The sequence below is a fragment of the Dendropsophus ebraccatus genome, chromosome 8 (assembly GCF_027789765.1).
Source record: "Dendropsophus ebraccatus isolate aDenEbr1 chromosome 8, aDenEbr1.pat, whole genome shotgun sequence".
Lineage (NCBI taxonomy): Eukaryota > Metazoa > Chordata > Amphibia > Anura > Hylidae > Dendropsophus > Dendropsophus ebraccatus.
In genome coordinates, this window is record NC_091461.1 from 84,092,003 (window position 1) to 84,164,091 (window position 72,089).

The window sequence follows — 72,089 nt, forward strand, 5'->3', positions numbered from 1 at the left end:
CTCCTCCCTCAGACCACACTTCTAGCAAATGCAGTCTGAGAATTGGTTAGGTGACCAGACTTCCATATATCCTTTACCACTAGTAGTGGAAATACTGAGCAGTATTTACCATATCAATAATACCACAGTGTATGCAGTATTAATAGTGTGACAAGAAAAACAACACAGTATACAGTGTAGCTAGTTTTAGAAAGTTGGAGGAGAAGAAAGAAGATACAACTGATAGACACTCTGGAATCCTGGATAGCAGAGAAGTGGCATCTGGATCAGAGAGGTAGATTTTAGTGTTAGCATAGAGGTGGAACTTAAGTAGATTGTGGATTCTGTGATCTGCTCCAGGTCAAATATACAGATGAATAAGAGTAGAGGTCTTAGAATGCAGCCTTGGTGATGCCAACAGTGAGGGAGTGAGGCGGTGCTTTGTGAGTGGGGGGCGCTGAACGTGTGGTTGGAAAACTGTGAGGAGATGCAGGGGAAGGCCAAGGCTATAACGCCAAAGGTTAAAAGGGTTTGTAAGAGGAAGGAATGGTTGACTGTATCAAGGACAGAACATAGGTCCAGGAGAAGAAGGATAGAGTATTATTGTGAGGCTTTGGCAGTTATTTGATCATTGGTCACTTTGCTTAAGGCCCTATTCCACCAACAGATCTGACGACCGATTATCTGCCAAAGATTTGAGGCCAAACCCAGGAGTGGATTTGAAAAGAGGAGAAATCCAGTCTTTCCTTTATGACCTGTTCTCTGTTTATAGTCTGTTCCTGGGTTTGGCTTCAAATCTTTAGCAGATAATCTGTCGTCAGATCTGTTAGTGGAATAGGGCCTTTAGGGTAGTCTTCATGGAAAGGTTGGAAATGGAAGACAGGTTGCAGGTGGTTAAAAAGTTAGTTGGATGAAAAGTAGGAGGACAGTTTAGGGTGCGTTCACACCTACAGGATCCGCAGCAGATCTGCAGCAGATCCGCAGCAGATTTGATGGTGCAGATTTGATGCTGTGTTCAGTTATTTAAATGAAATCTGCTGCAGATCTGCTGCAGATCCGCAGCAGAAAATCAGCTGCAGATCTGGTAAGTGTGAACGTACCCTTAGGGTACGTTCACACTTACCGGATCCGCAGCGTATTTTCTGCTGCGGATCTGCAGCAGATTTAATTTAAATAACTGAACACAGCATCAAATCTGCACCATCAAATCTGCTGCGGATCTGCTGCAGATCTGCTGCGGATCCTGTAGGTGTGAACGCACCCTTAGGCTAGGTTCACACTACGTAAGTGTGAACATAGCCTTAAGGTAGAAATTCATGAAGTTTTTAAAGTGATTCTGTCACATTCAGACACTTGTCTGTCTTCTTTCTGCTGTAAAATCGCTTCATGTTATTAGTGGACAGTGTCACCTAGGCAGTTGGGACTGAAACCCTGTCTAGGTGACACTGTCCACGGATTAGATAAAGCGATTGAAACTGGGATGACAGTATCGCTTTAAGTAAAAGGGAGAAAATTGGAAGATTGCACGAAAAGATTATTGTGCAAAAAATAGTTTGTATGGTTTGGTGGTCTTTTGGTGTATGTGCACATAATTCGTTCGTAATTATGATCATTCGTATACTGGCGTAAAATATAGCGTACTAGAGTGAACACTACCTGATACACGTAACAACCCAATTTTCCTCATATTAGTATGCATGCTTGGTATATTAAAGTGCACCTGTACTTTTAGAACAATTTTATAAGCCTGGTGATTTTAGTGCTCTCACTGCTATTATTGAGCGAGTACCCTAGAACTATTTCTCAGTAAAAAGGACCAGACCTGGGCTGTTTGTCATTTATTAAAACCAGTGTACTCATACGCCAGTAAATAAAACGCTGCTGTCAGGGCCCCAGGAAAAAAAGAGACACATGACAAGTGGGCCCTATGGCTAACTTGCTGTCCCTACCTACTTGCAGTGCAGGTCCTAAATGACCGTCCGCAGCTGGACGTTAGTCCCTGCACTCAAATAAGTGCAAAACACAGACAAGACATAGTACAGGCAAACAAGGTACAATGACAGTAGACAATTCAAAGTCACACAGAAGGACAGGACCAAGAAGGAAGCAAGGAAAAGGGGACTAAACCAATGGAGGAAGAAAACCAGAAGTGCAACAAGGTAAACAGAGAAACACAAGCCAGAGATAGTAGCAAGATGACAAAGCGAGGCACACTGAGGACTAAGGGTCTTATTACATAGAGCAATTTTTTATGATTAACGACTAACGATAAACAATCGCAAATGAGATTATTTATCGTTAACTTGAAATCGTTCACCATATTACACAGAACGATGGTTGTTAGTTAGGATCGTTACTACGATCGTTATTGCGATCGTTACTATAATCGTTTGTTCCCTCTGATCCCAGCAAAACAATGAACAATGTGCAATTACACTGAACGATTAGTGAAAAAATGCGGAACTTGAGCGAACGAATGTGTTATTACAGCGAACGATTAGTGAACGATTAACGATAATTTTAGGTTCAGTTGTAAATCAACGATCAACGACATACGAACGATTTTTCGATCGTTGCCTGCAATTACACTGAACAATTATCGTTTAAATTCGAACAATATAACGATTTTTCACACGATAATCGTCCCATGTAATAGGGCCCTAATCGAGACACAGAACCAAAAGACAAAGACTGGTAAAAAAAAGGCCAGGGTCAGGAAACCTGATCTAAAGTATGCTATGGTGTGGGCTAGACACGTTATATCTAATGATGACAATCTACCTAAAGGACAGCTGCCAAGAACTTTATTAGTAGTGAGTGATAACAGGGAAGCCTTGGTTTCACCATTTAGGTACAGCAGGACCCTCTGGAGGAGGCAGAGGAGCTTGTCTTGGAATTACAAACTCTTTTCTGCACATAGCACTAGCTAAGCTCCACCTTCATTTCCACCTTGCCTATGTGTTTCTGATACTACCGATGGATTGAGCCTAAAAATAGACAGCAATCTGCAAATTCAGTGGAAGCCAGATCCTTACTGAATGAAACTTTAATCACATTTTAGGGGGCAGGAAAGCAACATTTTTAGAAAGAGTAATTTTAAGATTCTTTCATGATTATTCCTGCTATCAGATGCAGAAAAGTAGTGTAGGCTGTAAAAAGTTAGGCTGGATTCACATGCTCTCTATATATGGTTTGTAATGGCCCTATTCCACAGGCCGTCTAGAGCAGTGCTTCTCAAACTGTGAGGCGGGCCTCACCACTGAGGAGCCCCCTAGTTGTTGGTGAGGCCCAGCTGGGGAGCCAGTTTTCACAAAAGTAACTATGATCTGCACTGTCCTTTTGCTGTTTGCAAAAATCTCCATTTTAGCAACAATATTATTAATTTATTTTGTACTTGCGTTATTAGTATATATAGCTTGGGAGATGGGTAAAAGCTAGCCCTAGCATTATTCTCAGCTTTTAAATGGACTTCCACCACAGATAGGGAGACCCAGGCATCCTCTTGGTCAGTCTGGTGAGGCCCAGGCATTGCCTTGGTCTGTTATTATTATCATCCGAATACGGCCGATAATCGTTCCTTGGAATAGGGCCTTAGGGCCCTATTTCACCGGACGATTATCGTTTGCATAATCGTTAAAGATTAACGATCTCAAACGACCGCTATTGCGAAAGACCTGAAAACGTTCACTCATTTCCATGGAATGATAATCATTACTTATGATCGTAATTGCAATCGTTTTTCTTTGCTATTTGTTCGCTATTGCGTTCGTATCTATTGTGAACGACCGAACATTGTCTTATTCAATGCGAACGATTTGCGAACGTTTTGAGAACGAGCAACAATAAAAATAGGTCCAGGTCTTATAAAGCAATCAATGATTTCTCGTTCGGTCGTTAATCGTTAACTGCATTTCAACCGAACGATTATCGTTTAGATTCGAACGATTTAACGATAATCTGAACGATAATCGTCCGGTGGAAAAGGGCCCTTAAGCAGAGGGTATTACAAGGCCCGATCAATAATGTAAACAAGCGTCGGTCTGCTATATTGGAGCTCATTTACTGAGCGAGCCTATTACACGGTTTGACCATTGTGCAGCAAGGGCTGCATGGATGTTGAAAGCGAGTACTGCAGAGTCGGCCTTTGAAATGACTGTTGTCTTTATTACACGTGGTGATTATCTGTCGAATTGGCCTGATTCAACAGATTATAGCTCTGTGTAACAAGGCCCAGACTGTTAAGTCATGGACTGATCAGTTCCACTCTTACAGAAGTCCCTGCATTATAATTCATTATATTGCAGTGAGTTCTGAAACACTAAGGGTGCCTTTACACACACTGGATCTGCAGCGGATTTCACGTTTGTTTGTGTGATTTTGTTGTCAGCACATTCAACTTTGTACCAAACAAAGTATTCAATGAGAATATTTTAGTCATTCAGATCTAGGATGTGTTATTTGAATGTTCTTTTTATTTTTTTGAGCAGTGTAGTTTACACCACCTATAACATGGCTTGAAGTCTGCCAGATTTAGATGCACGTTTGGTGCAAATTAGGCCACACTCCCTTTTTTGCATTAGACACACTCTTTTTTGTATGAGGTGGAAAAGTGTCTAAAATAATATAACAAATATGGAGAAAAGTCCAGTGCGCCACTTTTTCCAACCAGAATTGTGATGGAGACACAATTTGGCTGAAAATTTAATTTCCTTTAAAGTCAATGGATTGTGGGAGTCTCAGGGGGGTCTGGAAGCTCCCATTTACATTAGGTCATGGGTGGATACTAACCAATATAGCTTTCACTTTTAGGCCTTGTTCTCACTATGTATTTTTTTTTTTATTAAACAACGGCCATTGTTGCAGGTTTGTAACAACAGCCATTGTTTAATGACAGCGGCCGATTGCAATAACTCCTGTGTGGCTGCACAGAAAACTGCTATTTCTATTTTGTGTGGCTGCTATTCAGCAAAAAGTGACTGCATGAAATAGACTGTGCACACAATGTAAAGTACGGCTCTGGTCGTACTTTACATTGTGTGCTATGGCTAATTGAAGTGTGGCACACCCAAATGTGCCCGCATTCCAATTTTGTTGAAGTGGTGTTTACCCGGCCAATACTGCACTAGCGGCCGTTTTGTGCACTAGCGGCTGTTTTGTGACACGGCTGTGTCACAGAACGGACGCTTTTTTGCCATTCTGAACTCGGCTTTATATTGTTTCTGTGAGTGTCTTACACCTTGAGATGATGTAATTTCAAGATATACATAAATAAAGAATTGTCTTTATGTAGATGACCAGCTTTTACAATATTATTACAGTTTAGTGGAAATATACTTCCCACTTTCTTCTGAGAAGTTATTACATTTATATTTTTAGTTTTGCAATGTATTTATTCGTTACTTCTGCAATATTTGCTAAAAAAAAAACCATACCATGAGAACATTTTAATAAATCCTCCCATATCCATCACCACAATGGACCGGACTGATAGGACTGATCAATCCCCTCTCTCTATTTATTAAACCTTGCATGATCAATTGTAGTTTGAGAAGAAAGACATCCTAGTGGATCTGTGCTTCTTTCCCAAGGTTTTTGTAATGAGGGATGTATTTGTCAGGGCAGACAGACTGAGAATAATCACAATAACAGAATGAGGGAGGCAGGAGACACAAGGGGGCTACTGGGGCTATTGTACTACTAGCCTGGGATCCCAGCTCGAAATAGCAGGTCAGACAGCCCACTAGCTCATTAAGGATTTGCAGCTTTCTTTTGAATGCTTCTAAAAACTGAATGGAGAGGGGGGAGGGAGAGAACAGAAATAAAGAAAGAGAGCCAGAGCATGGGGAACAGGAGACAAAGTACAAGAGAGGCAGAAGAAAGGCTTGGGAGTGTGTGAAAGGCTGAGTGTGTATGGGTGTGTATACAGTGCTGATGTAAGGAACCGTGAACATGCAACAAGCAAACTTAGACTGAAGAATCAGAAAATAAAGAAGGAAAACTGGAAGCTTGGTTGTGGAGACAGATATGAGTTAGGTGAATGGGGCAAAACTGGGAGGGTTGATTGATCATTAATTGCAAACAAAGAAACCCATAGGCTTGAAAGATTTGTCCTCGGGGGAGGAGGAGGGGTACTGAGAGAAGTGTTTTGCAAGAAGACTGAACAACCCCCTCTACTCTCATCCCCCCTCCTCCCTCTTTCTTTGGAGATTCCGCCCAACACCCAGTTGCAAGGGATACACAGCTCAGGGGACTATTACTAGGAATTGGCCCAGGACTGTGAGAGGGAGGGTGCTACATAGAGAAAGGGTGAACTGAAGGTGAGCGAAAGTTTTTCGAAACAGAAACAGGCTGGATGAGAGTGTTAAAAGGAGAGAAAAGAGAGAAGGCTAAGAAAGTGTAATTAGAAAGAAGGATATTTGGAAATATAGTAGAGCGAGTATATAGTAGGATAATCAAGATCACCAAGATTACCTATGTTGACGGTGGACAACTGACAGGTGTCTAAAAGATGGAAGATCAACATTACTGGCGATGGAAGATGTGTCCCTCTCATATGTTCTTAAAGGCCAGAATATGAGTAAGAAGAAGGAACTGTAAATTGCAACAAAAGATCCCTAAATTGGAACTCTATTTCTATAGCACAGTTCCCCATTCACTGAAAAGGCACCACTGCAACAAGGATGATGCTTGATAGAGGAGCAGTGCTGGTCTGGGAATGGCAGGACAAACCTTCCCTGTGGAAACCCTACAGCCCACAGGTGGCCCATTACATTGAGCAGGTAATAAGGAACAACCCAAAGGCCTCTTCCGTGAGTCTAGGGGAAGCAGATGCAAACCTGACCCCATACATCCTGGATCTAATCTCAATGAACCAGTTCCGCCTAGATACTGGTAAGTGATCAATAATTGTAATGTAGTTGCATGCTCTATTGAGACATCAGCAGGTGCTGACCTGACAGGTGCATTGAGGAAAGTGTTTTCCTATAGACAGTGAGGGTGCATTCACAGGTACCTTGTTTGCTCTGGATTTGACGCTGCGGATCTGGTGTTGCAGATTTAATGTTAAGTAATTAAATGATTGATGACAGCATCAGATTTGTAGCACAAATCTACAGAAAACATGGTTTTTGTGAATGCACCCTCAGGCTGAGTTTTCACATAGCAGCTGATAGAATTTTTTTATGCATTTCTTGGCTGTATTAGTTACTGTATGAGAAAACACCTGCTGTTTGCCCAAAATATAAACAGGTTTGCAGCATGGAAAAAAGGGTGTTCTCACACACAGCACTGGCAGACACAGCTAGCACTTGCAATTTTGATACTTGCAGACAGGACGTGACCTTGATCTTTTAAATACTTGCAAGTCCAGTTGCATCTTGCAGTTATTGGTGATTTGCAAGTATAGCCATGGCCATTAGTGCTTACAATTTGGTAACATTAGGTACCATTCAGCTGTTTTAAACAGACCATATGTTGATTTGCCTATAGCACAGGATGAATTTGTGGCACAAATGTGACCTCAAGTATTTACTATGCTATCAACAGACAAAAAGTACACATAACATGTACAGTATGTACAATACGAGGGTGCATGTTTCTGACCAATGAGGTAAAATGTATAAGATTTCTGAGATGTTGGGTTTTTTTTGTGTTTTTTATTCATGATCAGAGATTAGGTTGAAATGTAAATGCCTAAAGTGTCTGGACACCATTGTTGAGGCCTTGTGTGTGGATCTTAGGGTGACTTTACACAGAGATTTATCTGACAGATTTTTGAAGCAAAAGCCAGGAACAGACTATAAACTGAGAACAGGCCATAAAGGAAAAATTGAGATTCCTCCTCTTTTCAAATCCATTCCTGGCTTTGGCTTCAAAAATCACTCAGCTAAATCTCTCTGTATAAACGCACTCTTGGTTTCCTCCCTGTATAGTCCACATAAATCAGCCAAACCCACTGATTTTGTTGGGGCTGGAGACAAATCAAATTTTTAATCTATAATTTGCCAAGTCCTTTGTTTATGCAGGTGATAAGAGGCTGCCTGGGATGTCTATTAGCATTTTATTGTCCTCTCCCTAATGAAAACACATATGCATTGAGAATGCATATATGGATGACAGTTGGAAGAAATAGCCATTGACATATATCTGATGTATGGGCTGTATATTAGTCTATATGGACAAGCCAGCACTGCATCCAGCGCTAAGACTCTTTTGTTTAGGACATTATTTTCTGTTTATCTATGTGAAGCTAAAAAAATCTTTACAACCTTCTGATCTGAGCAGCAGAAGTATAGCTCTACCCTTTATGGCATTGGTGATTGATTGATTCATAATGTTTTTACAAAGACCAAACATAAGTGTGAAAAACAAATCAAATAAAGTAAACCCCTGTTGTGCTACTCATTTGGTGCTAGAGATTGTTAATGCAGATGACCTATTAACAAGAAAATATTTTTGTTTACTGGTAAATGTTGTGAGTAACAACAACCCAAAGTCTTAAGTAAACAAATCACCCCCTGAAATGTGGGACATTTCTCAGCCGCTTGTTAAAGGTTTGCTTTGTGCCTCCTCTAAGCAGCAGATGGGCCAACTATTGAGAAATATGGGAGAAATTGCTGTACTTCCTGCTATATTCACTTTGTCTACTGATGAATTTTGTACTGTTCTCAATTAGACATGCTGACATGAATCACAAGCTATCATAGTGAGGAAATTGTTCTGGAGAACTTATTTTTGGATGGATGGAAAATGAAGTGATGTTGGTGGAAACAATGTGACAGTGTCCTGCTGATGTGTGTAGAGAGGCATTACAGGGGAACTAAACAACGGACTATTAACTGAGTTTTCTTCAACAAAATCACATTTCTTTTAAGGCATTAGGGTAATTCTTACACAGGACAATTATGGCCTGATCATTGACACCAATGGCTGCCTCAAGCCATGCAGGGGGAACATAATGTGCCTTGTGTCTTGTGAAAGTTCCTGTGATGTCTCAACATTGATTACCGTAGGGCTACCTTAGGGCTAGGTCTACACAGAGACTTTTCCTCGCATTTCATGTTGTTGTTGACCTGTATGCAATCTTGGTAGTGCTAATCTTGGTAGTATACCTAGCCTACACTGATTAGTATTATTATTATTAGTAGTATTATTATTAGTACTACTACTACTAATATTACTACCACTTCAATGATGATGATAATAATATTAATAATAATCATATTTCTAAGTGCCATAGGTTACAGAGTACTGTTGATGTGCTGGGGGTTAAAACACATAACATAGCACAGTGTATTAAATTACACAGAGCAGCAGGGATGTAGGTGTTATTTTCTCCTTCCTTGGAACAAGTAAGGCTAAGTTCACACTGCGTTTTTGCATCCATCTTTGAACGTTTCATTTTAACATACAGAAAAACGAGGGCAACCACATTTTTGTGCACGTAAAACATAAAAAGGATCGGTTTCAATCCTTTTTTATTATATAGTAAGTCAATGAAAAACGGATCCTGTGTCCGTTTTTATCATCGGTTTTTGCATCCAATTTTTCCATAAAAAAGATCTGTTAAATGGACAGTAGAAACGCAGTGTCAACCTTGTCTTATGAACCCTTGTTTATTGTCTTACTGACACTTGTATCATGACACAACATTGCAAGTTAATCATAAGAATTACTAATGGTCTATACTTTCATAAACGGTCTATACTTTCATACTAATAGCAGCGCATGCATGGTCCCAAGACATGTTGTGGACAGGTCTCAGTACATTGCTATATATTATGTACCATTATTAGTAATAAGTTTTATACCTTTTGGGTGTGTTCACATGTACAGGATCCCCAGCCGATTTCATAGCAATGTAACTAAATAACTGAACACAGCATCAAACCTGCCGCTGATCCTGTATAACTGAATGCATGCTTTCAGTGTAAGCAATCGGCAGTGTTTCTCACAAAGGTTGATCAAAACTTGTTGGTGTGGCACAAACAAAATTGTGTTTAAACTGACCATTATTTTTGTTTGTGAACAATTGAGCATACCCATGTATAAAGTAAATAATAATAATTCTATATCTCCAATGTCCTGTAGTGTTTGGTATCTATCTCCGCCAACACCCCCCCCCCCCCCCCATCCACACACCAAGAATCATCTGTTAGAGAGATTAATCTCCTTCCCTGTAGAGAATCTCAGATTTCACCCAGATAGAGAAACTTTCACACAACCTGACACCCAGTCTTAGAATCCAGAGGCCCATTAGTGTGGAGAGATGCTCTGCATGTCTCTCTCTAGTGGGTGACATGTTCAGATGCATTTAAAATGTGTGGACATAGTGTTGTTCATTTTAATGGTGGGAGAATTGGGGGAAATGAGAGGATGAGCAGCCAAAGATCTCAGCAGGAAGTCCTTGTGTTTCTGGCATTATCTGTCTCTTTCTATGTATGGGGTCAGGTCGGGGGTCTCAGACAGAACAGCTGTGCCTTTGTTAAGGACTAGTCCTCAAGCTCTGAGCTCCCAAAGCTACAAGCCAGCTGTGTATTATTGATCACACTACAACACAACCCTAAACATAACCCTAAAACTACCTTTTTCTTTTGTCTCAACATAACACAATTAAGGTTCATATTTCTTGAAGTAACTAGATACATTTGACCACATAACACTTACTGTCGTTAATAACACAAAAGCCTCATGTTACCATTTTTTTTACAGGGAAAGTTTATTTATTTATTGTAAAAAGAAGAAAAGCCAAAGGCAAAATAATCTGAAGTATGACTGGATTTTTAGTTGCTTCCTATAAAAACCAAAAGGAAAAAAATGCCTATTTTATTGACCTCATATATTGAAAATGCACAGTTCCATTGACTGGGAGTACTCCATATCACACAGTGGTCTTGTGACATTTAATAGGAAAGAGCCATGGCTAGACTTCCCCTCAGTTGGGGCAAAAATTCAGTTTGCACCATATCTTACACAGTACTCTGACCAAGGCCTATTGATATCCCCTCCCCAGCTGTGCCACTGAATTTAGAACACAGGACCCAAAGTGTGTATCCATAGATGGATGGACTTTTTCATGTTTTTTTTTTTCAAGATGTCTGAAAGATCACATCAATGTGTGTGGATTTCATCAACAGTATAAAATCTAAAAGATTGATAGACATCTGACAAAGGAGGGAAAGAATAATCAAAGTAACATTCATCCAGTCTACTTATTGTTACAAGCAGGATTACAATGAAAGGTGGCAGCAGAATATAGATCAAATGGAATCAGGCTATCTAGAGTAGAGCGCAGCTCAATAGAGAGCCCCCTTGCTCAATAACAATAGTATAGGTCATAGAGCATGCTTAGAGAACTCTCCCAAGAAAGACAGTAGGGTCTCTTGTGCCCATGTCCACGGGGCTTGCTGTAGAGCAAATATCTAAAAAGCAAGTAAGAACAACTAAGACAACATGGCTATACTGTACTAAAATAACATTTAAATAATAAAACTCCAAACAAAAGATACAAAACAGAAAAAAATATCATGCTTTGTATCTGTCTCTAATGAGTAAAAAAAATCTTGGTGATACATAATAACCTAGTTAATAAGGTTGAAAAAGTATAACTACAGTATAACTAGGGATGAGCGGACCGGCCGAACTATCGGCCTGAACCTGAACTATCGGCTTCGGATTCCCGCTGTCTGCCCGCTCCATGGAGAGGGTGGATACAGCCTGAGGACCGCCTGGAAAACTGGGATACAGCCATAGCCATAGGTTCGCTCTTCTCTAAGTATAACCCTTATATGTTAGGCAGATGCCAACAGCCCAACCACAGGGAGAGAAATTCCTTCCTAACTTCAAAAAAGCAATCAGGATATATGCCTAGATCAACGTTCTATCACATGTAATCTAATGCCCTTAACTTAAAGGGGTAGTGCGGCGCTGAACATGTATTCACAAAATAACACACATTACAAAGTTATACAACTTTGTAATGTGTGTTATGTAAGTGAATGGCCCCCTTCCCTGTGTTCCCCCCCACCCACCCTAGACCCGGAAATGTGGTGCATTATACTTTACCGCATTCGTGTCATCCCCCGGCCGCCATCTGACAATGACGTCATCTTCGGGAGGCCGGCCCTAATGCCTGTATAACTTTGTAATGTGTGTTATTTTGTGAATAAATGTTTAGCGCCGCACTACCGCTTTAAGGAGGTACTCCGGGCTGGGGTTATTTTTAGTTTATGGCCAAAAAAGGGGTTGATATAGAGGCCGACGGTCACTTACCTCCCCGGTTCCAGCACCAGGTCCCGAATTGCGCCGCTCCGTTTTCCCGTCCCGCTGCCGCTTCCTGGTCTGAGCTGCAGCTTGAGATCTGACGTCTCAAGGCAGCTCAGCCATTCAGCCACCAAGACGGGACCCCGCTATGACCGCTGAATGGCTGAGCTGCCTTGAGACTTCAGATCTGAAGCCGCAGCACAGACCAGGAAGCGGCAGCGAGATGAGAGAACGGAGTGGCGCGATCCAGGACCCGGCGCTGGAACCAGGGAGCTAAGTGACCAGCGGCCTCTATATGCACCCCTTCCCCAGCCATACAATAAAAATAACCCCAGCCCAGAGTACCCCTTTAAGTAAATTACCAGCTTTCAATGTTGTATGACAAACTATTGCCAAAGGTGTATTGAACAACTATTACTTAAAGGGGTATACTTAACTGGGAAAGTTATACCATATTCATAGGATATGCCATAAGAGGCCCTTACTGCAAAAACAGTTTGTATACCTCCCATAAATATTAAAGGAGGTTACACAAATTCTTTCCGTTGTTTTGGGCTTCCTATCACCTCCACCAGCCATGAAAAAGACAGAGGAAGACGGGGAGCCTTCGATTGGAAGATAGGCACTGGTCCCACAGGTGGGACCCACATCTAGGGAAAGCTTATAACATGTTCTGTGGATATGCTTTAAAGGGAATGTACCATCAGGCTTGGGCTGAAGCACTGGAGGTAGGCCAAGCCACCTCCAGTGGGCGGAACCCCTCGCCCCTCTATGATACGGTTCCATTGGTTCTAATGGAGCCATATTATAGAGGGGAGGGGGTTTCCTCCCACCGGGAGTGGGCCGGGGGTCGGCCTGATGGTACATTCCCTTTAAGTGTCCCAGATGGGTACACCCCATTAAGTGTATATGCCAGACAAGCTTCACAAGGTCATATTATAATTAAGATTGGAAATTACGAGTACTGATATGAAAATAGAAAAACAAATTTAAGGGTCTTATTAGACAAAGCAATTATTAGCGATTAACTAGAAAGGATCGTAAACGAGAATGTGTATCGTTAACCTGGAATTGTTCACCATATTACACAAAACGATGTGTAATGTTGTTACTACGATCCTTTATTCCATCTGATCCCAGCAAAATATTGAACGATGTGGAATTACACTTAACAATGATTTTACGGTGAGATCAACTTGCCTGCAATTACACGATTATCATTTAAATTCGAACGCTATAACGATTTTTCACACGAAAGTTTCCTTAAACACCTAAAGCATGATGACATACAGAGAGTAAACTGTAAACTGGATGGCAATCAGACTATATTTTTATGAAGTCAAAGTTCATTGTAGGTGGGACAGAAATGCTCCAGCTGTTCCTCTGAGCAATAAAACCATTTGCAGTTGTTAGCTAGACAAATATCTGTCACCCTAGTGTTCATCACTGTATGTCAGCCTGGATCCAGATCTCTCCCTCATTAGACATTAATTAGAAGGTGGGGAAGTTTGACCCTCAGGCTCTGGTCGCTGGGGGGATAAAATGGAATTTTGGTGGGGAGGGGTGGACCAGCTGGGCTATGAAAAGGAGAAAGACAGATGCCCTGAGAGCAAAAAGATAGTCAAGGAGGGGGTTGATGGAGGTTGTGAGTGCACAGGAGAGCGAAAGATTTATTCACAGACAATAAGAAAGAGAATTAATAATGTCCTGGGAAAAAGGACTTTTCTCACAGTCCTGAAGTGCCCCTAACTGTTGCTCCCTGTCATAGTGACACTCCCCTGGTACAAACCAGACGGGAGTCTCCTTTCAGCTAAAACCTTGTTAGATGACCATCATATTACCTCATTGGGAAACACAACCTTTACAATTGTTGCATTATACAAAGCATTTTGACTCAACACCTGTTGTATAAAGGCAGTAACACCAGCATTGTGCACTTTACAGTTTCCATCTTGGTGCTTATCTTTTCAGTTCTCTTTCCTGAATTCTCTTTCCAAATCAAGAACTTAAACAATTCTTAGTGAGCACAATATCCCTTTTATTCCATTTTTATTATAGGGAGACAGCAAAAGTTTTTATTTTCTCTTTGTTACAACCCAATTCACCTGCATGACAATTACTGGTTTTAAAAAGGAATATAGCACAAAAGCTTGCCTTTCTGAAGGGTTACTGAAGCATTTGCTGTTAACGTTCCTCTATCTAGTTGACCAGCAATTCGATTGTTATGTATGTTTGTTCATTTTTCTTTTTGGTTATAAAGCTAAATCAAATAATGGATTTATGGGTAATTTGTAGAGATGAGCGAACCGGGTTTGGGTTCGAGTCAATCCGAACCCGAACGTTCGGTATTTGATTAGCTGGGGCTGCAGAACTTGCATAAAGCTCTAAGGTTGTCTGGAAAACCTGGATACAGCCAATGACTATATCTATGTTTTCCAGATAGCCTTAGGGCTTTATCCAAGTTCAGCAGCCACCGCTAATCAAATGCCGAAAGTTCGGGTTCGGATCGACTCGAGCATGCTCGAGGTTCGCTCATCTCTAGTAATTTGTATAAGTCAAAATACATAGCTAATGAATATATCAGGTCCCATCACAGTCACATAACGTCATTATGGACAGAAAATTATGAAGATTCATCTCAACACCAGGTTGTTAAGCATTTTTTTCAATTTAGAGGAGGAGCTAATAGGTTTCCTGACTGTGTATTGCACACACCACTATAGCAGGGCTCCATATCTTTTTGGTACTCATCTAATAATGATAACCAATAAATTCACCTTTTTTGTGGCCAAGAGCTGTCCACAGTTTTGTTAACCATTCATATAGAAATGACTTGTTACCCTGACCCTGTGGTGTATAATGCCCGTAAGAGGCCAGACTGGTGGCCTGTACTGCATACCGGCCACATAGCATCAGATTTCACTTCAATCTGTGATTTAACTAATTCATAAGTATAACAATGAGGAAGGAGAGTTGGAAGTATTCCAGTGAGTAAAAATTTTAAATGCCTGATTCCAGGGGTCCGAATTTTGGGGTCCCCCATGATCTTGAGATCACAGTACAACACTCCATATAAAATGAATGGCATGCATGCTTACACACAGCTTCATTCAGCTGGGAAAGTTGGATGCCCGTGCTTAATACAGATGAGGTTTCAGGAACTATCGTTAATAGACCAAATTATTACCTGCACTGTGAAAATAAAAACACCAGTCTTGTCAACAGTCTTAGACAAGTCTATCAGTCAGTTGAATGGTGTCTTGCATATAGGTTTCATTCTTACCAGCGCTATGAAATTCCATCTGATTTTTAGTTACTATGGATATCAGCATACAGTAATATTTTTCAAACATTAATAAACCCCTTGGGATTCATCAGTTACCATTCTGATGGAATATCTGACTGATCTGTCACAATTTCTTGTAAAAAAAGCCAGTTGTGAAATATATATGTTAAAGGTTATGTTTGTTGGCGCCTAATTCACACCCTCTGACTATTAACTAAATTGTAAAACAAAATATAAACCCACATATCAGAGGAACAGAAGGGCATATCAAAAAATTGTAACAAGATGTGTAAGACGGACATCCTAAGATATTTAGTGATAGTATCATTATTTTAGGTTAACAGGTCATTTTGTTCCCAAAAAAGGATGGCTTGGGGCAAAGCTTTGTCACACAACATGGAAGCTATATAAATGATCTAAGCTTGATCTTAGTTACCATAATGGGGTCGAGGGATGGGCATGGGATGAGTCTAAACATGAAGTCATGTTCCAGAGGTCCCGCTGATGAAAAGCACCACGGAATTGGGTAGGAGCTGGACTGTGTAATATAGCTCATAGGCCTCATCCACACATCAGTTTTTTCTGTCCATAAATAAGGATACTGATTTCTAAACAGAGAAAGGAACCATTGATTCAATGTGGTAATCCACATATCTGTTTTAAGAACAGATCCATTTTTGGCCATCTAGCAAAAAAGTGGGACCTGCACTTATATGGTCTGTTTTTGCATAACAGAGGCTTTGATAGAAGTTAATGGGGCAGTTTTAAACAGAAGAGAAAGGGATGCACCATCTGCATGCTGTCCTTTTTTAATGGAAGCATTGCCAGCAAGCCCTGGGCATTCCCCTCTCTGTTAGCTTCCTATCTGTTTTTGCATATCTGCAAAACTGATGCCATGGGGATGGTTTCTCTAGTACATGACTGATCCTGATTTCTGAGGCCCCAGAAAGTGTAGATAAGGCCTTGGGTAAAAGAAGTTAGTAGGGTGCAAAACATGACACTCAGCTATAAGATATGCCATTACATATGCAAATAGTTACTACTCCTGTGGCTCTCTTTTCATGTAACCATTAGTTCCAGCATTAGTAGAATATGTTGGCCCTATTGTGGCTTGCCATGTGACACTTTACAATTATCAACACTATATAAAATATATCCATTGTAACATGCAGTAAATGAATGAAAATGAATTAAAAAAAAGTAAAATCTACCAGTAAGTGATGGAATAGTGCAGCAGCATATAGCTTATTTACAATGGTTTTGGGGGGAAGCTTGTATTTAACATTTTGGTAGTGGGGAAAAAAAGAAGATAGAAAGCTAAGTAAACACTAAAAAATAAGCCTTCTATAGAATTGCATGTGTGTTTCACTGAACAAAAAAGTAATTGATAAACTCTGCACATAAATATGCTTTAAATGTCACCACAAGTCAGGTAATTGTAACCCAGGCCCTTGAATAACAATTGAGGTTTAACTCTGCTAAAGAAGAATGTGTTTTCTTTCTCTCTGATGTTCCTCATGAAAGGAAACCCCACAACTTGCAGAGCAAATGATGTGAGCCTTTCTTGTAGTGCTGCAAGCTTCTTAGACAAAGAGGGGATAGATCTTTTCAAATAGGGAGGGTCGTCAGCTACAGTTCTCAAGCCCTTTCAGAATATTACTATGTGGAAGCAGACAGTAGTGAATAAAGCTAGGGTAACTCATGCTGAACAATAGGTCATGATATTATAAAAAAAATCTACTTATGGTTATTAAATACTATGTACTATAAGGCTATGTTCACACTACGTATATGAGCCCGGCCGTAGTTGGTACGCAGCCGTACATGTGTGGCTGAAAGTACGGCTATGGGAAAAATAGACATGCGGCCGGATGCGTACGAACCGCGAACATACGCCGTAGTACAGTTATGCTTCCCTAGCTTGTTTCGAAGCGATCTGAGGCAGTCATTTACTTGGAAATCTTCGCCCAGCCCAGTAAACCACACAGAACCTTTTGGATCGAAAAATCAAGTTCAATTTGGCTGAAATAAGTACTTCGTACGGGACCGCATGGAAATCCACGGCCGTGAGTTGGAACATTTCCGTCCTCAAACAATGGTTGTGTTAGATTTTCACGGTATTTTACAATCCGCCCGTTAGTTCATACGTAGTGTGCATTGTGCGGCCGTATATCGAACTCATCAACCTCAAAACTACGTGCGTATATTCGCGGTTCGCATTACGGCCGGAAAGATACGTAGTGTGAACATAGCTTTAAGAAAGAAAAGAGACTGAACAAATAAGTGTAGAATGAAGGTTATGGTGTGATGGGATCAAAAACTATAAAGTACAGCATAGTTTTCTTAAAGGGGTTATCCAGCGCTACAAAAACATGGCCACTTTTCCCCTTACTGTTGTCTCCAGTTCAGGTGCAGTTTGCAATTAAGATCCATTTACTTCAATGGAACTGAGTTTCAAAACCCCACCCAATCTGGAGACAACAGTAGGGGGAAAGTGGCCATGTTTTTGTAGCGCTGGATAACCCCTTAAACCATTACATCTATCACGAATGTCAAAAACGTGATTTATTTCAGATCATATAGGGTTAGAAAAATATATTTTTTTTCTCCTGTGCTCAATTTAGGTAGGATATGTCAAGTCCCTGCGACAGTTTTCTGGCATCAACAAACTACACATTTTTGCATCCTTTCATGTTTGCTACTTTTGTCATGGTGGCCTTTTTCACACCAGTATGATACAGTGCGCAATTACATATCTGCATTGTACCCATTGATTTCTATGGCCCCACCATGCACAAATCTGTATTTGTGAGGGTCCTAATAGATGGCACAATCAATAATATAAATGCTGATCTGCTAGATCAGCCCTCATTTACTGAGCCTATTACAAGGCTCGATATTTAGCACGGGCTGCACGGACATTGTTACTAATGTCCATGCAGCCCTTTCCCTAAATGTATACATTACCTCTCCACGCCCCTGGTGTTCTTCTGCCCTCTGCTTGCTTCCCAGAGCTGCCGCTGTAGCTTCAGAGCAGGTCTCTGAGTTGACAGGCCAATCAGCTAATCACTGTCTAGGACCACCGTGGCCAGTGATAGGCTGAGCGGCCTGTCAGTTTAGAGACCCGCTCTAAAGCTACAGCGGCGGCTTCAGGAAGAAAGAAGAGGGCAGAAGAACACCGGAAATGTGGAGAGGTCATTTATACAGGTTTTTTTTTACAGTAATCAGCCATCGGCCGTGCATCGCTATTACATTTAGTGATGCACAGTTGGGGTTTTTAGGTCAGGATGAAAAGACGTTGACAGTATATAGATATGAACAAAATTACGAATATTCATAATGTATTACATTTGTAACTATGATCGCAGTAACGACTTTTCATAGCTGGGAAACTCTTTGAACTGCCATGGCACTGTAGTGGCAGAGTCACGCGTCATTACAGTGCCGCAGCGATGCAAAGAGTTTCGCCGCTGCTGGCATGATATTGATAAATCATGCCGGGAAGGGAAGCAATCCATTGCGTGCATTCACTGTCCATAGGTCCACAAAATCTATGGATGCGTCAATGCAACACTAGAGAGCTGGTGCCTCTAGATCCTGCAGATTTTGGTCTGTGGCACACAGACTGCTGTACATTTATCACCAGGCTTTGTAGTCCCCATGCGTTCCTTCTTCCTCAAAAAACAGACAATGTATAATAACATACACATATACAAACTGTGTGTGACACACACATTTATAACATACAGTGCACATCAGTGCCTGCTGTCCCGAATGTTTTGTCCCCCAGCACCTACTACAGGTCGGCACTGAGTGATCTCACTGACTCTTGAGTACACTCTGCTACTGGGGCCCAGGACAGTCAGAGTCAGTGTGTGCTGGTACAAGGCAGGGAGGGGGTAAGCTTCCGGGCCCACACACAGTACCTGTAGGACTTGCTCACTTGAGGATCCTCAGGGCCCGACATTTGTCTCTTTCACTCTGCTACATCATGCTCCTCCCTGCCTGCATAGGGCAGCATTTTGAAGGTATCTGCCTCTGCATTACTATGCATACCTCCCAACTTTTGCAAAGAGCAAAGAGGGACATGTGCGCCGCGGTCCCCATAGCCACGCTCGCATAGCGACCCTCCATAGCCACGCCCCCATAGCGACCCTCCATAGCCACACCCCCATAGCAACCCTCCATAGCCACTCCCCTACAGTCACCACATGCTGCTGACTGAATAGTGCCCGATATAGTATCCAATCCCCCCTAAAATGCCCTATATAGTATCCAATCCCCCATTATAGTGCCCCACATAGTATCCAATCCCCCCAATAGTGCCACACATAGTATCCAATCCCCCTATATAGTGCCACACATAGTAGCCAATCCCCCATATAGTGCCCCACATAGTAGCCAATGCCCCCATATAGTGCCCCACATAGTAGCCAATGCCCCCATATAGTGCCCCACATAGTAGCCAATCCCCCCATATAGTGCCCCACATAGTAGCCAATCCCCCCATATAGTGCCCCACATAGTAGCCAATCCCATATAGTGCCCCACATAGTAGCCAATCCCCCATAGAGTGCCCCACATAGTAGCCAATGCCCCATATAGTGCCCCACATAGTAGCCAATCCCCCCATATAGTGCCCCACATAGTAGCCAATCCCCATATAGTGCCCCACATAGTAGCCAATCCCCCATAGAGTGCCCCACATAGTAGCCAATGCCCCATATAGTGCCCCACATAGTAGCCAATGCCCCATATATGCCCCACATAGTAGCCAATCCCCATATAGTGCCCCACATAGTAGCCAATCCCCCATAGAGTGCCCCACATAGAAGCCGATGCCCCATATAGTGCCCCACATAGTAGCCAATCCCCCATAGAGTGCCCCACATAGTAGCCAATCCCCCATATAGCGCCCCACATAGTAGCCAATGCCCCATATAGTGCCCCACATAGTAGCCAATCCCCCCATATAGTGCCCCACATAGTATCCAATCCCCCCATACAGTAGCCAATCCCCCCATATAGTGCCCAACATAGTAGCCAATCCCCCATATAGCACCCCACATAGTAGCCAATCCCCCATATAGCGCCCCACATAGTAGCCCATCCCCCCATTTGTGTGGCCCGACCAGAAAAACAATAAACCGGTAACTCACCAGTCTGCCGGTCCCAGCTGCTCCTCTCCCGGCAGAGCGCGCACCCCCCTCATCCTCCGGGCGGGCAGCGGGGTACAGAGACACTGACTGTGCCGGAAGTAATTCATGACAGAGGCTGCAGGTCACTTCCAGCACAGTCAGTGTCTGTATACCCCGCTGCCCGCCCCGGAGGATGACAGGAGTGCGTGCTCTGCCGGGAGAGGAGCTGCTGGGACCGGCGGACAGCTGAGTTACTGGTTTATTGTTTTTTTGGTGGGGCCACATATAATGCGGGACACTGGGTGCCGTTCCGGGACCACGGGACAGCACCCCGAGAACGGGACTGTCCCGCGGAATCAGGGACGGTTGGGAGCTATGACTATGTATGTATGTATGTATGTATGTATGAGCCCAGTAATTGCCTCTGTGCTCCTTACCCTCGGCATGAAGTGAAGTTCCTGAGCAGGTCAGTGTAATCTTTGCCTCTCATCAGGGCTGCTGCAGCTGCTGCTGCTGAACATTTACTGTGTGCAGGGAGCTGTAGTGACCTGTGGCAGCTGCTCTGCTGTCCTGCTCTCACCAGGGCCGTCTTACCCATTGGGCAGGGTAGGCGGCTGCCCGGGGGCCCTTGCGTCCTAGGGGGCCCCTGCCCTCTGTGACATACCTATATTTTTTGTTTTATAAGACGCACTTATAAAACTAAGTGCGTCCTATAAAGCGAAGACGGCTCCCAAGCAGTGCTGAGCACCGCAAGGAAGCCGTCCTGCCCGCCCCCTCTATTGCTGCTCACTATGCATATGCATAGTGAGCGGCCCTGAGCGACCCCCTCCGCCCGCCCGCCCCTTCTATTGCCGCTCAGCTGACAGCCGATTAGAAGCCCAGGAAAGTGCAATGAGCAGCACTTTCCTGGGCTTCTGATTGACTCAGCTGAGTGGCGATAGAAGGGGCGGGCGGTCCCGGAACTCACCCGTCCGCCGGCCCCAGCAGCTGATGTCTCCCGTCAGCGCGCACTCCCGTCATCCTCTGGGCACAGGCAGCGGGGTACAGAGATGCTGCCTGTGTCCTGGATGTGTCGTGCAGCCGGACACTTCCGGCACAAGCAGTCTCTCTGTACCCTGCTGCCTGTGCCCGGAGGATGACGGGAGTGCACGCTCTGCCGGGAGAGGAGCTGCTGGGGCCACCGGACAGGTGAGTAACTGGTTTGTTGTTTTGAGGGGAACTGTCTACTATGGGGGGCACTGTCTAATATGGGGGGCACTGGCTACTATGTGGGGGCACTGGCTACTATGGGGGGCACTGGCTACTATGTGGGGACATTGGCTACTATGTGGGGGCACTGGCTACTATGTGGGGGAACTGGCTACTATGGGGGGCACTGGCTACTATGGGGGGGCACTGGCTACTATGGGGGGCACTGGCCACTATGGGGGCACTGGCCACTATGGGGGCACTGGCTACTATGGGGGGCACTGGCTACTATGGGGGCACTGGCTACTATGGGGGGCACTGGCTACTATGGGGGTACTGGCTACTATGTGGGGGCACTGGCTACTATGGGGGGCACTGGCTACTATGGGGGGCACTGGCTACTATGGGGGGCACTGGCTATTATGGGGAGCACTGGCTACTATGGGGGGCACTGGCTACTATGGGGGCACTGGCTACTATGGGGGTATTGCTACTATGGGGGGCACTATATGGGGGGATTGGCTACTATGGGGGGCACTATATGGGGGGATTGGCTACTATAGGGGGCACTATATGCAAAGATGTGGGGGATTTGATGGCGGTGGTTGGGGGGGGGGTGCAATTCGCACCTCTGCCCAGGGGCCCATAATGCTGTTAAGACGGCCCTGGCTCTCACATCAGGGTCTTTCCATGAACTACTGGATCAATCATATTTCTTTATTGTAAGTTATGTGTCCCTGGGGCAGCAGACAAGTAGATTCCGGGCAGAGAGAGGGAGAAGGTCACAGAGTCCTAGTAAAAGTCTGACCAGGTCTCCCCTAAGGTCATCAGAAGCTCCTAATGAAATCTCCAACCTTCAGCACACATCCATAATTCTTGGCATTGGAGTTCATACTGTATAGGTACTATATATGACTGCATCCTGTTAAACAGGGTTTCAGATGTAAAAGGTTGTGTACTGTCAGCATCTATTTACTTCCTGTAGACCAGTCATGTCAAAATCTGGTGCGTGGTGCCATTATTTTTGGCCCGCCATGCAATTCAGAGTTTTAATTACATCTGGCCCACCATGGCTACTATATGAGACTATGGGGAGGGCTGGCTACTACATGAGACTATGGGGGAGGGCTGGTTACTATATGAGATTGTTGGGGAGGGCTGGCTACTATATAAGAGACTATTGGGGAGTGCTGGCTACTATATAAGAGACTATGGGGAGGTCTGGCTACTATATGAGACTATGGGGGAGGGCTGGCTACTATATGAGACTATAGGGGAGGGCTGGCTACTATATAAGACTATTGGGAGGGCTGGATACTATATGAGACTATTGGGGAGGGCTGGTTATATGGAAAACTTGGGGGGCTGGCTACTATATAAGAGACTATGGGGAGGGCTAGCTACTATATGAGACTATTGGGGAGGGCTGGCTACTATTTGGGCACTATTGGAAGGGCTGGCTAATATGTGGGGCAATTTTGGGGGATTGGCTATTATATGAGTTGAGGTGTAATCATGTCATAGCAATTTATCATGTCATTTATTATTATTATTATTATTATTATTATTATTATTATTATTATTATTATTTATAAAGCACACTTAATTTCCAGAGCGCTATACAGGCAACAAACAAGAACATTACAAGATCCAAACACATTACATGAAGGCAGATGGCAGACTGATACATGGGGAAGACGACTCTGCCCGCGAGGGCTTACAATCTATAAATTTTTCACAGGGCTGGAAGATGTAAACCACTGACAGTGCCAGGAACAACGCACACTACTTTGACAGTGCCAGGACCGCCACATTCGTGCTTCAATAATTATTAAGGTTGGCCCGCAACCTTGTCCAATTTTTTAATTTTGACACACTCTGTATTTGAGTTTGACACCCCTGCTGTAGACAGTTTATGATGCTACTTTTAGTTTTGCATTGAGTGGCTCTGTAGGTTTCAGAACTACACCCCACATTATACTCTGGCAGTTCATAATTAAAGTTATAGTTTTGCAACCTGTGTGTTTGAGGGGCCTTTTGCATCAAGGCTCACAAGCCTTTAGATACACCTGCCTAGGATCCTCCAACTAGAACAGCTGCAAACAGTTCAATACCCAGAATTAACTGACAATCTGCAGCCCTCAGGATATGCTGGGAGTTGTAGTACATATGAACAATTGATAACTTCAGGCACTGTAGAAGAATTTATTGCTGGATGGTTGTAACCCACACATTGCAGCCACCAGGATCCTCTACACATCCATCACTTCCCCTTTTTATGTTACTGCCATATTTTAAAAGTTTGTCCTCCTTGCAACTACAACTCCCAGCATTCCCTGAGAACTTTAGAAGTGTCCTACCAGGGTACAGCATCTACATGGTAGGTCTTCCTACCAGGGAATAACGGCTACAAAGGGGGAGTGGGGGGGGCTTACTACAAAGAAACAATGGCTACCTGGGGGGGTTATTACCAATGGTTATATGTGGAAGCATTACAGAGCAGCCCCCAGCCATATTTATAGGCCCTGTCAGGCTGTTACATAACCTATATATGTCTGGGGGCAAATATTACAGGCCTGCAGTAATGCGGAGCCACAGAAGTGACACTCAGTCTGCAGTTGTACTGACCAGCTCTGTGGGTCAGCATTATATACATATGTATTCGCTCTAGCAGTGAGACTGTCTTTGTTGCTTATAGCAACCATTCAAAGCTCAGCTTTCATTTCATATAGGACTCTATAAAAATAAAAGCTGAGCTCCGATCGGCTGCTATGGGCAACAAAGACAGTCCTACTGCTAGTCTGTTTTCTTAAATAAAAGTTTGAATAAAAAGTGATGAAAAAGATGGAGGCCTTACAGTATAGGAACAATAAAAAGAACACGTCAGACATAAAACACATTGGTTTGTGTTTAACTTCTCACTGAACAAATGTAACACACAGGGCCTGTGCCCCGGATGTTTTAGTACCCTAGCAACGCCCCTGGTGCACACAATATACATATATGACATATGCAGTGTTCACATGACACACATGTACACACAACTTACACATTTATACATACCTTTTATGAAGAGTAGTGTGCACGGAGCTGCAGTTCTATAGCTGATGGATGTGGTGGCATGCAGGGAGCTGCACTGTGTCTGCACACATACCCTGCCCTCCCTTTCTGTCCCGACAGATGCTGCAAACCTGGAAGCAGAGGAGGCTTGCTAGAGCCTTGTCAATGTGCTGCAAACATTGAAGCTTCTCTTAGCTGTGAGGAGGGGGGATTTTTAAGGTAGAACAGACAGCCTGAACTTTGTCCAGCAGCAAATGTTAACCTTTGCTTCTGGCTGAGGTTCATGCTGTCTGATCAACCTTAAATCCCCCATCCCCCTAGCTCAGAGAAGTTCCGGGTGTAGGGACCAAAAGTAAAGGCCCTATTCCACGGGCCCACTGGCCCGCTATTCCACACGGCAGCAGCAAGCGGGTGAGTTGGGGGAGGGCCGGGGGGAGCTGCGTGCTGCTGCCTGGGTGATCGCTAGATCCTCCGGGCAGCCCATAGCATACAGAAGCGTCTGCTGCTACCGCTCCTGTTTCACGGAGCGACGGCAGCAGATTGTTGCAGTATCAGTCGTTTGTTTTTGAACATGTTGAAAAACAAACAACTGCAACGATCAGCCGACATGAACAATGTTGGCTGATCGTTGCCTTCTATTCCACGGGACGATTATCGGCCATAACAGCCGGTATCGGCCGAATACCGCCGATAATCCGTTCCGTGGAATAGGGCCTTAAGGGCAGGGGATGTGTGCAGACACTGGCACAGTGTCTGCAGCTGCAGGGGGCCCCATTGGAGATGGGGACCCAGGGAAATTGCCCTGTTTGCCCCCACCTTCTCCTAATGCTGGCCCTGCACACAGCACAAACAAGAACTGCCCAGCTGCCACACACAGATGCGCAGATAGGGAATAGGAAAGGTGTTGGGGGGGGAGCATTCTCTGACACTTACCGTTTGCAGCAGCCTGCATCCATAGGTCTGAGTGACCCTTGAATGCAAGTAGCTGTACTTAACACACGATGAGGTGACAAGGGGTTGCCCAGCCGGGCTAATGTATTGATTTAATTACCATTATTACGGGCTTTCTTTTTGCTTATTATGAGGGGAGGGGCTATGTCATATTTTTTAAAACCTTTAAAACTTTTTTTACACTGTCCAAGTCCCTCTAGAGGACTATTACATACAATCATTGGATTCCATATATACGGTTTAATACTATGTCATTCCCTCCATTAGAAAATTGGACCACAGGAAGGTAAGTAAAAGGGCTCAGGTCGCAGCAGTCTGCTTTTAATGGTAAGGACCCGGCTGCCAATAACGGCCAGTCCTACATTCTATGAAGCAAGCTCAGCCCCTCAGCTCGCTTTATAGAGCCCCTCAGCACATCATGGCGTTTCCAGAACATCATTTTGCGGAAAGGGGTTATTGTATTTGCCAAAATATTTATCTTGACAAGCCTTACAATAAAAACTATGTTAGTTGAGAAGGGAATAATCCTTTAGGGTACAAACACACACACCGTATACGCAGCAGATCTGCAGCAGATTTGATGGTGCAGATTTGATGCTGTGTTCAGTTATTTAGATCTAATCTGCTGCGTATCGCAGCAGAAAATACGCTGCGTATATGGTGTGTGTGTTTGTACCCTTAGCTGATGTACTCTACAATGTACAAATCAAAAGTAGAAATCTATCTCTGGGCCGATTCCGTGCAGGAGCCCCATTCTGATCCTATAGGGCTCATGCACAGAACCACCCTGCATGGTCATATCCATGGATATCCAAACTTCCGGCAGCAGAATCGACCACACACTGATCGGGTCAGTGTACAGCATGACAGTTACACTTTAAGGGAAAGCACAGAAGTTACGTCAACTTTTTTTTTTTTGTATCAGTGCTTAGATGTCTTTGTCCATTACCATTAACCATTTTCAGTTTTCTGTAAAAAAAATCACTGCAGCTTATGCAAGGAGCATAGATGAGATTGTTTGTGTCACATTGTAATCCAAGGTGTTATCACATACTTTGCCTAGGGCAGCGGAGTAAATACTGCATTGGTGAGGAATCCCATCACTTATGCTGTCAGTTTAAAACCGTAAATTACAAATCATGAGATTCTCCACTGATATCTGGGATTAACCATTCTCAAGGGTTTCCCAGTGTATTGTCATGCAAACAATTTAAATTGCTAAGTAATTTTCTTAGCTAATGGTGGATGGACATGATTGTCACACAAACATATCATGAAAAAAATGCTGTCAATATTTGTCCTGTCAGAATGATTGATCACCAAGCTTTTTAGGTAGGCAGAGTCAAGACAGCACTTTACTAGAACAGACAAACACCAATATGAAGAGAAACACACACACACACACACACACACACACACACACACACACACACAGACTATGATCTCATTCAAACATTTTAAAGTCCTTCATAAACTTGTAAAATACTCAAAACCCAGACCTTAGCAACATTACACTATTTTTGCTACAGACATTAGTACTTAAAGGGGTAGTCCACCCAAAAAAAATTTCTTTCAAATCAACTGGTGCCATAAAGTGCCAGAGATTTGTAATTCACTTCTATTAAAAAATCTTAAGTCTTCCAGTACTTATCAGCTGCTGTGTGTCCAGCAGGAAGTGGTGTTTTCTTTCCTGTCTGACCCAGTGCTCTCTGTTGCCTCCTGTGTCCATGTCAGGAACTGTCCAAAGCAGGAGCAAATCCCCATAGAAAACCTCTCCTGCTCTCCAGACTGGAAATAATACAACTTCCTGTTGGGCATACAACAGCTGATAAGTACTGGAAGGCTTGAGATTTTTTAATAGAAGTAAATTACAAATCTCTGGCACTTCATGGTAGCAGTTGATTTGAAAGAAAATTTTTTTTGGTGGACTACCCCTTTAAATAACAGAATAACTTCAAACTGCAATAGATTTCAAAGAACCATTGTAACATGTATCTCTGGACTATAAAGATCATACACATTGCATACTGTGGTCTCTCTTTTTTTTTAATGTTCTGTTAATACATGATGCTTGCTTTGGCAAAAACAGATCTTGGTTTGTGTTGGGTTTGCTCTAAGCCACCAAATATAGAAGAATCTGCAAAAAATATTTACTAAGTCAAAAAGAGAAGGAAGAAAAACAAAATGCGATCATTGTAATGGGGGACTGGGAGACTTTAACTTCCTAAAAACTTCTTAAATGATATAGGTTTCTGTCTATGACTACAGATACTGTGTGTTTGTGTGTAGGGGCACTACACCACTTTGCCTTCCCACCGAAGATGCGGCCTAATGAATCTGTTCTTAAGACAGATAAATATTCATTTGGCGCTGTAATTGGTGGTGCCAGACTTGCTATACATAAGTAAAAAAAAAAAAAAAAAAGCTGGACTATCTCTGAAATGGTGCAGCAGATTTTAAAAAGGACACTGCTGATCAGCCAGTACTACACAATTCCTACAGTTACAGTAAGTTCAAGGTTGGTGATAGATTCAATTTAAAAATAAAGTGGACACAATGCTGAACCTTTGGATAAAACAACTGGGGACCATTAGTAGGAATCATTTACCATCACTCTCTGGAGACAGTTTTTACTATAACTACAGACCAGATTTTATAAACCTATGGACCTTAATCTACCCATCAGAGGTATGGGGGACAGGGTCTCATTAGGTGATGGCTGATTAACCCTTAGGGGACACAGCTAGTTTTGGTGTTTATGACATGGCCAAATTTTCCAAATATGACATGTGTCACTTTATATATTAATAACTCTGGAATGCTTTTACTGATCCTTGTGGTTCCAAGATTGTTTTTTCGTGACATGTTCTACTTTATGTTAGTGGTACATTTGGGCCGATACCTTTAAACTCTAAAATATTGTGAAAAAATGAAAAAAATTGCATTTCTCTAAATTTGAAAGTCTCTGCCATTAAGGAAGATAGTTCTACCACAAAGGATATTGATTAATTCATATCTATAGCATGTCTACTTTATGTTGGCAGCATTTAGTGAACATGTTTTAACTTTTTTAGGATTTTAGAGGCCGTAATAGTTTAGTAGCAATTTTTAAAATTTTTGTGTAAACTTAAACTCAGAATTTTTTAGGGATCAGTTCAGTTTTGAAGCATATTCTAGAGGCCTGTATACAAGAAACCCCCATAATTCACCCCATTTTGAACTCTTCACCCTTTGAAGTATTCAAATTGACATTTAAAACTGTTTTTAACCCTTTAGGCATTTCACAGGAATAACTGCAAAATAAGTGTGAAAAGTAAAAATTTCCATTTTCTTTGTAGACATTCCAATTCAATCCTATTTTTTTCCATACCAAACCAGCTATAAAAAGTAAAATGCTATAAAACTTTTATCCCTCTGAATCTGCAGTTTTTATAAATACCCCATTTGTGGACGTAAAGTGTTGTGCAGGCGCACAACATGGCTCAGAAGAGAAGGAGCACCCTTTAAATTTTGGAGTGTGGATTTGGCTGGAATAAATGTAGGTGACCATGTTACAGTTACAGAGCCCCCCTAGTGCCAAGACAGTGGAAATCCCCCACAAGTGACCCCATTTTGAAAACTTCACCCCATAAGGAAAGTAACAAGGGGTACAGTGGGCATTTGGACCCTACAGGTTTTTTAGTTTTCTGCAAAAGTGGGCCGTGAAAAAAAAAAATACCCTTTTTTCACACTTATACATTGGTGAAACCCCAAATTTTTCAAATTTCAAAACACTTGGAGGAGAAAAAGCCCACCGATATTTGTAAAACAATTTCTCCTGAGCACAGAAATACCCCATTAGTGAACATAAAGTATTGTATGGGCGCACAACAGGGCTCAGAAGAGAAGGAGCACCTCTGTCTGTGTGTGCTCTCCTGCTCTAGCAGTAAATGCACGGACATTTACTGACACTTACTAACGGACATTGACTGACGCTTACTCACACTTACTAACGGACACTGACTGACGCTTACTCACACTTACTTATGGATGCTGACTGACAATAACTAACGGACACTGATGCTTAGTAATGGACACTGACTGACGCTTACGTACACTTACTAATGGACGCTGACTGAAGCTTACTTACAGATGCTGACTGACGATTACTAACGGAGGCTGATTGATGCTCGATAACGGACACTGACCGACTCTTACTAATGAACGCTGACTGATGCTGGCTGACACTTACGGAAGGTGACTGAAGCTTGCTGACACCTGCTAATGGACGCTGACTGACTCTTACTAATGGACATTGACTGATACTGACGCTTACTAACGAACACTGACTAACACCGACGCTTACTAATGGACGTTGACTGACACTGACGCCTACTAACGGACGCTGACTGACGCTTACTAACAGACGCTGACTGACGGACACTAAGTAAGATCTCCCTTATTACTGGGAGATCACAGGGGAGGGGGTACTTTTTATTGTGTGTGCGTGTGTGTGTGTTTTACACTATATGGATGCAGGCTCTGATCCCTCACAAAGTCAGGGATCAGAACCTGCATCCATGATCAGATACTGTGATTGGCAGCTCTGATCACAGAGCTGCCAATCACAGTATATAGCAGCATGTACCAGCGTCATTACACAGGCACTGGTACATGCTGCTGCAGCAGGAGGGGGTCACAGCAGAGATCGCTCCTTCCCCCTCCTCCTCGCAGCACTGGCTCCCCAGTCCGGAACTCACTCTGAGCTCCGGGATCCGGCGAGCCAGTGCTGCTGCCAGGAAGAGGGGGAAGGAGCAACCTTGACTGTGGCCCTCCGGTGAGTACTGGCAGAGGAGCGGCGGCGGCGATCGGGGGCGGGGGAGGGATGACACAGCAGCAGGGGGAGGATCGGGGGAGGACACACTATCAGAGGAGGTGGGGAAACGGAGGACAGAGGACACGGCATCAGAGGGGGGGCAGACGGAGAACACGGCATCAGAGGGAGGGCTGGAGGACGGAGAACACTGCATAAGAGGAGGGAGGATAGAGGACACGGCATCAGAGGAGGGAGGACGGAGGACACGGCATCAGAGGAGGGAGGACGGAGGACACGCCATCAGGGGAGGGGGAACGGAGGACACGCCATCAGGGGAGGGGGAACGGAGGACACGCCATCAGGGGAGGGGAATGGGAGGACACGCCATCAGGGGAGGGGGATGGCCGGGACCGGGGATTTACCGCTTGCTTCACCGGCATCAGTGTATCGTTACCAATCCACTGATGCTGGTGATCGCCTGTGCTGGACCCCTTCAGGGTCATCAGCTGACAGTTTAGTTTCGGCTCCCGGTCACTGTTTGTGTAAACAGTGAGCACCGGGAGCCGGGAAGTTATTGTACGTCCTGGTGCGGAAAGTAACCTCCTGCCAGGACGTACAATAACGCCCTGGTGCGGCTAGGGGTTAAAGCAAAGGGGCCCCACAAAAAATGTAGAGATTATTTTTTGACATGTCATAATTTAGTGGTCAGCCTATAATCAAGCTGATTGTTGGCCCTATTACAACGGCCAATATTTGCCTCATTTGACAGATAATTGGCTGTGTATAATAGGGCCTTTAGAAATCACCCTCTGTTTATGCAGTTGGCCCTCTGGGATGGGGAACCTTTCGAACTACAAATTACTTTGGCGTTTTAGTTAAAAGTAAATTTCACTTAAGCAACCAGTGTTAGGCGGCTACTGCCAAGGACAAGTAAAGGGTGAATAAAAAGACATTAATTACAAAACAAGTTGATCATTTTAGCACTGCACAAATCACTAGACAGACATGGACATGAAATATTGTGCACGGTTTTGGACACTATTGAACATAGTGGAGCTAGGGGAGTGGGTAGGTTACGGTAGCCAGAAAGATGATCAAAATTAGGGTTATTTAGTTTAGAAAAAAAGACAGATGACAGGTAAACAAATAGCTATGTATATATTGGTTTTACATGGGCCATTGGAGGAAAGATAATGAGCACTGGCCTTGTTTGCACCAATTTTTCACAGTTAAAGTGTCACTGTGGTTATAACTGTCAAAATCTAAATCAACAGTAGATGTGATATAAAGCTAGCTTGCAATTTACATTCATTTATTTATTTTAGTTATAATTGAAAACATGGCCCTGTTTTCTGACTCTCTTTTTCTCCAAAATCAGGAAACAGTCAGAAAACAGGAAGTACCCCAGGACATCTGAGTGCTCACAGAGAGAAGGCAGTCATGTGATTGACAGACACATTGAGCAGTGACTCTCTGTACTGGCCGGAATTCCTGTGATAACAACAACAAAAATAATCAATGTATATTGAAAGCTTGCTTTATTTCACATCTACTGGTGATTGTGAAAGTTATAACGACAGTGACACTTTAATGGTAACTATAATTCCACTTGCAATGTAAGTCTATGGTGCTGCTGGTAGTTTTGTAGTCCGCTCGCTTTAGGAGCAAGAGGAATAATAGTTACCCTTTAAACTTTGTCAGCCTTGTCATCCTCACATCTCCTGTTTACATAGTAATATATGCGGCTAATGACTGATTTTATTGGCTGCACAAAAGATCCAATAAGGCGATGAATGGGTGTTTAGTTGCCAGCTAATTGTTGGCTCTTGTACAGGGGTCGGTTTTCGTGAACAAGCATTTCTGGGGATGTTCATTTGCCTGATAATCAGCCCATGCAAAAGGCTTTAAAGGGAATCTGTCAGCTACAATTCACATTCCTGCTGACATTAAATTCCTTTTACATTGACAGATTTCTCTGCCACGGGCGACCGCAAATGAGCACCGATGAGATCGGCGCTCGTTTACAGCCCCTTTACACAGCATGAGAAATTGAGCAGTCTGGCTGCAGGAATGAACCCATTATCGTTCGTGCAGCCATGGAAACTGACAGCATGGATAAGAGGGGTTTTGAAGATACAGTAGCATGGACGTAAGGGCGAGAGAAAAGGATGCCAGATCACAGCACCAGCGCACAAGGTAAGTATGTACTGCTGCATGATCCGGAAATTGACAGCACGTATATATGTATCTGCTGTCAATTTTCCTTTATCATTATTGACCACACAACCCTGTTTCACGGAAAGATATGTGGCCAATAATATATTATGAAGCAGGCTTAAAAGACACGATCAGCCGAGGATCAGGTATTTTCCCTGTCCTCAGCTGATCACTGTCACTTTTACACAAGCCTATTATCAGCCACAGTACCATTTCTAGCAATGCTCCTGCCCAACAATCGGCCATGTAAGGTAGCTGTTAGGTCAAGGAGACATATGGTATCTTTTATATATATCTCTCTGCACTTACAAGAGAGATACCTGAACATGCTTGGGACTCAACTTCCGGGTGTCAATCAAGCTGGAAGGGTAAGTGATGAGACATTCCAGCTTGCAGCTTTCTGGGGGCTTAGAAAAGCCTTTCTGACTCTTTGTAACAGTGTGTTTTCCTAGATTCTGGAAGCACAGCCTGATATATGAAAGATACAGTGTGTTTCCCTGATCTAACAGCTATCTAAGTGTCACCAGTTTTGAATGTGAACGTGTAGTCGTAAGCCTACACACTGGACATGTTGATGCATAGAGGACTACTTAGCTCAAAAATATAATAGAGGAGACTATCAGCTTTGTTTTATCTAATGAGAATTATGATAACTTAATGTTAGGGGTGTTTTGTAGGTGTCAAAGGAGTCCCTTTAAATCTGGTTGCCAGATTTACAGCCAGGAAGAATTATTTTCTCTTTCAGATGGGGAACATTGACTTTACCTCATGGAGTTTCCTATTTTTTCTGTCTTTCTATGGATCACCACTGCAGGGTAATAAGCTAAATGAATGGATGGATTTCTTTTACAAGTTACAAAATAATATTCTCTTTTTGCTTTTACAGAATTTATAGAATTTTTACATTATTAATATTGAGCAAAATGTACATACTACCCTTAGAAATTTATATAATAACTGTTCATTTTTTCCTTATAGGAACTCTCTATCCAGCAAGAAGAATGAGCTTTCCCCCTTCCAGTGCACCTGGGCGAGGAATAATGTGGGAATGGGAGGAGCTCCCAGGACAGTGGGTCCCATTTGAAACCAGATTATCAATCTTGATCCAAGAAGCTTTTGAGAGACATCAGCCTGGTGTTCGTCTCGGAGAGCCCTGCAGTGGGTCTCATATATGCTTTCAAACCATGACTCAAGTAGAATTTCCCTCACAAAAGAAAATAAGAGTTCGTGCTCGAGCTCAGACTCCCTACCCTACAGCTGGAATAAAGTGTTCTTCAGCTCCAGTTAATTTTCATCCTGTGGTGCCTCAACTTCTGAATGGGCATTCAAAATATGGGTCATATTCTTCGTACAAAATCCCCACCAGTCCTAGTCAGGATTTAAATTTCAACAAATTGCTAGTGAATACCAACCAGAGTTTAGTGCACTCTAACAGAGCGATACCTAAATCCAACAAAGATCTAATGAACTCTGACCACGCACTTGTCAGCACAAGTGATAATGTATTAATTAACGGCAACCATGTGAACATGAACCTACAGCAACAGACAAGTCACAGCAGACATGACCCTATGAACTACAATTATACTTCGGCTGATATTGGACACATGTTGGGTAATTCAAGTAATGAAACGATGAACTCAAACCAGATATTAATGAATTTCAATTCTAGTGTGGTAAATTACAGAAATGGACCATTACATTCCAATCATGGACTAAATTCTATTGATCTTTTAGTTGACTGTAATCAAGATGTACAAAATACCAGCAATGAATTAATTAACTTTGAAACCAGCGTAATAACCCCAAGTAATGGGCCCTCCTATTGCAAAACCACTCCACCTACTTCCAATCTTTGGGCTGAGAAAACAAATGCTTTTCTGCTGGAGTCTAAAGAAACCATCCAACCCCAATGGACACATTTAAATTCTGACTGTAGACATGATAATTGTAGCCCTGCATTAGGGAGATCTAATTCTAAAAGGGCAGCTTCTAGATCAGCACTGGTACAATCAGATTTAAGGCACAAAGAATTGAGAACAGATCTAGTAATGCCTTCAAATTATAAAACTGTGTTAAATAGGTCAAATTCTAGGCCCGAAGAGTATAGAACTGAATTGCGCAGATCAATTTCTAGGCCAGACCAAAGTAAACCAGAATTTTTCCGATCTAATTCTAGACCTTATGATAACCCTGAATCTACTGGGTTTATTTCTCGACCTTCTGACTACAGACCTGTATTGGTTAGGTCTACCTCTAAACCTGTATATGACAGATCTGACTCAAGACAAGCAGAATTTAAACCGGTGCTAGCTAGAACAGAATCCTGGCACGATGATGCTCAATTAGTTGTAGAGAATTTGGACTGTGGAAATGCAGGCTCAAGACCTGAGTTTGTGAGATCTAATGTTAGACTTTCAGATGCTAAGCCTGAGTTTGTTAGATCTCATTCAAGATGCACTGACTCCAAACCTGGTCTAGCAAACACCCATCCTGTCCTCAGCCATTCAAAATCCACTTCAGCTGGTAGAGGATTATATAGATCAACTTCGCTGAGAAGAAGTAGAAGTCCACCACCCTGTACTTGTCCACAATGTCTTCTGGTACAAAGTGTAAAATCTGCCAGTTGGCCTGGAGGACAGAGAGAAACCAATGGATTGTGGAATGGCGGGGATCAAAGTCAAAAGGCCAACAGCATCACAAGGTAAGGTTGGATTTGTGCTCAGGCTTCTTACTGATTGTTAGTTGCTGTATTTTCTGAATATTCAATGTAAATCAAGAAAAAATATAATATATATGTATATATATATATATTAATCAGCCATAAGTTTAACATAAATACCATATTACCATCATGACAATGGCACCTGTCAAGTGGTGGGATCTAAGCAGTCAGTGATTAGTGAGTTTTTGAAATTGATATTTTGCAAGTATCTTTTATTCACTAACAAGTAGAAAAAATGTAGCAGCACTCACTGATTCGCTGTGTAGAGCTGTGTAGCTAATGTCTCTTGGGCCCTGGTGCAAGAGGTCAACTTGCCCCCCCCCCCCTTGATGCTATTGTTGTGTGTATATCTATATCAAGACCGATATTACCAGTATATAGGAAATATTATCACCATAAATATTACCGCCATACTGTTACTAACCAAATCCTGTATACTGAGACCAATATTGCCGATAATACCAGTATACAGTATACAAATATTACCGCCACACCACTACCATCTCCACCATATTGTTACTGACCAAATCCAGTATACTAAATCCAATTAAACACAGTACCAGATTACAAGTAACAAATATAACCACCACATACTGACTAACACCACTGCTACTACGGAATAAAATCCACTGTACACAGATCACTATGACCTCATCCAGTCATATAGAGGTGGATTCAGCTCTACACAGGCTCTATACACCATATACATTACACTGCAGTTATATCAAGTGACTCACAGGGGACGTCTTCTTTGATCAAAGTTTTTCCCTTTTCCAGTTTGTCCTCTTGGGCCATTATGAGAACTTCTCCGAGCCACAAATCTACAGAATCTGCCAGACAGACATATTAGGCTCCTCACTCTGGCACCATCCGCATCTCTTTACTAACTGCATATCTGTAATAGCCCCTTTACACCCTCATTTAGTGGGTAGGCTGACTCTCTAGGTGACCCCCTTATAGTATATGCATCCCTCTGTACATGCCCTATTGTATACACCCCCCGTGTAGTCCCCTTATAGATGGCCCCCCAATGTTTCCCCCTTATAGATGCCCCCCATGTTACCCCCCTTATGGATGGCCCCTGTTATCATCTTATAGATGCCACCCCATGTTAACCCTACTTATAGATGGCCCCTGTTATCCCCCTTATAGATGCCCCCCATGTTAGCCCCCTTATAGATGCCCCCCCATGTTAGTTCCTTTATAGATGGCCCCTGATATCCCCCTCATGTGTCCCCCTCATAGATGCCCGCGGTCTATGCAATATATATAGTTCAGATTTTCCTTACCGAAATCTTTTCTTTCCATGAAGTCCCAAGGCAGCACAACAGAGGGTTAACATTATTTCTCTTTTCCTACTAACAGAAGAACCAAAACAATAGTAATACACATATACTATCATTTAAGAGTAATTAGCACTAGGCACCTCCCCTACTGGCTATATAAACCCCTAGAGAACAGACACACACGTGAAGTATGCAGCAATAATATTTAATGAGGGTTTGTAACTTGTGCTGCCTTGGGACTTCATGGAAAGAAAAGATTTCGGTAAGGAAAATCTGAACTTTCCACTCGTCCCTACGGCAGCACAACAGAGGGATATATAAAGCAATAGAACAAGAGGGTGGGATTTACGTAGTCGCCAGTTCCAGCACACTCCTGCCAAAGTACGCCTCTCTGTTAGGAAGGGCATCCAGCCTGTAATGCTTGATAAAAGTATCAGGTGATGACCACGATGCAGCTCTGCAGATTTGGTCCATGGATACTTGTGCCAATTCCGCCCAGGAAGCAGCTGTCGATCTGGTCGAATGGGCTCTTATGCCTTCTGGAGCAGATACACCTGAGGAAGAGTAGCATTGAGAAACTGTACCTTTAATCCACCGTGCTAAGGACGCTTTGGAAGCTGGTTTCCCTTTATTTGGTCCTATGTATTGGAGAAAGAGAGAGTCAGAGAGTCTAAAGTCCTTTGTCTTCTCCAAATAAATTAGGACCTTAACATCTAAGGTGTGGAGTTTGGCTTGAGCCTCATCCTGAGGGTCTGGAAAGAAATCTGGGAGAAAAATCTCCTGGTTAATGTTGGCGAAGGATGCTACCTTCGGTAGGAAGGAAGGTCTCATACGAAGGATCAAGCAATCTTGCATTATTCTCAGAAATGGATGATCTGCCGACAGAGCTTGTATTTCCCCAACTCTTTTTGCCGAGGTGATGGCCACCAGAAATAGAGTCTTCCAAGACACGGATCTAATATCAGTAGTTTGTAATGGCTCAAACGGAGCCTGAGAAAGGGCCTCTAACACCAATGGTAAGTCCCAGGCAGGTAATGGACTCTTGACGGGAGGGCGAAGATTTTTCAAGGCTCTGAAGAACTTAGTAACATGGGACAGGTTCGAAAATGCGCCATTAAAGTGAAAATTGATCGCTGAGAAATGGACCCTTAAGGTGTTGAACTTGAGGCCTTTGTTGAAACCTTCCTTGAGAAACTCTAATACATGTGAAATCGCTGGAGCAAGGATATTATGTGCATTACACCAGTCGTTGAATTTTCTCAGGATGCGGCTGTACACCTTCACCGTAGCCGGTCTGTGGGCAGCTGACAGAATATGGATTACATCTTCTGATAACCCTATAGATTGTAGGGCTACCCTGTCAGAAGCCAAGCTGTCAACCTCAGTCTCTCTGGGCACGGATGGAAGAGGCCTGCTTGCAGAAGAATGTCTGGTCTCAGAGGGATTTCCCAGAAGCGTCCCTTGGCTAGAGACACCGCCAAAGGGAACCAAGCCCTCCTGGGCCAATAAGGCAGGACCGCCAGAGCTGATGCCTTCTCCTCCTTGACCTTGGTCAGAACCCTCATGATCAGAGGAAACGGAGGAAAGACATACAGGAACTTGTGTTTCCACGAGATTGAGAGACCGTCTAAGTAATCTGGATCGTCCGTCCTGTAAATTGAACAGAAGGTCTCTGTCTTGCGATTGAGTCTCGTTGCCATCACATCCAATTGCGGCTTCCCGAACAGGGTGACTAGATGAGCAAATACCTCCGGATGAAGGCCCCATTCTGCCGGATTCAGCTGTTCTCTGCTGAGGAGATCGGCTTGGATGTTGAGCGAGCCCCGGATGTGAACTGCATGAAGGTCTAGGAGATGATTCTCTGCCCATGACATAAGGAGACTGCATTCCTCCATCAAACCCGAGGATCTGGTGCCCCCCTGCTTGTTCACATAGAATACCGCTGGGAGGTTGTCTGACTGAACCAGGATGGTTCATCACCAGAGGAGCGAAATGACGCAGGGCTAGGCGGATCGCACGCAGTGCTTTGCGGTTGGACGAGTACGAGGCTTCCTGTCTGGACCACCTTTCTTGAACCCACTTGCCGTTCAAGTGGGCTCCCCAACCTCGAGCTGACGCATCTGTGGTCACAACCAGACGTGGGGTACTGGACATAGACCTGCCTACCGAGATCTTGTCCGGCCGAAGCCACCACGTGAGATCTGATCTCGTGGGAGATGATAACCTTATTAGCCTGTCCAGCCCCCAAGGCCTCCTGTTCCACTGAGATAGGATATCGAGCTGCAGGGGTCTGAGGTGAGCCCTGGCCCATGGCACAGCGTCCAGCGAAGACGTCATGAGCCCCAGCACGCTCATGGCGGAGCGAACCGTCACCTCTGGTTCCTGAAGTAAGCGAGATACTTCTGTCACCAAGCGCTCCAACCTCTCCGCGGAGAGGAACAGTCTCATCGAGATGGAGTTGATGCTGAAGCCCAGGAACCTGCAGACTCTTGCTGTGGAGAGGCACGACTTTTCCTTGTTGACGATGAAGCCATGCTCCTCTAGCGTCTGCTGAGTCAGGCGAAGATGGTGAACTAGTTCCTCCGGAGACGGGGCTTTGACTAGCCAGTCGTCTAAGTACGGAATTATGTATACTCCCCGAAGCCTCAGATGAGCAGCTAAGATTACCGCGACCTTGGTGAATACCCGGGGCGCTGATGACAGGCCGAATGGCAGACAGGTGAACTGATAGTGGCGCGTCTGGCCTGCTGCCGAAAAAGCAATCCTCAGGAACCTCCGATGACTTCTGAGGGTAGGCACATGTAAATAGGCATCCTTGAGGTCTAATGTCGCCATATAATCTCCTTGATGCAGGACTGCGCTGACGGACCTTATTGATTCCATCCTGAAGTGCTTTTTTGCTATGAAGGTGTTCAGGAACGTTAAATCGACCACCAGTCTCCAAGAGCTTCCTTTTTTTGGAACCGCAAATACTCGGGAGTATACCCCGAAACCTCTCTGGTGTCGAGGAACTTCCTCTAGAGCTCCTTTTTCCAGGAACTCTTGAACCAGGCCAAGGATATGCGGACTGCTCCAGTTGCGGAAGAATGTGTGTGGGGGAATACTGGTTAACTCCAGAGCATAGCCCCTGCTGATGACAGATCGGACCCAGGAGTCTGATGATGTTTGAAACCAGACTGCAACAAACTGGGCGAGTCTGGCCCCCACAAGCCTGCTGGCGTCAGAAGGATGAGCCCTTCGCTCCTCCCGAAGAGGGCTTTTTCTTATACGTGGATGATGTATCGGCCTGGTAATTGGGCTTCCTCTGCTTAGACTTCTGCTGAAATCTTCTTCTGGCTGGAGACCTCCGATAGGATTTCTGTTGCGGGCGAAACCTAGGCTTCCTAGGGGGTTGAGGAAATGCCACCCCTTTCTTTGAGCTCATACCCTCCAGGATGGGGGTAAGCTGAGGGCCAAAAAGGTTCCCAGCCTGAAAAGGCAAGGAACAAAAATGGTTTTTAGAAGAAATGTCACCTGCCCATTCCTTCAACCATAATGCCCTCCTTGCCACTGTGGACGAGGCCATATTCTTGGAATTAAGGCGGATCATGTCCAAGGGGTAGTCCGAAAGGAATTCAGCGGCTAGCTTCATATCGGGGATATCTTTCAAGATATCTTCCCTCCGGACACCATCCTTGAGATCTTTGGACAAACGGCTTAGCCAGACCCTGAGTGCCCTACTGACCGACACAGAAGCAACGGAAGCCTTAACAGCTTGGGCGGCCCCCAGGTAAACACGCTTAAGAGAACCATCGGCCCGCCTGTCCATCTGGTCTCTAAGCAGCACCGATTCATCAGAGGGGAACATCGATTTTTTAGATAACCTGGCGACCGCCATATCAACACTGGGAACGGAATCCCATGCTTCTGAACACTCAGGGTCTAACTTATAGACAGATTTGAAACGGGAACCTAGATCCGCCTTTTTTTCCGGTTTCGCCCATTCGGCCTCCATGAGGGAGTCCAACAGCGGCTGTTTAGGCAAGGAGTGACTAGAGCTCTCAGAAAAATAAAAAAGAGCCTCCTTCTTAGGGAGCTTGGAAGACCTAGGTTCGCCCTCTACCGTCTTCTTAACCGCAGTGATCAGGGAGGTTACCTGATCCTTATGCAGTAAGTAATAATCATCCGGGAGGCCACGATCAGGGGTACCTTTATCAGGAGAGGCTTCTGAGACTGAGTCGTCCTCCTCCTGTGATGACTGACATGGTGAAGAGAGAACAGAGGCTGGGACAAGAGCCTGTGTCGTAGGCACAGCATGGTGATGGCTTTGTACCTCTCTGAAGACATCTGACAGTTGGCTCTTGAACCATCCCATAAACTCCTTAGCCTCCGACTGCAGGTTTCCTCGAGAAGACGGGGCAGAACAAATGCGGCAGACATCAGATCTACTGTCATCTGGTAGTGGCTGGTCGCAGCTGCGGCACATCCTGTGTCTGTCCTTGCGTCTCCTTTTTCCATAAGATCCGTGCTGCTGATTGTCCATCCTGAAATATAAGCAGGTAAGTAAGGAGGCTGAAAGTGGTATGGAAGATGCAGGTGGGGGCACAGCCTATGCCTGCTAACATACCTATTAGCACCAGAGAGGGAGCTCCTGGCAGAGTGCTGGGAGCTAGCTCAAGTCCACAGCACCTTTAAATTCATAAGCCCCGGGCAAATACAGAGGGGCCGGACTTACCCGACCTCCAATCGCGGCCTCCGGACCTGCTGACGTCACCGCCGGAAGTGACGATGACGAGGCGGCCGGAAGTGGGGCAGCGCACATCAGAGACGCTGCCCACGGAACCCGAGATAACACAAAAGGTTCTTCTTAGAAGGAACAGAAGAAAAAAACACGTGTGTGTGTGTTCTCTAGGGGTTTATATAGCCAGTAGGGGAGGTGCCTAGTGCTAATTACTCTTAATTGATAGTATATGTGTATTACTATTGTTTTGGTTCTTCTGTTAGTAGGAAAAGAGAAATAATGTTAACCCTCTGTTGTGCTGCCGTAGGGACGAGTGGAAATAAAGCTAGTGGGCACCACTAATAATCATGGAGTGCTAAACCAATGCATATAAGTAGTACATCATCCTCTCAAAAGAAAAAAACATATGCACAAAAAATGGTAGCACATCACAAAAATCTTTATTATAACACTAACATAGATACAAAAATACCACATAAATATATGAATGTAAAAGTAGTAGTAAAATGAGGGGGACAACACCCCAAATACTGCTCTAGATTAAAAACACTAAAATGTCACCATAAGTCCTGCTGGTGTTCCAGCCAGGGCTAATCTACCACTCTGACTCTGGACCGTATGTACAATAACAAAAATCCAACATCTCTACCTAGACAGAGACCCAGTAAAACAAAATATAACCACAAATAATGGAGCATAGGAAAAAAAAAGAAAATTGAAAAAGATCACCATATACAGTCCAACAGAATGAGAGTCAGATGGGATAAGGAATCACCCCACACGTTCTGCCGTCTAGCGGCTTCCTCAGGGATGTGGGCAGTAGAGTGAGGGGCATAGTATATATACCTATACAACATGTGAAAGCAATTACAGATTAGATGAAAAAAATATCATACCATGGAAGAGCTGCACATGTGCAGTAGCATCAAGAAGCTGCCACTAGAGGCAGAAGTGTATGGGCTTCAATAATATGGCAGCCGCATATATGAATATAAAAGCGACTGAGAAGCCAGCACCATTTTGGAGTAGTCACGCATGTGCAGTAGCATTGGAAGACATTGTCACTAGAGGTAAAGGTAACCAGACATGAATATGGCAGTCACTATACATATATAGAGAAGTCGGCGCCATCTTGGAGTAGTCACATATGTTTAGTAACATGCAAAGCACATTAAATTAAAAAAAAAAAAAAAAAAAACACGACTCACCTGACAACTCGCTCCCCAGTTGTGGCTCTTCTCTCCTGCAGTCCAGTCTGGCGGGCTAATGCGCGGTTCGCTAGCTATGTACGGTCGCATCCCCAGCAGCGCATGCACCAGGGAGCTCTGTATGTGCCGGGGCTGTTACTTTCGGTACAGGGATCGCGTGTTAGTGACGCTCCCTGTGCCGAAAGTTCTTCCCCGCCGCACACAGTGCTGTGCTGTGCTGCCGGGTAGGTCGCCGGACGGAGGCAGGGAGCCGCGGGTGAGCCGGGGGCCAGATTGGACTGCCTCTTGTGATCGCAAGCTAAACACCGTGCAGTGGGCCCCTCTTGGTAGCGGCCCAGTCGCAGCTGTGACCGTGGTAGCTACGCCACTGGTGTAGAGCCTTTATTCATTACAAGGTAGGAGGATACATGGCAGGTGTGTTTAATGCCAATCAGCACTTTGATCGGCCAGACACAGCAAATTAGGGAGTGCCCCTACTGGTTTTCTATGTGTGAAGAATTTTTGGACCATACATTGTTGCTACAAAGGAAGGGGAAGCAGCACTTTTGCCCAGAGCCCATGAGCCTGTAGCTACGCCCTTAGGCCTTATCCACACAACAGAATATTCAGTACTTGAATCAGGATCCAAATTTATGAACAGAAAAAGTACCCACTGATTTCAATGTGATCATCCACACATTCTGTTTAGGAAACAGATTCTTTTTTTTGGACACTGTTCTTTCCACACAAAAAATTAGGATTTGCAAGTATACGATCTCTTTTGGCAGAAAAGAGGCTCCAATAAAGTCAATGGGTCAGTTTTAAACAGATGACTTGTGTGTCTGGTTCTTTTTTTCTGAAAAATTGCCCAGCAAGCCTTAGGCAAGCTCCCCAGTGGCCATTTATTACCCTCCTATCTGTTTTTGTGGATACACAAAAACTGATGCAATACTTACATCATACTTATGGTTTCTCCAGGCCATCACTGATCCCAGAAGAAAAACAGATGTGTGGATACGGCCTTACAGTTATCAGAGTCTTTCAGATCACCCAATTATAATGTGGTTTCATGCTAAGGCCGGGTTTACACAGTCAATACTGTCAGTATTGTGGTCAATATTTTTAGCTGCTGCAAAGAGTGGAAACGACATATGTGTACATATAGATTGAGTTTAAGTGGTTTTAACTGATTTCTGTATGTTTTTGGGAATTTGCAGGGTCCCACCACTGCCTCTCTGTAATATAGAAGGTTCAGGAATGGTCTCACCAGCTCTGGCAGGTAACAATATAATTAAAACCAAACTAAAGTTTTTCAAACATACAAAACGCAAATACAATAATCATAGTTCAAAGCATTATTAATAACTAAATATTACTTTTACATTAGGTATTAGTGGTCTCCTGATGAGTGCTGCAGGGCTTCCTGTCTGTCTATCAGTCCCTGCTTGTCCTATTCTCCATCCACCTCCTGTTAAGAAAAGAGATCTACGTCCAATTCCTGGAATTCAAGGGACCAGTCGTAAAATAACTAATAAGAAAGGTGAGGGACCTCTACAAAAACTTCTTTTCTTCTAAAAATATTTGTTTATTTGTTTATAGTAATGCCCACCCACCCTTATCTGTATCCTGCTAAGAAAACAATGAAAGTAAGTTTGTATTTACATTCCTTCTCTTAAACCCTTTTCACAAATGAGCGTAACTGTGCATCCATTTTGGTCGTTCTTACAAATGGGCGTGCAGCTACATCCACAGGATGGCATGGGCATAGGAGCCTTTCCCTTGTCATTGACGGCAGGAGGCGGCTGTCAGTGTCAGGAGTGTAGATGCAAAACAATCCTGACAGTTAAAGGGAACCAATCATCTCCTGGAGGGAGTGACTTGGCCTCAGTACAAGGCAGTACTGTTCCCAGCAGTATCCAGCAGGGGCAGCAATTTAAAAAAATTGATCTTAACTCCTCTATCCCAGCACCCGATAACTAGGCATGGAGGGGGGTAGTTGGAGAGGCATGTAGTCAATTTGCCTCTGCTCTCTTCCCAACCTGTAATGGGTATCCTGAACTCTGGGCTTTGCATTAACTTTTAAAGCTCAGGATGCCAAGCAAGCGTGAGTAGCTGGAAATAGGGTGGAGACAGTGGTACTACATGCTGCTTTGACTCCCCATGCCTAGTTTTTGGGTGCCCAGAGAATTAAAAAAAAGTCCCATGAACATGAAAATGGCAGTAAGGGTGCGAGAAGATAATAAACAAGAAAACTTGCTCCTCCTCGTGCCTCCATTGCGCCGCTCTTGGGTCCCTTTGATGGCCACAAGCTGTCATCTTCTACTGGAAACTAAGTGATTGCCCGCTTAGCCAGTCAGTCACAGTGTCCCGCCTCAGTCACTGATTGTCTGAGCAGGCAATCATTTAGCCCAGTATTTGATGTTGCAGCTAGGAGGGCTTCAGGACACCAACTGTCAATGGGACCCAGGGTCATCGCTATGGAGCATGAGGATAGGTAAGTTTACATTGTTTTTTATTTTTCCACACACCCCTGCCTGTCTGCATTTTTTTAGGCTTTGTTGGACTTCTCCTTTAAAGATCGATATTGTGAAAATGCCATCCCACCGGAGGGAGTGTTGGAGAGCTGAGCCTGGCAGCTGTAAGAGACTGAGGCCATCTAAACTTAGTATCTAAACAGTTAAAGAGGTACTCCAGCGGGGGGGCTATTTTGGGATCCGGCCAGGGAGGAGGTGGCTGAGAGAAAAGACGACCACTTACCTCCCCGGATCCAGCGGCGGGTCCAGTATTGCGGCGCTCCGGTCCCCGGTTCCCAGATGCTTTCTGGTGTCTCCCAGTCAGTGACAGAGGCGGGATCTGAGCGGACTTGAAACGGATCCCGCTTCTGTCTCTGACTGGCTGAGCGGACTTGAGACGTCACGTCTCGAGCCCGCGTCAGACACCAGGAAGCGGCCGGGAACCGGGGACTAGAGCGCCGCGACACGGGACCCGCCGCTGGATCCGGGGAGGTGAGTGGATGTCTTTTTTCTCAGCCACCTCCTCCCCGGCCAGATCCCAAAACAGCCCCCCCCCCCGCTGGAGTACCCCTTTAAAGGCAACCAGTCACCTCCCTGAGGGAGTGTGACTGGTTGCCTTTAACTGTTCAAATACTGAGTTGACACCCCTAGTTTCTGTGCAGATTGTTGTATAGGAGGGGGTTGGCACTCTGTGGAGCTGTAGTGCATGAGGTAGAGAAGTACAAATAGTAGTATAGAGAGAGACTCACCAACGTTTGTGAATACAGTTCAATAGATACATGGAGTACACATTTCGGCAAACAAGCTGATGAAGGCTTTTTAGCTGAAACGTGTACTCTATCTATTACATTTATGCTTCACTGAATGGATAAAAAAACATCTACTTTCTGTGTAGATTGGCACAAGCTACCAGAGTAACCTCAATGGCATAGATTAGGGCATCTAAAACATTTTGTACCTGAACCTCACCAGGCAAACAAGTACTTATGCACAATGCCGGATAACCTTGTAATGCAATATAATATCCCAGAGCAGAATCAAACCAGCACCACAATGCAGAAGTAAATGCTGCTCCACTAACACCACAGTGCAGAAATACACACTGTTTCACCTATATAACCCAACACCACACTGCAGAAATTCATACTGCTCCAACTGTAGTAACCCAACACCACATTACAGAAGTACATACTGCTCCGCCTGTAAAACAGTGCCACGGTGCTGCTCCCTGTGTATAACCCAACACCACACTGCAGAAATACATACTGCTCCACCTGTAGTAACCCTGCTTTATCTGTATTAATACTTACTGCTCCACCTGTATAACCTTACAATACAGTGCACAAAATAGATGTAAGGAGATGTGAAGGGCACTCACTCACCATTAAAAACTTTATATTTTATTGAAGATGATCAATTAAACGCCAAACATGGAAGGCTAGTGGCAGAGACGCCAGTTCCTCAATGCAGCGTGATAGCTGTTTCATGCATGCCCATGTGTATCATCAGACCAGGTCTTAAATTGGTTGCTATGGGCAAATTAGACAAGTGTTTTTTAAATAATATTTATAATACTTATTTCTATAGTGCCACCATACTCTGCAACACATTCTGAGGGTACATACATATACAAAATCAGACACTACAGAGATACACATGTAACCATCAATTTAAAAGATGAGGCATGCTTGCAACACTTTTGCAAGGTGGAGGATATATGTAAAATAATCTTTTCTTATTGCTATTTTTTAATCTCTTATAGCAAAAAAGCCAGAAGAAATGATAAAGCAGTTCTTGCAAAGAATGAGAAACTCTCCATCAGAGGTATGAAGTTTGTGATATTTCCCCGCATATTGTATGATTGTGTGTACTATTTGTGTTAATTTAATGTGATGCCGGGGCTACAGGGAACATACTAGCTGGGTATACTTACCCATCCTGCACTGCCACAGCTACCGGTTTCCAGGCTATCTGGTGTTTGCAGCTGTTCCTTCTTCGGAAATTCCACTGACGTGTCGTGCAAACAGGAAATGACCACTCAGCATAAACCACTATTATGTTCTCTGTAGCCCTGGCAGCACTAACACAGCATTTACACGGAGCAACCCCTTTAAGATGAGTGTCCGGCATTATGTATATGAGACACAGGTATGTTGCCATGACAGGTTTTATTAAACATCAGTGTATGAAATTTGAAGAGGTTTTACCACCCCTGTGGGAAGTCCTGGAATGCTACTTTGACCGTAAAACAATAGCCTGCTTTAGTTATAAGATATCTACATACACTATTCAGGCGCAGGCCTGCTCAGTCAGTCAGCGGCCGAGGTGAGACCCTGCTACAGCCACTGACTGACTGAGCAGAGCTGACACGTCTCGTCTCGGGTCCTGTTACCCCGCTACCATGGTGAGACTAAATATTCATTGCATACTTGTTATATATTGAGGCTTCTTCCCCAGTACTGAGTGGCCACTTTCTGCTGAAAACACAAAAAACAGTATGTGAGCTATTCTCTCTGTCTCCCCCTGGGAGGGTCCCTTCTGAGACTGCTGATGTAAACAAGTCCCTGACTGGCTTTATCTGCAACATTATAGCGTCTTTGTAATGCTGGGAGGATTAATAACAGTGAGTTCATTAGCAACTTGACCTCAGAATAACCCTCCCAGCACTACAAAGAAGCTACAATGTTGCAGATAAAACACAGGGACTTGTCTCAGAAGGGAGAGGGGAGGAGGGGAAGACAGAGAGAAAGGCTTACACACAGATTTTTGTGTTTTCACAGAAAGCAGAAGCTCAGGAGAAGGAGACTGAATAGATAATAACAAGTATGAAAGGAATTGTTAGTCTCACTATGGGCAGCAACATATAAAAAGTTATGTTTGAGTGGAATACCCCTTTAAGTCACGTGCGCATTGAATTTATCATGAAAGAATATTAATACCTTTGAGGCTGTAAGGAGCTCTGTAAATCACGATATTGTCACTACTGATCATATACATAGTTTAAAAGAATCTGTCTGATAAGGAAAAAGATATAGATATGGTAAGACTTAGTGTGTAGTAGCATTTATGTGCACATTTATTATTTCACATTATTACGTACCTACATGACTGTTAGTCTATAACACTACTTGTTTTTACATCTAGGATTGTACTCACTGTAAAAGAACTCTGACAGAAGGAGAAGTTGGCAGATTATACCGCTGTGGTCATGCCTACCATGTCCGTTGTCTGGCAACTCTGTACAAGGTCTGAAACCACGAAACAAAGAGCTTTTATGTTAAAACTGTTAAGTATGGTAAACTTGGCCAGAGGCACAGTAGCTAGAAGGGGAATGCTAATAAAAATAAACCTTAGGATGTACTAGATAGAACTACTGAGATTATACTGACATAAAATATCTATGTCAGACACATACTATGGGCACTATTCCACAGTAACGATAATCGGCCGGATCGGGCCCATTTAGCCCGATTCGGCCGATTATCGTTCGGTGAAATAGAGAGAACGATCAGCCGATGATCGTGTCTTCGGCTGATCGTTCATTTAGGGCCAGACCTAAAATCATCGTTCCCCACCGTGCATCGCTACGGTTGAATAGCGGTGCGCGGCGGGCAACCGACAATTTGAGAAGAAACAGCATCATCATCATCATCATACATTACCTGGCTGCAGGGCTTCTTCTCTGCGCTGTCTTCATCCCCAGGTCCCGCACGCTCTATCTTCTGAATGGCCGGTCAGCTGACGGAGCGCTCAGCCAATCACAGGCCGGTACCGCCGCGGCCTGTGATTGGCTGAGTGTGGCCTGTCAGCTGACCGACCATTCAGAAGATAGAGCGCGGGAGACCCTGGGAGGAGACGGAGCGGAGGACAAGCCCTGCAGCCAGGTAATGTATGATGCTGCAAGGGCTGCAAGGACATCGGGAACAATGTCCTTGCAGCCCTTGCTCAACGATCATCGGGCCGTGGAATAGGCCCAGTAAACGAGCGGCGATCTAGTAGATCGCCGCTCGTTTACATCGTTGATCGGGCCCTCCTCGGCCCGTGGAATAGGACCCTAAGTCATTCCATAATATGGACCCCTTATGGGCAATGTATGAATACATAGGGCTTAAAGGGGTACTCCCGCAAAAATCTTTACTTTCAAATCATCTGGTTTCAGAAAGTTATATAGATTTGTTATTTACCTCTATCTGAAAATCTCAAGTCTTCCCATACTTACCAGCTGCTGTGTGTCCTGCAGGAAGTGGTGTATTCTACTGCCACCTATGTCCATGTCAGAAACTTTCCAGAGCAGGAGAGGTTTTCTTTGGGGATTTGTTACTGCTCTGGACAGTTCCTGATATGGACAGAGTTGCCAGCAGAGAGCACTGTGTCAGACTGGAAAGAAAACACCACTTCCTTACAGACTTACAGCAGCTGATAAGTATGGAAAGTAGAAGTAAGTTACAAGACTATTTATCTTTCGTAAATCAGTTGATTTGAAAGAAAAAGATTTTCACCGTAGTACCCCCTTTAATGTACTCTCTATATATGTACTTTATCCTGGTCACTCAATATTTAAACAAGCCGCCTTTTGTCAGTAACCATGAACTGATTTAAGAGTAGTATTGGTATACAATGAAAATACAGAGGAATCTAGTAAATGTTATTGAAAAAGAAAAGGAATCCTACATTTAAAATTTTTCTTTCTAACAGGATGGCACTTTACGTTGCCCAACTTGTCAAACATTATATGGAGTGAAAATAGGGTCTCAGCCTCCAGGGAAGATGACTTTCCATGTTATTCCTCATTCCTTGCCTGGGTATCCTGACAGTGAAACTATACGCATCATTTACCATATTGCTCCTGGAGTTCAGGTACAGACAGTGAAGGACATACATGTTGTGTTGGTATATTACTTTAGCAGATATGGGTGCAGCTTTGTATTGAGAACCATAACCCATGAGCAACAAACAATACCCTGTCTAAAGAGAGGAATAGGAGTACATGCAAGTTTACTCTCTATAATTTTATGAACATTATACCCAGAGGGCCCATGTGGTACTTTTATTTTTACTTACTTTTTATCATTCTTATTTTCACAATTATTCATATTTTTGTTCATACAATTTTTATCTTTTTTCATTTTATTTGCGATTTTCTTTGTAATATATTAAAGTTGTTGTTTTCTAATATATTCATGGAGTTAAGCCTGATTGAATTCTGCAACCCTGTACATCCATTGTCTATTATTTTTACTGACCTTTTATACTTATCCGTACATATCATTATAGAAGTATCTTGAGGACCATTCACTTTTTATCTATTGGTAAATTACTTTAGTTATACGTTTATATCAATATATTTCCCAAGAATAGGTTATATATATGTTATATCTGATATATCACATTTTGTCTTTTGTTTCTAATATAGGTAGTTACACATATAATATATTACAGCATAATAAATAAATCTACCTTGGTAGGAACAAACCTAGCGATCTTACCATGTTTGCCTGATGAGGCACCTTTAAAATACTTTTTCTTTTGTCGCCTCTAGGGTCCAGGCCAACCTCACCCAGGAATGAAATTTACAGCCCCTGACTTCCCACTTCACTGTTACCTCCCTAACACAAAAAAAGGGAGAAAGGTGAGTGTGTCATATTAGGTCTAGCTGGTAACCTTCTTTTAAACAGCAGTTCTAAAAGAGGAGTTATTATTATTCAGTTGTTTAGTTAGTATTTTTATATTGTGTATAGACATTTCTATAGACATGAGTTAGTAAAGCAGTAGTTTGATTTAAAAAATGACAACTGTGGAAAGTAAAGTTGATATAATATGGTACTTTTTTTTAGACTAAGTAACTAAAATAACGAATTAAAAAATAACTTGATCGGTTAGGTCCTAAATTGCATTGTAATTAAACTACTAGTGTGCTGATAGGATGCTGATCTCGAACATTTAGAGATGTTTACATTCCTTAAAGCTTATTTAAGTAGAAACTAGTGATACGCAAGTAAGGGGGCATTTGTAAATCACTGATGCTACGGAGCGTGAAGCTGCCAGCCCAGCATCAGGAACTCCAAGCATCATGTATCATGATGACTAGAGCTCCGAACCTGTTCAAATCTTCCCGCTACTGTACTGACACAGCTGTCATCAGAGATTTGGCCTTCTCCTTTATCTCCTCATATCTCACCAACGTTATAATCAGTGGCTCACACACCACTTCCTCATCCTCTTACTGTTGGAGACCGCCAAAGCTCTGTCATGTGGCCTCTACGTTTCTCAGTCTATACTTTTGACCTGTGAGGGCGTGTTTAGACTACAGAATCTGCGCAGATAACATCCCGTGAATTCCACCACTCCCCCCGCTTGACTCTCCGTTTGTGCCATAGAGTCCATTCTATGCTCTGGCAGGAATTTGCCCAAGCATAGAATGGAGTCTATAACACGGGCATAGAGTCAAATAGAAGAGTGTGGGGGCGAGTGGCGGAATCCGCAGGATTTTCTCAGTGCGGGTTACGTAGTTTGAACGCACCCTAACACATAATAGATGGCGTCAAATACCTTTTTTATGCTCATGACATTTAAATCTACTTCACAAAGGATGTCACCTTTCTGCTAACCAGAGTCCATATCTGTCTGTCAGCTATATTTTCCTTTTTTTCCTCCTGCTTTCTAAAACTCAACATGAAGACAACTGAATTTCCCACTTGAAACTCCACCACCACCACCCTACTGGATCTTATAATTAAAGGTTCCACTCTCCTCCCTGTCCCACATGTTTGCCACCTTTGGTCACCTTCAATTCTTTTCTCTTTCAAACAGCACATCCAGGCCCTAACCACTTCCTTACACATTCTCCTTGAAAACATTTTAAGAAGCAGCTGATTTCTCCACTAAACTACTTGTACATGCCCTCATCATCTCCTGCATGGACTACTGCAACAATCTACATCAAATATTTTGCTTCCCTCTACACTAGTAGATAGCTATCTACTAGTGTCACTTGTTGCTGCAATCATATAATATATGCTCCTCTGAAGGCCTCTGCTTGTGCTCTTCCTTTATCCACATCTTAATCAACTTTCTCCTGTGCTCCCTCTATGCAGAGGAACTAATTACCTTGACAACTCCAGCTCTCAACCAAAATTAAGACCTTCAAAATAAACCTTTAAACCCATCTCTTCTGGAATGCCTACAACCTAAAATAACCCTGCTGCCACTATATTGCGCCATGATCGTCTGCAGACTTAACCATTTACAGATTACTACTATCTCCCTTACCTATTGTTTCCCTTCCTCCCTTGTAGGTTGTAAAGGTCCTATTACACCAAAAGATTATCGGCTATACTTGGCTGATCACCAGCCCTTGCGGCCGATCGCTTGCTCTAATAGTGCATGTTAAAGAGTCACTGTCGTATTTTTTTTTTTTGCAGAAATCAATAGTCCAGGCGATTTTAAGAAACTTTGTAATTGTATCCTCCTTCCTCTTTTTCATCCACTCTGAAAAATCTGAAAATTGTGACTTGTTGCAGGAGACGTACCCTGTCTGTTCTAGGGAGAGGGGAGGGGGGAGGAGGAAGGAGGGAGTTAGCCGGCAGCAGAAAGCAGATAACAGAGGATTACAGGCACGGAGCTGGGTGACAGCTGTAATCCGAGCTCAGACAGGTCACTGGTGATGGTCAGAACAGATAACGGGTGAGGGATTTGTAGATTAACTCTTTGTTGTCCTGTTTTGGTCTTTTCTTTAGCTCTCTCCATAGGAGAACAATGAAGACAGGGGGGAGAGCTTCAAACTGCTTTTTCATGATAAAAATGCATTTTTCGGATAATAAACCCAATTACAAAGTTTCTTAAAATCGCCTGGACTATTGATTTCTGCAAAAAAAAATTTCACGACAGTGACACTTTAAATAAAAGACCACGATCATCCAACATGCATGATGTCGGCTGATCGCGCTCTTTTAACTTATTGAAACGGCCCTGTCTGCCCCATCACTCCTAGGAATAGGGCTAAGTAATACATTTTCCACTCCCTGGACACCACCTTTGATATAGTTGATAACATATAACTTATTTAAATTACATCAGTCATGTAATATACTAAATTAAATGCTACTAAATTTAATAAATTAAATTAAATGCTCTCCAGCCAAGACTGTTTGACCTCATTGAACTTTAATGAACTTCTGACTCTGGTCTTTATTTCTTTGTAGGTCCTTCTCCTCTTGATAAAAGCCTGGGAAAGTCGCCTCCTCTTTCCAGTCCTACCTTCACGTGTTTCTGGTGTCCTAGACTCTGTATCCATTTCCCGAATCCCACTCAAGACAGAGTTTGGATCTAATGTAACTGGAAAAGGATTTCCAGACTCCCGTTATCTGGACAGTGTCTTGCGTCAGCTCCAGGATTGGGGGGTGTCAATGGACTGATCTGGTACATCAAATGCCAGTGACATACCAGCAGAGTTTGCTTAAAGTCATTGCAGTGGTTACATTAACCAGTCATTTCCGAAGTATACAGTTGTCTGCTTTTAGTGCAGAACAGAGTATTTACATTTGTATTTATATTTCTATATTTTGTACGAGTATTTTTCTTCTCTCGGTGTGGATTCTCTGCAGGTTAATCTAATCATTGCCTTCATATTCTCTGTTGTTGAGTGAATTTGAAGTTATAGCTCATAAGTTCAGGATTGTTACTAGCCCTTTATATTCAATAAGTTCTGTATGACGAAAAAATAATTAGATGTAAAACCCCTACTTTTATTCTTAAAAAAGAGCTGATTATTATTACAGACCACATATCATTTGAGAATAGTTCCTAGACATACACTGCCTAAAGGCCCTATTACACAGAGCAATTATCGGACGTATTTGACCGATTATCGGCCATTACGGCCGATAATCGATTTGTGTAATTAAATAAGTGGTCTAGTTTAGGCAATACTAGGGCCCCTGTAGAAAGAGCTCACTATTAAGAAATTTTCTGCTAGATCCTTCTTGGGTATCTGTGGAAGTAAAAGATATATATTTTTTTTTAAATCTGATTAGCTTTAGTCTGGCTTCACCCTAAGTTTTTGCAATCCGTTTTTTCATCCGTTTTTTTGCGGATGAAAAACTGATGAAAAAAACAGATGCAATTGTGTGCATCCATTTTGATCCGTTTTTCCATTTACTTCTATTATTAAAAAAAAATGATCAAAACAGATCCGTTTCTTTAACGTACACAAAAATATAGTCGACCTCATTTTTGTGTCAGTTAAAAAAAAAGGATGCGTTTTGGTCCATTTTTTTTATAATGGAATTCAATGAAAAAACGGATCAAAAGGGATGCACACACATGCATCCGTTTTTTCCATCCTTTTTTTTTTTTTTTTTTGCAAAGAACGGATTGCAAAAATAAAGTGTAAACCCAGCCTTAGTCAAATGTGATACATAAAACAGTAAAACCTGCAAAGAATCAATGCCTGTTTGTCATCTACTAGTTCTCGTTCACTCTCTAGGAGATGCATTTCATTGTTCTTCAATTGGTTTGTTTGTTTGTTAAAAAAAATAATAATTATAACCTCCTAGCATAACTGTGGAGCCTTTATATGTGGCTAGTTTAACTTAGAAGAAAGAGTAGATTATTCTTTCTGGGTAAAGTCTAGCCTGATGTAACTAACTAAGCAATTTGCCTTTGAATACAATCTCAGGTTTTTTTTATGGTCATTTTCAATATACAGTATACTTCAAAGTGAAAACCCCATTATAAGATATCTAGAACTGTTATTTTTGGATTATTTTCTTTTGTGTTCTTTGTCTTTTCGTAAACCAGGCTACCTTAAAATGTTGGGGAAAAGATGTTATTTTTCACCCCACTCTGAGCAGGTTTTGCCCTTGTTTGCCCTTGTGAGATCTCATTCTGGAATCTGCAAACCGACAGAAATCTCATTCTTGCTTTACACATGCACAGAGCAGAAGACATAGAAAACAAAATCAATTACCGTATTTTTCGCTTTATATAAGACGCCCCCCCCCCCCCAAGGGTATATTCACACGGGCGAGTACACAGCGAGAGTCCTGGCAGTTCCCATACACTACATACTTGCTGCGGTCTAAACGACCGCAGCGAGTATGTAATTATACCGCCCTTAACCCCTTCTGCTCCCGCCCGGCTCCCCCGCTGTAAGCATACTTTACCTGTCTTTGCTGCACGGGTCCGGCGTCCTGCTCTCCTGTCCGGCCAATTAGTGTGTTGCCCCGCCGCAGCCACTGATTGGCCGGGCGGGAGAGCAGGACGCCGGACCTGTGCAGCAAGGACAGGTAAAGTATGCTTACAGCGGGGGAGCCGGGCGGGAGCAGAAGGGGTTAAGGGCGGTATAATTACATACTCACTGCGGTCGTTTAGACCGCAGCAAGTATGTAGTGTATGGGAACTGCCAGGACCTGCCGGGCTCGCAGCGAGAATCTCGCTGCGAGCCCGCCTGTGTGAATATACCCTAAGTGGGGAAAAAAACTCAGTGCGTCTTATAAAGCGAACATGCCGGGTCCAAATGCCGGCATGCCGCTGTAGACGCCCACCGGCCGGCCCGCCCGTTGTCAACACCGTCGCTCTCCCTCACCAGCCCATCCCCATCGCACCCGCACAGACCTGCTCCTGTACTTCACAACGGCAGTCAGATGACACGGTGACGTCACTCAGCTCCGGTCACATGGCTCCTAGTTTACCTAATGTTTTATACTGTGGCTTCTCGACACTGGGAGACATGTGACCTGAAAGTGGTGCAGCTGCAGAGCGGAGTTGAAGTGTGAAAGCAGCAGAGCCAGGGGCGTAACTACCACTATAGCAGCCATAGCGGCTGCTATGGGGCCTGTCGCATCAGGGGGCCCCATGGCCTGCTCCTGCAATACACTGGGCCCCCTGAGCCGTCATCATTTGCAGCACCGGGTGGCCCTGCTGGTCTCCTGGGTTTTGCAAATGTCCCTTTAACTGCAAGCACTCCTGACCAGAGCTAGCAGTTATGTAGTTACGACTTCACTTGACCGTTTAGTGGTCAGTCGGGGGGGGGAGGGCCCAATCAAAAGTTTGCTATGGGGCCCAGCAATTTCTAGTTACGCCCCTGAGCAGAGCGGCAGGTGAGTGCAGCGGGCGGGCTGTCAGGACGTGTCTATGTGTTGTATACTAATATTAATGTACCGTAATACAAGTCAAGAGTCCCGGCAGCAGAATGCAGGCCTTTCTGAAAGGGGGTACGTCCATCAGCACCAAGCCTGGAGAAAAATAAGTGCCCCCTGTGTGCCACCTACAGGTGATGATGCTCTTCTTAAAGGGACAGTCTGGTCCACAGCTAAAGGTGCTGAGTCTAGGTAGGGGCTCCTACTTCTGTCACCTGTAGCTCCCAAATGGTCACATTGTCCTGCATAACCTGCACCTCCTTGTACACTTGTATATTATATTATAAATTTATTGCACTGTGGCATGTGCACACAGAGCAGATTTGTTAGTGACACTTCTATATCTAAATCTGTCCATACACATTAGATAGCCGGTGTCTGTGCACACGTGCTGCAGTCCTTGTTGCCTTTGTGCTGCCATTCTCCCTTCATTGTGTAGTATGGCACTGAACAGCTTTTTCCCCATTTTTCCTGCTCTAAAACCTGGGTGCGGCTTATCTTCAGGTACGTCTTATAAAGCGAAAAATATGGTAATTCTAAGAGCAGGAGGTGTTGTATTACATTTTCTATTGATTTTAAAAGAAAAATATTGTAAATGTTCAATATATAAATGTTCATATATAATAAGGTTTAAAGTGAGAATAACAACCCCCCCCCCATTTACCTTTAAGAGTGGCCTCAATATCTTTATTTATGTAAAATCTAGGGATGGTCCGAACCTGCCGAGGTTCGGGCTCGTACGAACCCGGACTCTCGGCAATGATTCCCGCTGTCTTAAACCTCCGTGGAGAGGTAGGATAAAGCAGGGGGACTGCCTGGAAAACTGGGATACAGCCTATGGCTCTGGCTGTATTCCGGTTTTCCAGACGGTCCTCCCGCTGTATCCACCCTCTCCATGGAGATTTAAGACAGAGGGAATCGTTACCGAGAGTCCGGGTTTGTGCGAACCCGAACCTCGGCAGGTTCGGACCATCCCTATTAAAATCCATAGGCTTATCTGTCAGGGGGAATTTCAAGGATGCAGGACTTTTTGGGAGCCACAATGCCCCAAAAGGCCTGACTTTCTGGCAGAGAAACCAACAGATCTTACATAAACACACCAAGGCCACTTTGAAAGGTATTTTCACATTGAATTTATTTCCAGCAATCCTATCTTAATCCTATCTTAAAGGGAAAATCCTTTTTTCTAGGACATGCCATGGTATTATCATTGGTTGTTCTAATCTCAAAAAGAAAGAAGGCAGGGCCCCTTTAGAGTCCTGACAAGGTAAATTTGGCCTTTAGTTTGAAGCTATATAGCCCCCCTTAGGGAGGAATTTACAAATGCTTACACTAGAAAACTGCCTTAAAAATGTTAATTTTTGCACAATGCTGTAAATTTTTAAAATGACTTTTTAACTGGCATCCTCTGTGCTCCTAACTACACCTGTAGCTCATTTATCCTAGCAATGGGACCACCACTGATCATGAAGTAATAGTATAGTGAACCTTTTTATATATAGTCCTCTATTTATACAAGAATGAGAACATATGGACCTCTTCACAGTTTTTTTTTTTAAATCCATACTATTTGACAGATCTATGTTTTATCAAAGACTGCATTTTTAGATACATGCTCCAGGTGGTAACAATACTCTACCATTGCTGACTTACTGCCTTTAAAATTACTTTTCATTGATTCGTGCACATATAGTTAGGGTGCCTCTAGGCATAGGCGTTTTTTTTTACCTCCAAAAAATGCCAGAAAAACTGTTGAAGATTATGTTGGCTTTTTTCTGGTATACACTCACCGGGCACTTTATTAGGTACACCATGCTAGTAACGGGTTGGACCCCCTTTTGCCTTAGAACTGCCTCAATTCTTCATGGCATAGATTCAACAAGGTGCTGGAAGCATTTCTCAGAGATTTTGGTCCATATTGATATGATGGCATCACACAGTTGCCGCAGATTTGTCGGCTGCACATCCATGATGCGAATCTCCCGTTCCACCACATCCCAAAGATGCTCTATTGGATTGAGATCTGGTGACTGTGGAGGCCATTTGAGTACAAGGAACTCATTGTCATGTTCAAGAAACCAGTCTGAGATGATTCTAGCTTTATGACATGGCGCATTATCCTGCTGAAAGTAGCCATCAGATGTTGGGTACATTGTGGTCATAAAGGGATGGACATGGTCAGCAACAATACTCAGGTAGGCTGTGGCATTGCAACGATGCTCAATTGGTACCAAGGGGCCCAAAGAGTGCCAAGAAAATATTCCCCACACCATGACACCACCACCACCAGCCTGAACCGTTGATACAAGGCAGGATGGATCCATGCTTTCATGTTGTTGACGCCAAATTCTGACCCTACCATCCGAATGTCGCAGCAGAAATCGAGACTAATCAGACCAGGCAACGTTTTTCCAATCTTCTACTGTCCAATTTTGATGAGCTTGTGCAAATTGTAGCCTCAGTTTCCTGTTCTTAGCTGAAAGGAGTGGCACCCGGTGGGGTCTTCTGCTGCTGTAGCCCATCTGCCTCAAAGTTGGACGTACTGTGCGTTCAGAGATGCTCTTCTGCCTACCTTGGTTGGCTATTTGAGTCACTGTTGCCTTTCTATCAGCTCGAACCAGTCTGCCCATTCTCCTCTGACCTCTGGCATCAACAAGGCATTTCCGCCCACAGAACTGCCGCTCACTGGATGTTTTTTCTTTTTCGGACCATTCTCTGTAAACCCTAGAGATGGTTGTGCTTGAAAATCCCAGTAGATCAGCAGTTTCTGAAATACTCAGACCAGCCCTTCTGGCACCAACAACCATGCCACGTTCAAAGGCACTCAAATCACCTTTCTTCCCCATACTGATGCTCGGTTTGAACTATAGGAGATTGTTTTGACCATGTCTACATGCCTAAATGCACTGAGTTGCCGCCATGTGATTGGCTGATTAGAAATTAAGTGGTAACGTGCAGTTGGACAGGTGTACCTAATAAAGTGGCCGTTGAGTGTATATTTGTTTTACTGTAGGTGCAATTGCTTTTTTTTTTTGCCTTTGGCATTTTTGACATGAACAGAAAAAATTCCACTGAAGTCAATAGGAGAGAAACGCTCACCATGCTGCGCTTTGAAAAAACTGCCACAGAGCTAAAAAAAAAATAAAAAAAAAAAATCCAGAGAGGAGAAAAAAACACCACAAAAATTCATTTTGCAAAAAGTTTAGCCAGTGTGAAACCAGCCCTAGGGGATATTTTTCTGTAAATCCTTTGGTTCTAAGGTTTTTTCAAAAATTGCAGGGGTAATTAGCAATGTATTTGTTAAGATTTTCTTTGTTATGCCGATGTACAACTTTATTCATTTCCAATTTTTGCATGTCTCTAAAATATTTTTGCATTGCATTACATTGCTGTTTAAGTTGTTCTGAAAATGAATGTAGATTTTCTTTATGTTGCCCAAAAATATAGATATCTTTTGTGTAGTGTAATTATCAATAACCAGAATGTAAGAAAATGGTTTCTGATTATTTGAGTAATTGATCATTGTATGTAGCACTGGGTTCAGATGCATTCTGGGAGTGACATTACACTGTGCCTTTAGATAGGTACATATATCTAAAATTAAAGAAAATTCTAAATAATGTGTGAATGAATCACTTTGTGGAAAGAACATTTTAATTAGGGATGAGCAAAGCGAATTTGGTAAGAAATTCACTTTACAACACTTCAAAACTTCGCCAAACATGGCGGTTGCCACAGCGGCCACCCATGTTAGCGTAAAGTTATCAATAATCCCTTTCTCCCATAAAATATTGTAGGCACTGTGTCTAGTCCCAGCCTCTCCTCCTCTATACAGTGTGCACACTTGGGCTTAGGTAGCGAGGAGAGAGGAACAGGGAGAGAGAGCTCTAAGAAGAGATAGGGAAAGGATAGGAGAGGGCAGTTTAGGTAGTTTAATTTGGTATAGTAGTTGCCTGTGGGTGCTGGGGGAAACATCTATTCAGTGTGTTCCTGCCTGCCTGCTGTAACTAGAGTCTACAGTGAATCTAGTGTGTGGCTTTATTGACTAAACTGCTTACTGTGAAAGAGTAATTGGGTGAAGCAAACCCATTGGTAGAACTGTGTGTGGGTACAGACAATCCATTCTCCAGTGAATCCAGTGTGTGGCTTTATTTAAAAAAATTGTCTACTGTGAAAGAGTCATTGGGTGAAGTTAACCCATTGCGCTATGGGGCTATGTTCACACTACGTATATTTCCGCTCGTAGTGCGAACCGCGATTATACGTACGTAGTTTTGAGGTTGATGTGTTCGTTTAAAAGTATACGATATACGGCCGCACAGTTCACACTACATATGAACTTACGATCGCATTGTATACGCTGCCGGGAAAAACGAACAAGAGCATTGTTTCAGGATGGAAATGTTCGAACTCAAGGCCGTGGATTTACATGCGGTCCTGTACAAAGTAGTTATTTCAGTCAAATTAAACTTGATTTTTCGATCCAAAAGGTTTTGTGTGTTTTATTGGGCTGGGCGAAGATTTCCAAGTAAATGACCTGCTTCAGATCGCTTTGAAACAAGCTAGGTAAGCATAACTGTACTACGGGCGTATGTTCGCAGTGCGTACGCATCCGGCCGCATGTCGATTTTTCGCACGCCCGTAGTTTCAGCCGCACATGTACGGCGGCATAAGACCTGCGTACAGTGTGAACATAGCCTAATAGTGTGTCGCTGCAGACAAGCCATTCTCCATTGAATCCAGTGTGTGGCTTTATTAAAAAATTGTCTACTGTAAAAGAGTCAGTGGGTGAAGCCCATATGTCCAATATATCCAACATGCCAAGAAAACTGGGCCTTAAGAGAGTATGTCAAGTGTCAGCAGCAGAGGTGGCCCCAGTGGAATGCAGAGTCGTGGAAGTGGACACAAACTGGGCAGAGGAACACTAGCCAACCTGGGATCGTGGCCTGGCTACTGCAAAGTTCCAGCTCAACGTCAGGCAGTACTCAATTAGGGACCTGATGGCTTGTGCACATCCGAGATGGAGAGTGTCCAGTTGCCACTACTTTTCCAACAAGGCGATTCCATTGATGCACATAAAAAGTCAGCAACTCTTTGGGCCTCTCTGTGTCTATTTAGGTGCACCTAAGTATGGATGTGTGGAGTGCGAGCTATGGCCAAGGGCAGTATATGTCAGTGAATGCCCACTGGATTAATGTAGTCCTGGAGAGCTGCAGTGGCAACAGGGAGCAAAGGAGGTCACACTGCTGTCTCCTCCCAGAATTGTGCGAGGACATCATCCAGAGAGCTTAACCTGTGCCTCCACCACCTTGTCCGGTCAACACACCACTGCACACTCAGTCCAAGTGGCGTACCAACACTGCTGAGCCCAGCACTGTCAGGCTGTCCTATAACTGACCAGCTTGGGTGAAAGAAGCCACACTGGAAACAAATTCCTGCGGGCAACAGAGGATGACATCGCAAAGTGATTGACCCCTCAGCATTTGCAGGTGGGCAACGTAGTGGCTTAAAATGGGCTTAACATTGTTTCTGCACTGCAGCGGGGAAGGCTCATGCACATTCCTGGCCCATTTCCTGAACCTGAGCATGCATAGGACTTCTCAGGACTGAAAGATCTCCTGAAGATAGCAAGGAAACTATGTACACACTTCTGCCACTCGTACGTGGCACAAAACGTCCTCCGTAAGATACAATGCCAACGTGGACTGCAGGAACATCGGCTGATCTGCAATGTGCCAACGCGGTGGAAGTTGTCCCTCCATATGTTGGAACAGCTGTATCAACACGCAAAACTTCATCTTCACACAGAATGCAATTTCCAGGTCATTAATAGGCAGATGATGCACAATGTCTGCCGATTGTTGGTACCGTTCTAGGAAGCCACTGTGTTGGTCAGCCGCAACGAGTTCGGTGTGAATGACATCATCCCCCTGCTTCACATCATAAAGGCTGCACTAGATAACATCATCGCAGAGAGGACTCGGGGCAGTATGACCACCTATGATGTCCATCTGAGCCAGGAGTGCTAGAGAAGGAGGAGGAGGTATACAGCAAGGTGTTCCAAACACCATCAGTTACCATCTCTGGCTTAAAAGCACTCGAGGAGATGGAGGAATCCGTTTAGAAAGAGGATCACAGTAGCGAACCTTGGCATTACACCGAGGACACTGGTGAAGAACAGCAGTCGGTCAAGCTTGTTCATATGGCCATGTGCCTCTTTACATGCTTGCACCCAGACTGACAGATGTAGGAGGGAAGAGTTCTGGCTGGCCAACCTGGTTGACCATCATTTCTGTCGGAAGATGCCAGATTGTTTTGCACCGTTGAACAGGGTTGCAAAGGTCAAACAGTACCATCAGCTACTGCTAAGTTGGTTGAGGCCAATAGGAACACCACCACCTTGTATGCCCAACAAGTTAGGAGGACCTTTCTCAGTCTACAAAATCGACTAGTAGCACAGGCGTGAGGGCCATCAGTAGCTGCGGGAGTCATTTCAGCCTCCAAACAATGCTTAGCGACTTCATGAAGCCACTGGAGGAAGAGAACCAGCAGCCCCACACTGACCATCAGGCAGCAGCTAAAATTTTACTCAGAATCCCCCTTGCTCCTGAATATCTCAGACCAGCAAAAATTCTAGCAGAAAAGCTAGACATCTTGCCACAGCTGGCAAAGTTCGCGCTCACCCTTTTGTCATGCCCAGCCAACAGTGTAGCATACAGTAGGTGCGGCAGGGGTCATTGTGACCCCACTAGGACCAGGCTGTCTTGCCTCAGTGTAGAGAGGCTTACATTCATAAAAGTGAACCAAGCCTGAATAGGAGCAAATACCCATAGTTAATTTGGATATTTTCTATGTCAGGGAGTCCTGGGGTTCGGGAAGATGGCAGTCCCTTCTCTCGACCCGCAACCCCTGTCCCTACCTGCTTGCCCCCCTAGGCTAAACCCTAGGGCAGCAACTGGGCGACAGTCCCTAGCCTAACTAGGGATACGGGGAGGTAACAGAACACACAGACAGGTATATACAAACAAGTCAGGCAGTCCGAGTCGTCAACAGGAGGTCACACCAAAATCCAAATCAGCAAACAAAGGGTTAACAGAGTCCGGTCCAAGGTCAAGCACAAGAGGTAACGCAGTACAGAGGATGAGGCAGAGGTGAAGTCCAAGTCCAAATGTCAAATAGCAAGTAGTACAATAAGATATGCTGGTGTAGCTGGAGACCAAACATACACTGGCAATTACAGAGAGTAGTTCACCAGCTTAAATGCTACCAGAGCTCCCGCCCCAGCCCCTGATAGGAGCAAGGAGTCTGACAGCACCATGAGACACCAATGGCAGCCAGGGAGCCCTCCCCTGTACTCAGACAGGAGCAAGCCTCAGGAGAATGCAACACCTGAAGGCTTAACCCCACGAGCACCAGAGAGAAGTCAGGAGAAGCATGAAGCCGGGTGTCGGCTCCCTGTCAGCATAGTATGAAGTGTGTGAATCAGGTCAAAGGGATAGGGCGTCGGCTGGTTCTTCCAGCCGAATTCACACACAGGGAACGAACTCTAACAGTACCCCCCCTCCCACGGGGGAATACCGAACCCCCTAAGGCTAGAAGCCGGTTTGAGAGGAAAGGCCCTGTGGAATAGACGGATTAAACGTGGAGCATGAACGTCCCTGGCAGGGACCCACGTTCTTTCCTCAGGGCCAAACCCACGCAATGCACCAGATATTGCAGCGAACGTCTGACTCGCCTACAGTCAATGATTTTCTCAACTTCAAATTCAAGTTCTCCCTGCACCAACACGGGAGATGGTGGGTCATGGGTGGGCAATACCGGAACAACATATTTCTTGAGCAAACATTTATGGAACACATTATGAACTTTCCAAGAACTGGGAAGAGATAACTTATACGCAACAGGATTGATGACCTGTAAAATGGTAAATAAACCAACATACCGAGGAGCAAGTTTCAAAGAGGGAACCTTTAATTTCAGATTTTTTGAGGAAAGTAAAACCTGATCCCCAACAACAAATGGTGCAGAGATGGAGCAGGTGCAGAGTCTCTTATTGGTGTTCTGTATAAGCCTTTCCTGGGTACCCTGAAGGTTCTTCAGAACCCGGGCCCACACAGTGCACAGTTCATCAGTAAAAAACGTTAGCCTGAGGTGTGTCAGATGCAGATGAAGAAAATGAAAACCGAGGGTGAAAACCATAATTGCAAAAGAAAGGTGAGGTTTGAGAGGAGGAATTAACATGATTATTAATGACAAATTCAGCGAGAGGCAAGTAGGTGGACCATTGGGATTGGTTATCAGAAACAAAAAGACGGAGATATTGAATTACTTCTTGATTCATATTTTCTGTTTGCCCATTAGACTCTGGGTGAAATGCAGAAGAAAATGATAAATTAACATTCAGATTTTTGCAAAAAGCTTGCCAAAAACAAGCTACGAATTGTACACCCCTATCCGATACGATATCTTCTGGAATACATGTAATCGAACAATTTCCTTGATAAAAATTTCAGTCAACAACTTAGCATTTGGTAACTTATTCAACGGAACAAAATGAGCCATCTTCGAAAACCTGTCTACTATAACCCAGATGATTGTGTTGCCATGAGACAGTGGCAAATCGGTTATAAAATCCATAGACAGATGTGTCCAGGGTCTAGATGGAATGGGCAAGGGGAGAAGAGGACCTTCAGGACGTCTCCTGGGGTTCTTTCCCCTAGCACAGACCGGGCAGGCAGAAACAAATAACTTAATATCCCGGGCCATGCGTGGCCACAAATACACCCTGGACAGGAGCTCCTGAGTACCCCTAATACCTGGATGACCAGCTAGAACCGAGCAATGTTTCTCCTCCAAAACTTTCAACCTGAGAGACAGAGGTACAAATAGTTTGCCTTCCGAAAGGGCTTCAGGAGCAGATTCTTGGGCTGCTTCAATAAGTGGAGAAAGATCGGAGGAGACGGCTGCTAGAACTACTCCTCGGGAGAGGATGTTCTCAGGTTCAGTATCTGCTGGTTCAGGGGAGCCAAAACTTCTAGATAACGCGTCAGCTTTGACATTCTTTGTACAAGGCCTGTAAGTGACCACAAAATTAAAACGAGAAAAAAATAATGCCCAATGGGCCTGACGAGAGTTTAACCTTTTGGCAGAGTCTAAATAAATGAGATTCTTATGGTCGGTAATAACTGTAATCTGGTGAACTGCACCTTCCAAAAAATGCCTCTATTCCTCAAATGCCCACTTGATAGCAAGTAACTCCCGATTCCCAATGTCATAATTGCGTTCAGTTTCTGAGAACTTTTTAGAGAAGAAGGCGCAGGGTCTGAGATGGGTCAGAGTGGATGGACCTTGTGACAACACTGCCCCCACTCCAAACTCAGAAGCATCAACTTCTACAATAAAAGGACGAGTCAGATCAGGCTGAATGAGGACCGGTGCAGAGGAAAACGACACCTTCAGAGTAGCAAATGCCGTTAGGGCAGATGTGGTCCAGGCGCTCACATCTGCCCCCTTCCTGGTTAAATCCGCTAAGGGTTTTGCGATTACTGAAATTTTTTTTATAAACATGCGGTAATAATTAGAAAAACCAAGGAATCGTTGTAAGGCCTTTAAAGTGGTAGGTTGTGCCCACTCAGTAATCGCTTGCACCTTAACTGGATCCATTTGTATATCCTGAGGTGTAATGATATACCCAAGAAAAGAAATTTTTTGTACCCCAAACAAACACTTTTCAAATTTTGCGAACAATTTATTAGCTCTGAGACGATATAATACTGTACGTAAATGAGAACAGTGTGACTCCCAGTCAGGTGAAAAAACGAGAATATCATCAAGATATATAACCACACATGTACCAATTATATCCTGAAAGATCAAATTCATAAAGCCCTGAAACACTGCAGGGGCGTTACAGAGTCCAAAAGGCATCACAAGGTATTCAAAGTGACAGAGAGGTGTATTAAAAGCAGTCTTCCACTCATCCCCTTCCCGGATGCGAATAAGGTTGTATGCCCCCCGGAGATCCAGCTTGGAAAACCATTGGGCCCCTGCAACCTGGTTAAGAAGGTCAGGGATGAGAGGAAGTGCATACTGGTTCCTTACCGTATATTTATTAAGCTCTCGGTAGTCTATGCAAGGTCCACCATCTTTCTTTTCCACGAAAAAGAACCCTGCCCCTGTAGGTGACTCAGATGGCCTAATATGCCCCTTCGCTAGACTATCGTGTACGTACTCTTTTGAAGACTCTCTCTCAGGTACCGTGAGGTTATAGACTCGCCCTTTAGGTAACTTAGCGTTGGGTAACAAATCAATCTTACAGTCCCATTCACGATGTGGAGGTAAAATCTCAGATAACTGCTTAGAAAACACATCAGAGAAATCCGCAATGTATTCAGGTAATTGATCATTAACACAAACAGAGGTATTCAAACTAAGCTGTTTTATGTGACTGGCACACTGAGGACTCCACCTGACCAGGTCTAAAGTCTCCCAATCAAATACAGGGTTGTGTTCCCTCAACTATGGTAGGCCTAGTATTATATCAACTGACACATTCTTCATTAACAAGAACGAACAGGTTTCTGAGTGCAAAGCTCCTACCGTGAGGTGCAATTTTGGAGTAGCAAACGTCACCTGACCTGCATGCAGAGGGGTGGAGTCAACCCCAGAGACCTGGATAGAAGGAGAAAGCGGTACAAAAGAATTGACAATCTTAGTGGCAAAATCAAAATTTAGGAAATTGGCTACAGCGCCGGAATCCACAAATGCTAGCCCTGTACAGGAGAGCGAGTGATACTCTAGAGTACAGGGTAGCAACAACTTATTAGCTTTAAAGACTACTTGAGCTTCCAGACTGTCTATGAGTTGGAGTCTCCCTGCTGTGGTAAATTTATTATTTGCAGGGAACAGGTAGCAACCCTGTGATCTGAACCACCACAATACAGGCATAGATTGTATCTAAAACGGAAATCCCTCTGCTCCTGAGGAGTCATAGTATCCAGCTCCATGGGTTCAGCAGAAGGCTGAAACACAGTGCTGGCTAATGACGATGGAGGGGAGTGGACGGGAATAGACCTGTTGGAATACCTGGCCCTCAGGCACCGATCCGCACGGATTGCCAAGGACATAGCCTCTTCAAGGGTTCTTGGCTCAGGATGGGCTATAAGTAAGTCTTTTAACGAGTCAGAGAGGCCAGCCAGAAACAGATCCTTTAGGGCCAGATCGTTTCACCCAGACTCAGTACAGTACTGACGAAACTGTGCGCAGTAGTCTTCCGCCAAGCTCTGGCCTTGTCGAAGTGACTTCAATTGGGACACGGCATGAGCTGCACTGTCTGGTTCATCATATAGCAGACCTAGGGCAGAAAAGAAAGCGTCCAAAGTCTGTCGGGTGGGGGAGTCAGAGGGTAGAGAAAACGCCCAGTTCTGGGTATCTCCTCTTAGTCTGCAAATGACAATCCCCACTCTCTGAGCCTCAGAGCCAGAAGAGTGGGGACGAAGGTCAAAGTATAATTTGCAACCTTCACGAAAAGCAAAAAACTGTCTCCTGTCCCCAGAAAAAAAATCAGGTAAGGGGGCATGTGGTTCAGAGACCATAACCGGGAGGACCTGAGACTGGGCCCGGGCGGATGCCACACTCTGCTCCTGATGCTGTAAGCGAGCAGACAAGTCCTGCACCAGGGAGGTAAGGGTCTCTACCTGACCTGCCATAGCAGACATATTTTCCATAGGGAAAAAACAAAAGAACTAGCTGATCTATATATATGTCTGACCTTTTTTTTTGAGCCAGTGCATCTGTCAGGGAGTCCTGGGGTCCGGGAAGATGGCAGTCCCTTCTCTCGACCCGCAACCCCTGTCCCTACCTGCTTGCCCCCCTAGGCTAAACCCTAGGGCAGCAACTGGGCGACAGTCCCTAGCCTAACTAGGGATACGGGGAGGTAACAGAACACACAGACAGGTATATACAAACAAGTCAGGCAGTCCGAGTCGTCAACAGGAGGTCACACCAAAATCCAAATCAGCAAACAAAGGGTTAACAGAGTCCGGTCCAAGGTCAAGCACAAGAGGTAACGCAGTACAGAGGATGAGGCAGAGGCGAAGTCCAAGTCCAAATGTCAAATAGCAAGTAGTACAATAAGATATGCTAGAGACCAAACATACACTGGCAATTACAGAGAGTAATTCACCAGCTTAAATGCTACCAGAGCTCCCGCCCCAGCCCCTGATAGGAGCAAGGAGTCTGACAGCACCATGAGACACCAATGGCAGCCAGGGAGCCCTCCCCTGTACTCAGACAGGAGCAAGCCTCAGGAGAATGCAACACCTGAAGGCTTAACCCCACGAGCACCAGAGAGAAGTCAGGAGAAGCATGAAGCCGGGTGTCGGCTCCCTGTCAGCATAGTATGAAGTGTGTGAATCAGGCCAAAGGGATAGGGCGTCGGCTGGTTCTTCCAGCCAAATTCACACACAGGGAACGAACTCTAACATTCTAAAATCACAAAGTTTTAAAATTTGTGCTCATGCCCAAATATTGCCAACACAGGTATATATTATCCACACCAGCATAATGCTTTGCCCAAAGACTGTATTGAAACCCATGCCCCAAAAACAGAATTATCCAGACACACATGCCCATGACTATGCTTCACTAAGAGGGCATTTCCCTTTTTGTTAACCATAGCCGTCATAACCATCAACCCTGGCAGTTGTGCCAAGGAATCTTACCCTTCGTGTCCCATTTTTCCAGGCACTTATGGTAACTGGACAATAACTGTTCTTGGGGTTTTTAAGCAATCACAAGCGCACTTACAACTCGCACAATGGTTCCTGATAAGGTAATTGTTGTGTGACGTTTTAACCCCTAGCAGCAAAATCACGTTTGGGAAATGTCCCTAACGATGATCGGGCAGCGGGAGGAGGTTGTTTCACACAGAGTCTTCGTGCTGCCCCTGCCCGGAGGGAAGGCGTGCTCCCCTCGTGCAGTTAACCCCATAGGCACCGCGGTAATGCATCATGTGTTGTAATGTATTATAGTTGTACCTGAAAAAGTTAAAACACACACACACACAAATACATAAATAAATAAATGCACAAATAAATAAAAAATTAATAAATAAATAAATATACACATTCCCCATCCCCCTTTATAAATGAACCCCTATAAATGAGATACATCTATTTGGTATCGCTGTGTCCATAATGACCCCGTCTATTAGCCTGTCACATTAATTATCCTGCCTGATTAAGGCAGCAATAAATAAATAAAAAACAAATCCCAAATTACATTCTTTTCTTAATCCCACCCCCTAAAAATATAGATAAAAGCTATCAAAATGTCTCATGTACCCAAAAGGTGTACCACTAAAAACGTCAGCTTATGCCGCAAAAAAAAAGCGCCCAACATTGCCCTACATTGGCAAAAAAAAAAAAAAATATTACTGCTCTTACAATATGCAAGACACAGTTTTTATAGTATAAATGCCATAAACTATAACAAAAGCTTTATAAAATGCTGTAATTGTATCGACCTGACAAATAAAGATAACATGTCATATGTAACATATAGTTAACGGCATACAAAAAAATTGTGAAAAACAGCTGCTAAATTATACTTTTATTCATACCACCTCATAAAAAATATTTTATAAAATGATTAGGGTGTCTCATGTCTCTCAGAATAGTACCGATGGAAACGTCAACTTGTTTTACACAAATATTTTGGCACCGCAAAGCCTCTGTGACATGGTATAATGGCTAATAAAGAAAACTGAAGTAAAAAAAGGCCCCAAAATTAACCAGGTCTCTGTCATGTCTGTGGCCTGTGGTGACGCACTGCAGCCACATATGGGGGATTTCTAGAAACATTTGAATAAGGGGAATAAATATTGATTGGTATTTCACAGTTAGTATTTGCTGTGTAAGAGGAAAAAAATAGTTAAAATAGAATATTTGCCAAAAATTTTTTAAATTTCCCCTCCAACTTGCTTTAATTTCTGCGAAACACCTAAAGGGTTAATAAACTTATGAAATGTTACTTTGAATACTTTGAGGGGTGCAGGTTTTACAATGGATGAATTTATATTAACCCCTTAACGACCGCGGGCGTAAGTTGTAGAAGTGTCACTGGGAAAGTGTTCGAGGGGAGGTATATCTCACCCAGGCTACGGCATATGGTGAGATGGTAAATCCGGGAGAGATCTGTTACTCAGCAGTATTATGCTGCTGAGTTGTTCTTTACATTTTCCGGGCCGGATTTACTGGAATGGTGGGTAGGTTGGTAGTGGGACCTGCCATTCCCTTCCCCCCGATCCAGTTCGATTGTTGCAGTCAGGTGTGCCCTGATGAGCCTGCAACAAGTCAAAAGCTCCACAGAGCTACAGGGGATTGCTCTCAGACAGGAGTAAACAGCCTGCGTGGTCTGTTTGGTGAGAGCTGGGAAGACAGCCGCTGCTGGGGTCTGTTCACACCCCGCAATACTGCCGACTGAAGTGCCAGAGAGGTGACCAGTGTATTAGTAAGCGCCCAGACGGGCAGGACTTTTTGTTTTGTTTTATTCTTAAAGCACAGTGTTGCTGTATTTATTTTGCTGGACTGTTTATGCTACAAATAAACACCAAAGCTGTTTTTATAAGTCCAAGTTTGCTGCCTGAACTGTGTCCAAACACACCATCCCCCGGGAAGATCCCTACAATTGGTGCTGCGGAGCGGGCAAAACGGTTGCTAGGGGCAACGGTGTGCATCAACTTGGCTACAGCTGCTTGTGTCCTGGGTGAAGGCTTCTGCTTCACTCCAAAAACAGACAAGCAACATGGAGGAGATGATGAAGCAGTTAATGCAAGTGAGTCTGCAACAGCAGCAGGCTCTGACAGACGCTAATCTGCGCCATGAACAGACAATGGCTGCACATCAGCAAGCAATGGCTCAACAACAGAGACTTATTGAGCACCTGATAGCAAAGCAAGAGGCGTCTGCAGGTGCTAATCCCCAGCTGGTGGCAGCAGCCGCGCCAGAGACTTTGTCTGTGAGAAGAGCTGTGCAGCGTGCGCTGCAAAAGATGACTGCTGATGACGATGTTGAGGCCTACTTAACTGTCTTTGAGCGTGTGGCTGTGCGAGAAAAGTTACCCTCCACTGAGTGGGCAGAAGTCATTGCTCCCTATTTAACAGGCGAACCTCAAAAGGCCTACTATGACCTCAGTGAGCAAGAGGTCAAGGACTATCCTTGGCTAAGAGCAGAGATACTCGCCCGACTAGGAGTTACTGCTGCTGTCCGTGCCCGGAGGGTACGCAACTGGAGCTACAGTCTGGACAAATCAGCAAGGTCCCAGATGTACGACCTGATACATTTGGCAAGAAAGTGGTTGGAGCCAGACACCTCTACTCCTGCCCAGATCCTAGAGAGGGTCGTGATGGATTGCTACCTCCGTGCACTTCCTGCTGATCTACAATGCTGGGTAGGACAAGGTGACCCTAGGAGTGCCGACGAACTCGTCAACCTTGTGGAGAGGTTCCAGGCGACTGAGGACTACCTCCGTGATGTTCCTGCAGCCCCTTCACCTCCCCGGAGTGCCAGATCTGTGCCGTCAGCTGGTAAGAGACTTCCATCTATTGGGGGAGTGTGGAGGGGTGCTGATAGAGGGAAGAGCGCT

The 72,089-nt window shown here is 43.9% G+C and overlaps 1 protein-coding gene across 1 annotated transcript; it reads left to right on the forward strand.

The window, feature by feature from the left end:
• The first annotated feature begins 6,253 nt into the window (after positions 1-6,253).
• Positions 6,254-55,354, forward strand: DTX4 (deltex E3 ubiquitin ligase 4). Its single transcript, XM_069979245.1, has 9 exons — positions 6,254-6,870; positions 33,854-35,579; positions 44,011-44,072; positions 44,181-44,333; positions 47,069-47,130; positions 48,451-48,552; positions 50,002-50,163; positions 50,846-50,935; positions 53,508-55,354. The coding sequence occupies exons 1-9, from the start codon at positions 6,660-6,662 to the stop codon at positions 53,718-53,720; spliced, it is 2,781 nt and encodes a 926-aa protein (XP_069835346.1). The 5' UTR covers positions 6,254-6,659; the 3' UTR covers positions 53,721-55,354.
• The last annotated feature ends 16,735 nt before the right edge of the window (positions 55,355-72,089 follow it).

What these genes read in the sequence shown, in the direction of transcription:
- DTX4 (XM_069979245.1), top strand. Translation starts at nt 6,660, where the DNA reads ATGATGCTTGATAGAGGAGCAGTGCTGGTCTGGGAATGGCAGGACAAA. An exon ending in TGAGAAACTCTCCATCAGAG is followed by an intron (nt 47,131 to 48,450) that starts GTATGAAGTTTG and finishes TTTTACATCTAG; the next exon opens with GATTGTACTCACTGTAAAAG. An exon ending in GTCTGGCAACTCTGTACAAG is followed by an intron (nt 48,553 to 50,001) that starts GTCTGAAACCAC and finishes TCTTTCTAACAG; the next exon opens with GATGGCACTTTACGTTGCCC.